The 61815-nt window shown below is 26.7% G+C and overlaps 6 protein-coding genes across 7 annotated transcripts; 2 read left to right on the forward strand and 4 right to left on the reverse strand.

Annotated features, from left to right (window-relative positions):
• Nucleotides 1-477: 477 nt before the first annotated feature.
• Nucleotides 478-2761, reverse strand: LOC112687407 (nucleoporin Ndc1). The gene has a single exon (XM_025560097.1). The coding sequence runs from the start codon at nucleotides 1935-1937 to the stop codon at nucleotides 513-515; it is 1425 nt and encodes a 474-aa protein (XP_025415882.1). The 5' UTR covers nucleotides 1938-2761; the 3' UTR covers nucleotides 478-512.
• Nucleotides 2759-6105, forward strand: LOC112687406. The gene is made up of 9 exons (XM_025560096.1): nucleotides 2759-2807; nucleotides 3131-3394; nucleotides 3462-3613; nucleotides 3744-3891; nucleotides 3961-4170; nucleotides 4279-4495; nucleotides 4564-4718; nucleotides 4792-5280; nucleotides 5348-6105. The coding sequence occupies exons 1-9, from the start codon at nucleotides 2759-2761 to the stop codon at nucleotides 5497-5499; spliced, it is 1836 nt and encodes a 611-aa protein (XP_025415881.1). The 3' UTR covers nucleotides 5500-6105.
• A 4183-nt stretch (nucleotides 6106-10288) lies between these two features.
• On the reverse strand, nucleotides 10289-41696 carry LOC112687413. Its single transcript, XM_025560105.1, has 8 exons — nucleotides 41333-41696; nucleotides 23197-23308; nucleotides 20567-20700; nucleotides 14206-14318; nucleotides 14006-14115; nucleotides 13449-13527; nucleotides 11618-12145; nucleotides 10289-10557 (listed from the first exon to the last, which is right to left on the reverse strand). The coding sequence occupies exons 1-8, from the start codon at nucleotides 41381-41383 to the stop codon at nucleotides 10359-10361; spliced, it is 1326 nt and encodes a 441-aa protein (XP_025415890.1). The 5' UTR covers nucleotides 41384-41696; the 3' UTR covers nucleotides 10289-10358.
• Nucleotides 41697-45486: 3790 nt separating this feature from the next.
• On the reverse strand, nucleotides 45487-53150 carry LOC112687466. Its single transcript, XM_025560186.1, has 19 exons — nucleotides 52986-53150; nucleotides 52551-52715; nucleotides 52291-52494; nucleotides 51983-52210; nucleotides 51617-51895; nucleotides 51350-51553; nucleotides 51113-51299; nucleotides 50522-50595; nucleotides 49431-49498; nucleotides 49194-49374; nucleotides 49019-49132; nucleotides 48451-48938; nucleotides 48284-48391; nucleotides 47643-47799; nucleotides 47483-47575; nucleotides 47256-47417; nucleotides 47162-47198; nucleotides 46972-47085; nucleotides 45487-46197 (listed from the first exon to the last, which is right to left on the reverse strand). Exons 1-19 carry the CDS (start codon nucleotides 53115-53117, stop codon nucleotides 45596-45598), a joined length of 3597 nt encoding a protein of 1198 aa, XP_025415971.1. The 5' UTR covers nucleotides 53118-53150; the 3' UTR covers nucleotides 45487-45595.
• A 100-nt stretch (nucleotides 53151-53250) lies between these two features.
• LOC112687374 (alpha-2-macroglobulin receptor-associated protein) lies at nucleotides 53251-55192 on the reverse strand. The gene is made up of 7 exons (XM_025560035.1): nucleotides 54865-55192; nucleotides 54653-54794; nucleotides 54138-54326; nucleotides 53958-54068; nucleotides 53794-53884; nucleotides 53557-53713; nucleotides 53251-53491 (listed from the first exon to the last, which is right to left on the reverse strand). Exons 1-7 carry the CDS (start codon nucleotides 55045-55047, stop codon nucleotides 53315-53317), a joined length of 1050 nt encoding a protein of 349 aa, XP_025415820.1. The 5' UTR covers nucleotides 55048-55192; the 3' UTR covers nucleotides 53251-53314.
• A 78-nt stretch (nucleotides 55193-55270) lies between these two features.
• Nucleotides 55271-59754, forward strand: LOC112687373. Of its 2 annotated transcripts, XM_025560032.1 has the most exons (7): nucleotides 55272-55691; nucleotides 57585-57695; nucleotides 57757-58104; nucleotides 58166-58380; nucleotides 58445-58555; nucleotides 58620-58796; nucleotides 58854-59753. In XM_025560032.1, the coding sequence occupies exons 1-7, from the start codon at nucleotides 55585-55587 to the stop codon at nucleotides 59282-59284; spliced, it is 1500 nt and encodes a 499-aa protein (XP_025415817.1). In that variant the 5' UTR covers nucleotides 55272-55584; the 3' UTR covers nucleotides 59285-59753. The 2 variants fall into 2 exon arrangements, with proteins under 2 accessions (XP_025415819.1, XP_025415817.1); XM_025560034.1 differs by lacking the exon at nucleotides 57585-57695 and having other exon boundaries at nucleotides 55271-55691; nucleotides 58854-59754.
• Nucleotides 59755-61815: the final 2061 nt, after the last annotated feature.

A 61815-nucleotide genomic window follows, 5' to 3' on the forward strand; every position in this document is an offset into this window, starting at 1 on the left:
ATCCAGTTGAATTCTTTATGTATAAACCATATGATAACAAGAGCAACTCGACGCATTGAAATATTGAGCAACTAATCTAAATCTCTCAAATATCAATCAAAAAACTACTTGATATCAAAAATATTTTATACAATCCTTAAAAAATAAAAGATTAAGATTAAATTAATAATCTTAATTTCTGCAATTCAGCTGATTGTAGTTGATCATCAAATTTTCTTATTTTTTATTTATATTGTACATATACAAAAAATTATAAGTAAATTAGATTTAAAATGCTAAACCTTAATTAGTGTCTTTATTTAATTAAGTTGAGTATACAAAATATTTATTAAAACATCACAAGACTTTATTTACAAAACAATATAATACATTTTAAATTTACAAGAGAATTCTTAAAGCAACTTAATGAAGTTAACAACATATGGATGAAGTATAGAACTATTCTTCATTATAATATTAAAATAATTATTTAAAACAATATAATATAGTTATAATTTATATTAAGGAAATTGTTAATAATTATTTAATGCTATTATTTTTTTAAAACTTCGTAGTTGAGTTTCATCTAATCCAATATCATTGGCGTACATAGCAAAATTCAATGCTAGCATTACAACACAAGTCTTAACATGAATAATTAAATATGTAATCTTCTTTGTCTTTTGAATTTCTATATTTCTTTTTTGGTATTCTAATTGATTATTAAAATCTAAAATAGTGCTAACAATTTGTCCTAATTGTTCTCTGACCACACCATATTCATCTTCCTTTAATGAAACTACAGCCAAGTTTGAAAGTATATAACAACACCAAACTGTTGCTTCTAACTCTTCAAGTGGATTCTCTTTAGCCAATGATCCAAACAAATAATTGTACACATAAAATTTTTCAAACATTTTTATTAATTTGTTTTGTTGAATTGTATTATCTGCATCTTGTTTGCTAGTAACATCAGTATTAATATGTATTAATCTAGCATTTGGTAAATTGCGACGACCACAGGTCATTGAAAATAGAGGTTTTACTTGTTTTGTATTGTCTTTAGTATAACATTTAATGTTATTTATACAATAATTGAAAATAATTTTCCAACACATGGGAACATTTCCTGCAAAACTTAAACTAAATATCTGTTTTCTTCTTTCTACATCTTTAATTGTAGCTTGATACAAATCATACAATGCTAATGATTTGATAATCTTATTATCGGATTCCAATGCATTTATTAAACAATCACAATCTTGTTTTATACTTACAAATGGAAATACAATCCGTTCAGTCATAGTTATATATGTAATAAACTCAAATGAATAGAAAAAATATAAGATTAAAGATATTGAAAACCACAAAACGGTAAAAAAATAAACAGTAGTGCACGATTTTGGTTCAACAGCATACAACGGGAAATATATGATAAATATATACACAAATGATTTCTTTATTGATTTCAATAATGTCTTTGTAAGTGTTGACATGAACATTGAATATTTGGTGGTTTGAATGATGGGGAAATGATATTCTTGATCATTTAAATAGTAATTTTCATAGCAAAACAAAACACCTGCAAAAGCACATCCAACACGGAGTAGATTCCAACCTGTTTCTCCGCGACAAAATGGATTTACATAGCACAATAACCAAGCACTAGCTGAGTAAGCAACTGCAGACGAAATCGTTTTAATTGACAACCCTCTGATAACTAGGCTGAAACGATTCGGACAGTGTGTTTTTGAACTGATGTAACTGTTAGACACAATTGTGATGAACAATGTTACAGATATCAACACTGCCGGTGCACACAATACCGGATACCAGCTGAACGAGAGACTGAAAATCGATGGTACAGACAGCAAAAATCCTATTGCATATACGAGCAAGAACGAACTTATTATCGACTTCACTTTTCTTGTGAGAAAAATTTTCGACCGGAACGTCATTCTGTTGTTCGGTGTTTTTCGTATTTTCGATGTTAATACGATCAATTAAGCATTTCCGTATCACTTCGCGAATAAGGCTGATTTTAGTTGACCGAAGAACACTTTTTAAGTAAGCGACACAACAAAATAAAATTATAGTCCAATTATCCGTTACGAATTAAAAATTGAATGGCGAGTTGAATGTCGGCTACTGCATTGGTAAGCGGTAACAGCTAGATATCGATAACGTCGATCCGACGTTTTCGCCGGTGTTTTGAGGTTATACAGTTTCATATCGAGCACAGTCCTAGAAGATATCTTCTAAGACCGTGGTTCTAACCGTGATATCGAGTAAAGTATGTTTACATCCGACGTGCTATAAAGCATTTTTTTGTTCACAAGGATGTTCTAAACGACATTAAATCATGTACTAATTTGGTTATTTCTACCGCTATTAAGATATCCGATGGGGAACTAATTGACGCAGGATCTGTTTTTATGAACTTTGGTCTTATAGATATTGTTATTGTTACCACAGATTACATTAAATAACGTAATCTGTGTTGTTCCGTTACCGCATATATGGGCGTATCTATACTACCTGTGGCTATCAAATTGTTTTGTGTTGTGTTTACTACTTAAGACTTCTCCGAACACCCAACTACTGAGGGGCAAGAAATAAAGATCTGCATCGTAGTGGCAAGGATCTATACTCCACACTTTCTCTCGAAGGAATCTCTCAAATAATGTTATGGATAATCCTTGGTCTAGAGTTTAATATTTATTTTAAATGATTTGATTTTAGAACTAATATTTTTTTGGCGTCTTTATTAATAATCAATATGCACGTCCTACTGAAATTCACTCTAACTGCATTCTTTTTATCTTCATGTGAGTATTTTAAACCATTAATTACATGGTATTATTTCTAGAATGGTGTGTCCTTTAAGATAAGCAACTATACTCATTTGTTCTTAAAAAAAACTTTATTAATTATATATAAGCTGATACTTAGATAAGGACTTAAGAAAACAAATTAAAACCTTTGAACTCTTTAATTTTATCAAGTCAATTAATAAACTTTATTATTAATTTAATAATGAAATATACTTACTTACTTAAGTATAAGTTTCTGATAATTGATATACTGACAAACATTTAGGAGCTAGAAAATAGCTGTATACTTAAATTATTATTGACTTTTATAATTTTAGTATGTGGGAGTTATGAACTGAACAAGAAAAATACTAAATGTAACATTCCATTGGTAATTCGTGGGCAGTGGTATTCATGGGAAAATGGCCGTAGTACTACAACAGAAGTTGATGCTACAAGTATGTCTAAACGAGGTACTTGTATTAGATCAATGGAAGAAAATCAAGTGAATTTCACATTTGTCTTTCAAAAAAATGCTGAAGATTGCTATACTTGTGTTAAATTTATGGTACGTACTGTAAATGTACTGGATAAAATGGAAAGTAAGTTTTTTTTAAGACATAAAATGTCCATATTGTATGGTATATTTTTACATTTTTAAAATGTTAGGTGTTTGTATGACATTAAATCCGAATGAAGCCGAATCTCCTGACAAAATATGTCAATTTCAAGACACACAATTAATCACATTATTTTCTGAGAATTACATACCAGTAAATTGTCGGTCTAGTCTTGAAGGTGTTTGGCAGTTTGCTTACCAAGTAACATAATTTTAATATATTCAACGGAAGTTAATTTTTCATTTTATTTATTATATTGTTAAAAACATTTTTAAACATATTTTTTAATATCCTTTTAACAATTTTTCTTATAATTATTTTTTGTTAACAGAATCGTTTCCGTTTTACTGGTGAATGTAATAATCCTGAAGCTCAAATAAAATCATGTCAGACAGCTGGAACACAATTTTTAATAACTAATCAAAAATTTAATATAACATATAAAAAATGCCCGGGTATGACTGGTACATTTGATGGAGGTAAATTACATATTATATTTTCTTTTACATTTTATAGAATTTTAATATAATTATAATATGTTTTATTAGTTGTTGAGTACAGTTGTTTAGGAGATTGGTTTGTGGACAAAAATCATTTCTTTGCTGTAGCCAATACTAAAGAATCTCGAAAAGATGAAAAATATAGATGTTTTTTGAAAAATCGAGATGATGATTTATATATTGGAGTGTCTATAACAGCAGAGTGCAACACACTTCAGACAGTTGAGAAAAGTCCTGAGAGATTACATATTAATCCTGGTAATTAATAATTAAATCATCTTCAATAAAATAATTTATATATTTAATAATTATTTATTATTTATACGTATTCATTTTTAATTACCTTAATATTATTAATTTGTACAGTTAAAGCTGAAGTCGTAGAACCCGGTTGTAGATTACCACAAAATTTTAGTGGTGACTGGGTGAATACAGCTAATATGGATGCTGATGTATTTATCAATGAAACTCATGTAATTGAAACATGGTACCCAGATGAAGCACGTTTTAGAAGGACAATTTATGTCTGTCGTGAACAGAGAGGATCTCGTTACATGATGGCTAGACTTACTGTTGATGGATGGTATGAATCATTTATATTTGATCGTGATTTTATATAATTTTTTATTTATTTACTTATATGTTATTTAGCCAAAAAGATTATGTATGTTTTGATTTTGTACCAAGACATCATAATATTATTCGTTATAGAAAAGGTTTAGCTTTTATTAAAGATAACTTTCATACAGTATGCTCATGGGTACAGTTTCCAAATAAAGATAATTGGAAATACGATATTTTTGTTTGTAAGTATTTGTGTACTCAAAGATAAAAAATTGTATGAAGAAACATTATGCATTATGGAATAAATATTTTCAGCTAAGACTCCTGTCCCTGTTCGATGTCCAGTTGCGGGAAAATTTAACTTTACTCAGAAAGGTGATTTTTTGTTTGAAACTCGTATTCTTGGTGGTGTTACATTATCACCTCGTCCACAAATTTCTTGCAAGGACAAAATATCAGATTTTGCTGCCTGTGATGGTGATCAAAAAGAGATTACTATTGATGAATCATTTTGCCTTGATGTGGATCATCGTGGTCAACCTATAGACATTTACAGTGATCCAGACTATAGATTACAGTGCATTGGTTATTGGAAAGAAAATTTGAAATCCTATTTAATAACATATGATCCTCTTGATGCAGCTAGCATGTACAGATGCTGGGTGTACCAAAGAGCTGATCTTAATCGTGTACTCATGTCTCAAGCCATAGGATCGTTTTGTGATCTGAAACAAGATGCATTTAGTAATAACTATACACAAGGAGCTACTGTTGCTGTTGAAATGACTGAATATGAACGTGAACGTGAGTGATTTGGTTGTTTGTGAAATTTAAGTATAAATTTTTTAATAATAAAAAATTTATATTTTAGGAGATCAATGCCCAATGTATTTTGATGATGGAGCAAATCCATGGGTTCATTCAGACAATTATATACAAGTTTTTAAATATGGGAGGTCTTCAACTTTAATTATTTCAACAAGTATGCTCTCATTTGCTATTTTATTTACTGTTATGCTATAAATAATTTATGGTATGTCATACTAAATTATAATTAATTTTATAAGCTTTATCACATACATATTTACTGTGTAATAATTCATATACTTATTATATAAAATGCACGGTTTATGTTGGTAATTGTCAGTAATCTCAGCTATACTTTGTTCACCGAAAGAATACACATATTTTTCAATTAAAATCTGTCAGGCGTTGTTCATTGTTCATAACGTCTCTACTAGGCTGTAAGCAGTAAGATATAGTGTGGTGGGGATAAACAGATGTGCATTATCTCATTGAACAGAGTATACTGAAGTATTTTTATAAATATTTTAACTATTTAATGGTAATTTTATTGGCTTATAATCACTAGTATTTGAATGATCTAAATTAACAATATAGTATAAAATATATGATACTGGATTTATTAATTTTTTGAAAGAATAATATACAAATTTTAAGATTTCTTGTAGTAATTACAGGATGTATAATTGTATTCTAGTTCAGATAACTGACAAGTACCCACTTCTTAATAGCTTAGAATAATAACTAGAATCAATTAATATCAATAGATGTATATATGTAGAGATTTAAACAAAAAAAATTAATAATTGTTACCAAACAAAAAAAGGCACAATGAGAAAAAAACAATTTAATTTTTGATATTTTGATATCCACAATATGTGTTGATCAATATTCTTATATATTTGTTTAATTCTTAGTTATTTTGTACTAATATAAAGTATATTTTTTTAAAAATTAATATTAGGTATTAAAATAGTTTATTTATTATGTTTAACTTTTATATTATTTGTAATTCAATTGTGATTTATAGAAAACAATCCATCCATTTTTATATTATAATATATTTAAATATTTAAAATATTAATTTATATCGAACACATTTATTTTTGTATACAATTTTAAAGTTATATATTTAGCAATTATAAACTTAGATACTTTTGTATAATTTTAATTGTAAACAATTTAATCAATAAACTTGAATGAGACTTGAAAAATTATTGTAAAATAAAATTATAATTTCTATAAAAAAGAAAAATGTATAGTTTTGTTATTAAACTAAATGTTCATGTTAAAAAAATATAAATAGTTTTACCTTAGTTGTAACCATGTTGCAACTTTTAAGGAGTTAGAATGAGAGAACAATGAAGCTTTGTCATTAATAGAATTTTACTAAAAAAGAGACTTGAAAAAAGTTGTTAACAAGTAAACAAACATTTCAATTTCAACCATATTATTCATTAATTAATACTTTTATTCCATACCAATATAATTTGTTTTTATTACACTGATGAAATAACAGAATTATAGATTTGTTGATGTACATATTTTAAACAAACCAATAAATAAATCAATCAAACTTCGAAATATTTGAAGTCTGTCACCTTTGTAAAAATGTATATTATTTGAACAATGAAAAGTTCTAAGTAAAAATTCAAAACGACCTTATTATGTGTTCTTGAGTTTCAGAATGGTACAAAAAGTGTTTACTTCAATATGAACTAGGATTATATTGTAGAGTTATATCCATACCTTCACATTACGGTATCTAAATATGATTTAATTTACTCAACATTGACCAGTTTATTTTTGAATCTAAATTTTAAATTATGTTAAAAAAAAATGAACATAAATTACTGCCATATTTATTAATTTCATTACATATAAAATTTCGTTATTTATAAATAAAGAAAAAAAATCAAATGTTGTTTTATTAATTAAAGAATCATAGAATAGGACATCCTTCAAACGTTTCATTTTGTGTTATGTATAGGGTTGCCATCCGTCCCGATATATCGGTATTGTCACCGTTTTTAAGTTTTTTGTCTCCATGTCCCGACAAAAGACTAAAATGTCCCAATTAAAACTGTGCATTCCAAATTTCACAAATTTTTTTTTATTCCATACGAATATGCGATCGAAAGTATAAAATTATGTTCTTAAACTTTTGCGACTAAACGTATAGATAAGAGTTCTTTGTTAATGTCTACCTAGTGGACTAATGAACGAAATCGCCTGCTCCCAGATTATGGGGTCGATTTTACAGTGTTTAAGTTGCCTAAAACATAACTTGGCCAGAGTTCTACAAATATGAACAAAGAACTATTGAAAAAAGTAAAATCTTCGGAAAAATGTGGCCATCCAAGTACTGTTCAATAAATTATAAATATTTTTTTTTATGTAACCTAATAAATAAATATTTGATTTAAAATAAAGAGTTACAGTTATTATTAAAAAATTAAGTATTTTTATACAATCCATCCTAGAATTCTTAGAACGTCTTAACGAGACCCTAGCCTAATATAGTAACCCTAGTTATGTATTAAAAACAGGACTGTTTACATTTTATACATATTAAAAACATTAATAAGATTCAGTTAGAGTGACTATTAAAATTGCTGTAAGAATATTGGACACATTAGAGGTAAGTATCATCATCGTCATTTGAGTTATAAATAATGTACAGAACAATATATACTGAGTCGCTATCCTACATACCATAAAAAAAAATATTTATATCATAAATTATATTATATTTATTATTTATTATTTTTTTTATAATTATTTTATTTATTATTTTTATTTACAGTAGTTATATTAAATATAATTACTATAAGTATAAAAATGTATGGAGAAATAAAATGTCTAAAATAACTTACCGAGAGACTTAAATTGAAGTCAGGACCTGAATCAGAATCGTAAACAAATTAAAAATTGGATACATCTTTATTGACATTCAAAGCATCCATAATTTGATCATTATTCATAAAAATTAGGTGTATTTTAATAACATTTGCGATGAAAAATTTCAACAAATCGCATTAAATATTTCTAATAAATGCATTTATTATAGTGTCGTAACCCGCGTATTTAGCACTATAAAAACACTGCGTATTAACTAAGCAGTCACCATACGTACAAGGAAATAAATAAATGACTATTAAGATAACAATATACAATATATCACATAAACGTCATTCAAATAAGGAAACATTATTTAAATAATCACATTTGTACCACATTTGTGAAATAAATTTATATAATTATAATATTTATTTATATATAATAAATATTATAACATTATACGCATACGCTATCTCACACACAAAATCAATCAAAGAATTAACTATTTTTAATTATCGTTTTTCACATACACTCACACATTTGCAGTTTATATACACACTTGCGTCTGTCGGGTATATTAGAGACCTGGAAACAAGAGCAAATCAGATGAATTCTTACTATGCGACACTGAGCATCTCCACGCTAGTTTATGTTATGATCTGAACTTAGACTTTCAACAGCTTATTAAATTATTAGGATTTAGAATATTTCATATAAATTAATAATAATTCGTACTTAGAATAATTTTGAACAATTTAAATAAATCACTTTAATCACAACTAGTATTAATTATTTACTACATCTACCTACATTCAAGCGTTGAATAGACTGAGCGAATAACTGAGATTCGATCAATCGGTTGGCATAATAATAGGTTATATTGGTTTAGTGCCTAAAATGGTAATTACTCCAATTATTTTTATTGTATACATAAAATTTACTTCTCCTAAAACATGACACTCGTATGACAATGTAATAAAATATAATCATGGGCCACACGAGCAAAATTTCTGAAGAAAAATTATGGTACTCGAGATAACGGAGACCATAATAATAAAATTAGCTCGTCTGTAAACTTATTAAAAAACATTACTTTTCTTTTTACGGCACAAACATTTTGTTAAATTTCTTAATGCTGGAATACGTATTAATAATTCAATTTATGACTGATATTTACAAACGAACATAGACCTGTATTTCAAGGAGTTCCTAATATACACTTGGGGCCTATCTTAACAAAATATGTTAGTAGGTTCAATAAATTATAATGTATAAATAATTAAATAAACATGACATTAATTTTTTATTAAATATTGTAGTATATTAGTCCCAATATGTCTTCTTTGAATCTTTTATATTTCTCTTAGATAGCTTCAATTATTTATGATTTGTTCCTACTTTTGTAGTCATTTTATTATTATAGTGGTGTATCTGTGTGCGAAAAACATGTAAATATTATTCGGAAGGTATGGGCTAATTGGGCTCCATGGGATTTTGAGCCTTTCCTTAAATAAAATAATCATAGTAAAAAAAAAAAATGTATAACAGTTTGTTAAATATACGTATAAATATATATAAATATTAAAAAACACAAGCATTTTATTTTACTGACTGTATTTATTTACATATTTGTTTAAAAATTTGAAGACAGAAGAGGTAACTAATTTCTTAAAAAATAAATTATAATAAATGTAACATACGTATAAAATTTTAAATGTATAAACTATAACAACATTAATTCAGTGATGTAATGACATTTCTTGAGTACACAAGATCGCCTCTATAAAAATTGAATTCGAATTGCACAACGTTGTAATACATTTTTAGATTTGTAAAACTATGTATTATATGTAGTTAGACATTATTATATTTTCTAATCATCAATAATAGGAAGTTAATTGATTAAACTATTATAATTTATAACATATATATTACCTATTAATAATTAAAGTTATACACGTTAAATTATTTATTAATATATAATAATTATTATTGAAAATAGAAAAATATAATGGCAACTAAGTTTCTGAGAGACTATAAAATATATTTCTCTTTAAAATTAAGTATGATAATTTTAACCATACAATGCATATATATGTATAAATACGTATATACATACACAATACACATTAGTATAAATATTTTATGTCCAAAACAGGTAAAATCGTTTAATTTACTTATATAAAATAAATGACGATTTAACTAATTAATAGTACTTATTAATACATTATATACATTTACAACTTTCCAGAATAATGCGATCCCATATTAGACGGGGGTCCTCTCATATGCGGCTGATGTTTGGCTGTGCCTGAGTATCGGCTACCGGGTCGGGAATGTACTATCGCATAATGGTCGCTGTTGGTCGACATAGAACGAGTGGAATTCATTGTAGAACCACCCGACACGTATCCCGGCTTGCCATTCAATGAATACCTAAATTCAAAGATTAATAATGATAAGTTATTATTAAATATTTACGAAATATAGACTGCAGACAGTATATTGTTCTACAATAATTCACTTAATAATCAAATAACCGGTAATCAATAATTATTTTATATTGGTTCATTTTTCAGATATTTATATCTGTACACGTGGACAATATATATAATAAAAATCAAAACAAATATTTAGAACACGTTTCCGAAAAAAAGAATCGATAAATCAGTAGAATGGGGTGTTTTTCTTCGCGCACTTGCATGTTATAAGTACATCCGTTTGTCGACGTTTTTCCTATTTACTTTCATGGTTTTTGTTTACGTATAATTTATAATGTCTGGTGTAGGTACTTATTTTTGGAATAATAACTTGTCATGGAACATTTCTCAGCCAATATTGAAAATAATAAAACCCACAGACACCCGAACTCAATTAATCATGATAAGAAGGGTGGTGCTCGAACAGCGTTTGGCTGACTATATTATAATATACAGACTAGTGTTTGGGGTCCAAAACGGTGTGCCGAGAAAACTTGAACTATTTTTGTTTCAAAACTCTCAAAGAATTTATTTTTCGGCTAATAGTAGCCATGAATTTATCCAAAGTGCGTTTGTAGTAATAACTGACAACAAGGCCGGATTAAGCACCTATTGGGCCCCGGGGCTGAAATTTTATATGAGCCTTTTTGACAAAACATGCTTTATAAAACTGTTCGTTACGCTCGCAGAATGATACATATTTAACTATTTCACAAATTGTCAATTGCATTATAAAATTATAAGATTAATAAGTATATACAATTTATGTCTATAAAACTACTAATTTTAGTATGATAAAAAATGTGTATCGGCTAAAAATTGTTTGGGCCCCTTTCACTTGGATACTCAAGAGGGCGCCGGGGCTACCACCCCGGCTAGACCCTCCCTTAATCCGGCCTTGACTGACAATAATAATAATGCGCTTCGACGGACAAAAGTTTGCAGACGAAACCATATATAGACTACTACTACTAATACTATTTCTACTACTACACCGCATCACACATCACACTTACCGGGATCCGTACTGAGAACCGTGCCAGCTGCGGTATGGGTCGTAGTCCTCGATGATGCTCGGCTCCTTCTCGATGATGTCGGTGCGCGCGCACGAGCACGTCATCGCCGAGCACAGGAACACGTTGATGACGAGCATGATGAGGAACATGAGCCCGAACGCTATGCACAAGTAGAGCAGCCACGGGGGCCGTATGCCGTCGGCCTGTTCATCACACAGCGTTAGACTGCGAGCCGTCTCGCCGGGTTCAAGCACGAAAACTGTGGTGCTAGCCGTTAGCGTGCCGTTGTCCGTCTGGGAGTCGACCGCGAATGCGTCCCTGGCTATTTGCTGCGTCTGTTGCAGCGTGGACACACCACCGTCATCGCAATTGGGTTCTGGGCACGCGCCTCGGCATACCTCGATGTCGCACTGGAAGTACAGCTCTGGGCTGTCCGCGAACCGGAACATGGACGAGAGTACAGCGTCCGCGTACCCGGACTTCGTGTCGTACTTGAACGCCGTGATGACTTTCGAGTTGACGGGACAACTGTAAAAAAAATAAATAAATAAAAATAATAACAAAAAAACACAAGACCTGTATGGATGTATTCACAAAGGGTCTATGAGAGCAGTGTCGTAGCCATAGTGGGGGGGGTTAGTGTGCCATGCCCTCCCATTGGCTGTATCAACGTTTTTGCATAATTATATTATTGTTTATTTTATACATTTGAAAAATTCATTGAATTTACTTTTTTTCTTAACTCTTATCAATTTGTTTGATAGTAATATTATATTCAACAAGTCCGAAAAAATCACCAAAGAAGAAATAATCCAAGCTTTTTCTTTAAAAATTCATTGACTTCTCTTATTATTTCTCTTATACATTTGAAAAATTCATTGAATTTACTTTTTCTCTTAACTCTTATCAATTTGTTTGATAGTAATATTATTTTCAACAAATCCGAAAAAATCACCAAAGAAGAAATAATCTAAGCTTTTTTTTTCAAAAATTCATCGACTTTTCTTATTATTGGACTGGTAAAAATGAAGTAAGTAAATTGAAATTTAATTAATAAAATAAAAAAATAATAATATTAATCAGTCACTAAACAAAGGTTTGAAGAAACGAAAATGTAAGCATGAAGCGCGGATCCAACATAACATGACTTGCATGATTTTATAACTTAGTCGTTCGACGTTGTCCGTGATACACGTAGTACGCAAGCTTCCGAAAGGTGGTCCACAGGTGTTAAGTTTAAGAGGTCACTGGTTTTGTTTAAAGTGTGAAAATATTAAATATATAGCCAACATCTTGGACGAGATTATGAACAAAAAAGAAAGGTTTCACTCATCAACTAATGAAGTTCAAAAATCAATGTAATCACTAATTTAAATAACTTGTTGCTTTAAAAGTATGAAAAAAAAAATATCGGTCCAATTCAAGTTATAGCTAAGGCCGTGGCATCGTATTAATTGAGAACCTGCATTTATATGCTCCATTTTACATTCGAGAGAGGACCGCAACTGTTTTATGTGATGCACTTATAAAGCAGAAGGCATATAGTAGGCATATAATAGCAGAGAATATAGCGTTGAAATAATTTCGGTAAAGAAAACGGGAAATAACTCATAAAAATATATTATCGATATAACTAACCAAGTATGTTATTAGAAACGGATGGATATAAGCAAAGAATAAAAAGCGACCTATATGGTATTAATCAATAATTTCTGAGTCTTAAAAAAATAACACACACCCACACACACACATATATATATATATAATTGCAGTGCTATATGGAACAGCAGGAGTCGGCTATTATACTATAGTAATGTCAGGGTTCACTTACCCAAGTTCGTTGATAAGGTTGACGCTGTTGTTCTTCTTATTGAAAGCAAAACAATTCTTAACGCGTATTCCATAGGCACCTGTGGTGAACAAAACACGTGGTTTATATAAGCGTTTTATTTCACATAATTTTTCAGCACGCTAGATAGGCTTGTAAAATGTAATAAGAATACATCAGTTATTGTTTAAAACAATTCGTATTCTGTTATGATAATTCACTTTTCACTTGGTTGAATTCGGTAAAATGTTAAAAAACAAACAAATCACAAAAGAATAAATATATTGTATTTGAATTATTGAAGCGTATTATGTTATAAATGCTTCCACGTAAGTGTTGATATTGTATAATTGTAGAGAACGACAGAATTAAATACTTTTAAAAAACTACTGGGTTCTACTTTTCTAAAAAAGTAGAATTATATCATTGCTTTAAAAACATGGTCGCTTAGATCGCAACATTGCATGTTGTGCCCTATGATTCTCCCTTTTCTCACATTCATTGTGAATAATTGTACTTATAGATTGTTAACAACAAAAAAAGAAAATTATTTATTTTACCATCGTGTCTCGATATTTCAGCCCTTAGCGTGTACGAATGGCTATAGACGACTTCCTGAATTCTTTTGCCGTTCTCGAGGAATTTTAACGATACCAATGACGTTTCGTTTCTGAAAAATAATGTAATGTTCTTATCTTGTTGATTTTTTTTAAACATTTGTAGAATTTTATCGCCAAGTTCAAGTCTAGACATTATTTACTTGGAATTTTTAAATCCTGCTTTACCACACGTGATGACGTAATACTTATCGTCTGCAAGTTCTAAAGTCCTGTGTATTCTTATAGCAATGGGTACTGATCTTTCTTCAGTTTTCTGTTTATAAAAATAAAAACATTATTATTATAATTGCATTATAAAATCCAAAACTATTTATTACCTACTTAGATATATTAGTACTTTATAAAAATTGTATACTCCATAATTTAGTTATTTTATTGAATTTACTTTGATGATATATATCTTTATATATTAGCTGTTAGCAGGTGTGGGTACAGGGAAGGTTATGGGGGCTTAAGCCCCCTTAAGATTTGGGTATTTCAAATATTTCAAAGATTACCTTAATTTTTAATTTATTATTTAAAGTAAAAATTTAGGAACACTTCAATACATATAACCAGGGCTCGGAATTTGTAGCACTAAAAATATTATTTTTTAGCTCTTAAATATACACTTAAAAACTCTAAATTATGTGCTATAAATAGCACTAAAAAAAAAAGAAAATAAGCCTTTAAGTTCAAAAAATTATAAATGTATTAGAAAAAAAATTAAATGTAATTTTACAAATTTTCGGGCTCATAAAAATCTAGACTGGTTGAATTATAAACTTAACAAAAATATTAAATTACTTAAATATATTTATAAAAGTGTACTTAAAATTAAATTATTTTATTTAGTCACTAACTATTAGTACATCAAATTGTCAATAAAAACAAAAAATAATATTGGATGAGGTGTATTTATTTTCAATAATTCAAATATTTTTAAAACTATAACTAATTAAATCATTATTATCAACAAAATGTGATTATTTTCTGTATTATGTGAAAATATACCCAAACATAAATATATAATTTACTATTCCCACTATAATCCCTAAATTAGCAAAATAACAAAATAGCAATAAAACCCGTAAATATGAAAAAAATAGCAAAATTAAATTTTGTGTTTGATATCCGAGTAGTGTGAAACATATTTGTAACTTACTTTGGATGTTCTAGGATGAATCAAGAAAAATATGCATTTGCTAAAACTTCCGAGCCCTGCTTATAACATGTATGACTTAGTGACATTGATAATCGTGATTATCTGTATAGTCCTAAATAATCCTAACCTATCCTTGGCTATGTTATTATGTAATGTATGCAATAAAAGGTAATTTTGTTACTAAATCTTTTTGATATTATTTTAAAAACTTAAACTTAATGTCCATGATTTTATGTACGAAGTAATTTTTTCGTTCATCCCCTGCACCCCTTTACATTTCTCTAGATCCACTCCTAGTTGTTGGATATAGGTACATTATCAGTGTTATATATATTATTACAATTGCTTAAAATTTGAATACTAGAGGATTTGAATTCTAAAGAGTTAGACCAAACAATTTTCTTTCCAAGAACGATGTATTTTAAATGCAGGTATATGCACAACAATGAACATTAAATACTTATTATCTATTATGTTTTTCCATAATGGTTGGTTAATATTTTAAAACATTGTTATGTATAGACAATAATACAAGATATTTTACGAGGTACATACGTAACAGGAAAAAATATTTTTCGACGTGTAGACCTTAACTGCATTAATGTTTTTATACGTAGGTATTTAATCATAAAGATTTACGAATTCTGAATGTAATAAATTGTGATTACCAAGTTAGGTATTAATTTTATCTGTAATATATATTCAGAAAATAATGGTGCCGTGCATATCACACAAGATTAACATTTTATGTACATTTTATGGTTCTATATATAAAATAAATATATTTATTTTAAATATTTAATCATCAGCTCAAACGAGTAATGCTTCTACTTCCGGGATATAAGATGCAACCAACGATATTAAATGTAAAATAATTTTACGTTGTTAATCTCAACTCATAAGTATACGATAATCTTTTGTGTTAAATATTTTTATAGGAATACCTTGTGGAATCCGTTATAATGGCACTCGGTTTAATGACGTAACAGTAACAATAATGTCCACAAGCAAACAGAAAACGATTTGGTCATTTCAATTCGAAAAATATTTCTGTATAGGTATATACAAATAACGTTTCGATCGTTTATTAGACATGCTCGCGTAATGAATACTTTTTTCGTCACCACTATACGGATCATCTGTCCCTACCGTGGCACTTTCCCCATTAGCTCGGTGACTTCGGTTTATAATAATGTACACAACGGCTACGCTGTGTTCGGCTACTCGACCGTAACCAACACTATTATTTTATTTACACAATTTTCACCAAACAATCATGCTTATAGTAGTATGTATACTTACATTTAAATATATAAACATGTATATGTAACGGTTTATTTGACTATAGTCATATTAAATAACGTTTATTCAGTGTATTATATTGGTTTTTAATATTAGGAGGTAACATGTCACTAGATACATACCAGGTAATTTAAATACAAGCAAAAAAAAAAATTTTTTTTATAGATCTTCGGTAAAAGTAAAATTGTACTAATTAAGTAGTAATTAATCGACTAGTTCGATTTAATAGATATAAACCTTAACGACTACAACATTTTATAAAGTTATTTTCTATAAATAAAAACAAAACAAAACAGTAAATATGATCAGATATAAATATTAATTGAAAATTTTCATACTTGATAAATATTGTATTAATTTTAAATTGATGTTGAATGTTCTTCAATGTATTCAAGAAGTCATTATTTGAATAATTAAATACTCTTATTATAAAGTATACACTTATAAAAATATGATTAAAATAATACATTATTTGAATGTTAACCGATCTTTAATAAACTCTATTTTAACAAGGTTAATTAAAGAGTCTGATTATCTGACATTATGCCTTTTCGAATTATTAATATGTAAATGAAAATATTAAAATCGAACAAATCTAGAATATTTTTTTTAATACACATATACAAATAACTGCTTACTACTTTCTTTCAATAAAATATGTATTTGATGTAATTATGCACTGACGATATGATACGAGTTTTAAATTATATAATAACAGTAATAAAAAAGTACCGGAGACGAATGTTGATTTTATAAGATAGTAGGTAATATATTTAATTAAGACTATTATCATAATACAATAAATTACAGTTAGGGATATGAATTTTGAATATTATATAAGTTAAAAACATTCTGATAGTTATTTTAGGTTTAAAAATAGGGTTACATATTCATATAGAAAATAATTTGTTGTTACAGAAAATTAAAATTAATTCATTTTTTAATTTATTAATTTTATTAATACGCATTTCAGCATTAGTAATTGTGTAAATAATGATATTTTATATTTATTTTACTATTCATCGCGGACTTAGAAATGACAAGTAATGTCATTTTCTTGGAATATTGAATAGGTACGTATACTTATTACAAATAGGTTTTTACTATAATAGAAGGCGGCTGGTGTATTTAATATATCGATTTAGCTATGCTCGCAGTCCATAGAGGTAGAGTTAATACCAATATGACGATTGAAATGCTAACGATTCAATGTTATATTCCTCACAATCAGGAAGTAAAAAGAAAACTCGTGTAAATAATTATAATGTAACGAGACTCATATAATAATTATTCTATAAAAATGTTATACCTATACCTATATATATTATATTTACATGAATATAATAGTGTATTATTAATAATTTGTAATTACTATTCCAGTTTAGACACTAAGCCCATTCAAAGAATTTTCAAAGTAATAAGTATAATTTATAAGAAAATCAAGTATAGATCAATGGTACCAACCCGCAGCCCGTGGGCCACATGTGCTCGTTATAATTTTTTTTTTAAATTAAACAAAATATTAAATAATACCATAATATTATTATAAAATACGATTTATTTTTATTTTATTTTTTTTTTAGTTTATTAATTTTATTTTCGAACATTTTCAAGTATACATTTCACAATATAACTCGTGCACTGAATATAACGTACTGATCAAATAAATGTGTACCTCAATGTATAATCTTTTTAGTTGTCAATAAAATATTTGAAAACAAATTCAATATATAATTACATAGATATTGTAAACCTACTATGTGTATCAATATAACATTGTTATATTAATATTGATATTATTCGTACTTTTATATTTGGTAGCCCACTCTCTAAGATAATTGTTTATCAAAGTTGGCCGCCGAGGAAAAAATGTTAGACATCACGGGTAAAAATAGTTGAACAAGATATTTTAAACACAATAGATTCGCAAGAAATTGTGAATACATTAGAGACCAAGAGTTTAGTGTGACTGTAATATGTTTTTCATTTTAAAAGCTTTTAAATGTAATTAAAGTATTCTAACAATTTATTAAATTTGTTTTGTAATCGATGAAGTTGTTGTATTTATAAATGAAATAATTTAAAAGTATACAGTAAAACTATACATATATATATATATACACTTGAATTGTGTTCGGACTGAAGTTCAGATTTCTCAGAAAAATCTCGTTTAACTATACTTATGTGAGTGGTAATAACTCGATGACGTTATCATGTCGATCAACATAATACTAAATATATTTTAAATTTGTAATGTAGGCAAGTATATGAATAAAATTGATTTGAGTGCCATATAAATGTGTATGTACTCTCAGGTATTCTCTATACATCATGATAATACGAATAATATGACGTTTAAAATGATGGGTGTCCGTTCCCCGTTCTAACATGCTATACAGGAACATTGCTGTACGACATATGTCATACCGAAATTCGTATCACGTCGTTGTTATAATAACCATTATCAATCCGAGACAAATAATAATATGTACCGTGAAATTGGTCGCAAGAATTTTTCCCATGCAGTTATAATAATGTACGCAACACAACACGTGGAACGTACAGTATATACTCGTGTAACGTCATATGCGAATGGTCATCTGCCTCTCGGATACATGACATAATAATAACAATATAGACTGTGTCCGGACAAACGGTACAGATTATTGTGTAAAATACGCATTCACAAATGGCACGGTATTCGTGCGTATCACGATACAATTGTAACAAATGTTATAATTTGGGTATACAATATCAGCGGTTCTCAAACATTTTTGCATGCTGAACCCTTAAGATGCCGAAAACCAGGAATGCCGATTTAAAATACAATTATCATGAAAAATGTGTACCAATGATTAGCTGTTTAATCTGTTTCTTTATAATATGTGTGACGTTTAAACTTAAAATATTCAATTTAATTTAAAAAAAAAAAAAACATATTACGAATACCTACTGTTTAGTAATTTATAAGTTTTTACGTGAACAATGATATTGTTTTTCTTTTCGTTTACTGACACTTCAATATTTGAATTGATAGAAGAAAATCAATGTGCACATCTACGTACTCGTATAGGTAAACAATTATTCACAATCCATATAAATGTTACAGTTTAACGAACGATAATGGTTAAATTTGATTTTATTCAAATGCGTCTTCGGAGCCCCTAGATCACTTTGATGGAGGCCAGTGGCGTATCCAAGGGGGGGGGGGCTAAGGGGGCTATAGAACCCCCATGGGCCGTGTTTATATGTATAATGTATCTTGACTATTTAATAGAATCAATGGATGCTCGTTTTAATCAAAGGTTTATTGATTTTATGCCACTTGAAGGATTTATTCCGGCCAATTTAAATATGTATGACGATAAAAATATTATAAAAACTGCTAAAATATATGTCCAAGATCTCCATGATGATACCTCATCTACAATCAGAGCTAACCTGTTCATATGGAGGCAACAATGGAGTCAAAATACTATTCCAAAACCGAATTCTGCTCTTGATTCACTCTCTCATCACACCAATCTTCGACCTAACATTAAAATACTTTTACAATTATTCGCCACGTTACCAGTTACCTCTTTCACTCCGGAAAGAACGTTTTCAGCACTTAATTGCTTAAAAATTTTTTTAAGAAGCACCATGTCGGAAAACAGACCGAATGAGTTAGCTATGGCTAATATAAATAAAAAAGAGCAATTCGATGAAAGTGAAATAATAACTGAATTTGCCAGAAATTCGCCTAAGAGGATGCAGCTGTCAGAGTGGAGCAAGTGACTGAACACTGAAACTAAAATTATTATTATTATTATTATAAATTATATATTAATAAATATTTTTAAAACTATACTAAAATGCTTGAATTACGTTTAGAAACTTGGTGGTAGATGGTGAGGGGGGGTAAAGCTGAATTCTCATATCCTCTCTTACCTTACTTATCCAAAAAGTAGTTAGCCCCCCCCCCCTATTTAAAAATCCTGGTTACGTCACTGATGGAGGCTCTAGTTTGAGAACCTCTGGTATTATCGTAAATAATGTACATGGTATATACGTACGTTGTTGATGAAAATGCCGCAATATTCGGTCGATCCTTGGGTGGCCAGTAAGTTGATGCCGAGTGTTGTGAGTTTGGTGCCGTTACCGTAACTCAGACAAGGCGATGTACGATAGTCTCTGGCGTGCACGGCTCCTAGGGGGAAATATCAAGATCACGGTTTCAATTTATTATGTTTTTACAATATTACACATACGAAATGTTCTATGTCTTATTAGTTTTACTAGAGTGTGTACACGGGTCGATTACCACAAGCTGATTTTGGGATTTAATGAAAATCGTAAACATTTACGTACATATATGGTAACACGTATTATATTGTTTACAACGTATAGGTGCTTACTCGGATTTGAATAAAAATAATGATCTTTAATAAAAAATCGTCTTCAGTTTCACATTTGTACACAATTATCTATTATTATTAATAATAACAATTATCTATAGCTTCATAAGTCTCTATTTATAAACTTCGCAAATCCCTAAATTTTATTTTTTTAGATATGTTTGTATTATTTCATCACATTTTTTTTTATAAATATTTAACTATTTAAAGCTTATCTATTTAGATACTCAAATATTAATTAGAAATAAAAATAATCAATAGTAATATTAATAATAATAGTACTTGATAAAAGTAATAATAAAAATTATAATATTACTACTATTTACTATTACTTTTAGGAATTATTGTTTTCAAAAAACATAATACCTTACTATAGTATTAAATAATTATTTATATTTTAATAGAATGAGAATATCTAGTTTGAATAATAGCAAGAAAAAATATCAAATATTTTAATATTTATTATACTGCATTAAAATTACGATCCAGCATCTACTATAGAAATTTTAAATTGTTTTGATTAGGTATGGAAGAAGTATACAGATATATATTATCAATTTTACAAGAATAGCTTAACTGGAGTGATGAGAATTGAAAATTAGAAAATTATGAAATTAGTATTTTTTTATTTTTTTTAATAATTGCATTAAAAAAAAAAAAAAAAATGGATTTGATTTATATCTTATTGTTGTTTAATTTAAAGACAATGTTCATGAATGCGGATATTACACAGATATTAATTTAATGAATCCCACAAAAAAGGTGTGGAAAATAGTCCTTGGTGAAATTTGATTTGAGCACTTACCATAAAAAAAAATTAAAAAAAAAACAATAAGATCATTGATTATGGTTCACACCTTTTCGGCCATACTAATATTACCTATGGTGCAGAAAGTCAACAAATAATGTATAATTAGCAACCAAATATTCATTACAACTAAATTGTGAATGTATAACATTTATTAACTACAGGCGTTGTAGGTGGACATATGATGTACGTCGTAAAATAATTGCTGGCTTAGTCTTTCTGCTCCATACTGTTATGTCAATAAAATATAGCCAAATACGAATTATAATACATTTAATGTATATTTATAAAAAAATATTGGGCATAGTTTACCTACTTATAAAATCAAAGACAGAAATAATGCAAAAACGAGAAATAAAATTAATAGATTTTATATACTCGTATATTTTATACTATGTTATACTTTAAGTAACAATCTAATTTATTTACTTTATCAGATAAATAAGTCTTATTGAAAAATTGTTTGCTTGTTCTATTTATTATATATTTTGTGTAAGGTAAGTATTATATACGTTTCTATAATACATTTTGAAAATAATTTTATTTAAACTGAGGTCACGATAAAAATACAACAATAATGTGGCCTCGGCAGGGATTTAGAAAACAAATTATTTTTTAAAGACAACACCAATGTGTTAAATGGTTACTGTTCTTGTTCATTGTTGGATAAACAGAAGGTTTGCGCTGACGACCTTTGGTCAAAATGTACAAAATAATTTAGGCTTGATTCTATTTAATTTACTGGTTGATTTCGTAACTTCGTATATAACTTATGTTCGTAAAAGGCTACAGGTGTACACGGCATTCCAAGGTATGTTTAAAAATATTTTATGACCAGTTGTTCATAAAATGAGACGTGGGTTTCGAAGGTAGCATAAAGCAGTCAAACGAAAAAAAAAAATATTTGTAATACGTTATCGTTTATAAAATATAGTTGCACCTTACACTAATACTGTCTATAAATTATATAGGAAGTGAATTATAGCACCATTACACAAAATATATCATATATAACTTTAGCTTATTTGGAATTAATAAAAATTATATTGATATTATGTATATTTTGTAAATTGACTTTGTATTAATATTATATTATATTAATAACATAGGTATTATTTTGTATTACTTTATAATAATTTTAAATTGTATACTTATTGAACAAACATTTTTCTTTGCAATGTGTACATCTAACAAGTTTTTATATTAATTTGAACTAGTTAACTAATATATCTATTATTTACAATGATTGTTTATTTCGAAACAGGTTTTTATTTATTCTAATGACATATTGCAAATGTGCATTCGACGATTTAAAAAAAGAACGCAGGTAATCTACCTACTATACATTTTGTCAAAGATAAAATAATTTACATCACAATAGAATACAGTAACTTGTGCCCTTAATTATAGCGCATAATTGGGTTATTAAAACGGTTGTAACATATAGCGGAGTAATTATAATTGAAACATGTCGACTAACCAACAAAAGGCTGATTGGTGGTGACTTTAATCGTCATGTACCCAGCTTTGCATGTTGCAGTAACGGACGGTATGAACTCTTCTTCCACGAGATTTTGTCCATAGTTGATGTTCTGCAAACAATTAATACAAATATATTATATACAGAATCATGTTAACTTATTGCTTTTGTTATATTCTATTTGGGAGTATATATACAATAATATACTTGTGCACCGTGCAAAAAGGATTATTACACTAGGTTTATAAAACAGTCACGGATCTGATTCGGCGATAAATTTTGATTGATATTCATATAGCCGAGAAAAAGTATAATAACAGTGGTGAAATACGCCCTAAACGTACACACAATACATTATTATTATTATTATTATTATTATTTAATGAACGTCTTTGGAAGTTTCGTTATTTTCAGTATACAAATACACATGAGCGATGATGGTCTTTGTTAAACAAATCATAGGTTTACAAAATATCCTAACTGTATCTCCGGACCACTATGTATAGTACGTACGAGGGCGTATATTGAACTGATGAGTCGAGTTAAGAGACGATCAGATTCGTTCGTAATACACATATTATACGATACCGCTTTGAGGCCAAGGACCTATAGGATTGCCGATAAAGCACGATTATACCAAAGAAACGCACTATTTTTCTGGCGTTTCGGCCGTACAAACGAAAACGTGTCGGTTGATAGAGATTGTTTGTACACACTAGTATAATATGTATATTCATAGACAGGTCGAACTCGGCGGCGTATTGCTCAATTCGCGTTTATTATTATTATTATTATTATTATTATTATTATTATTATTATTATCACATCAACGGCGTGTTATTCCGCATGATAAATATTTCTACGGATAAAAACGCATCACGGTGATATAATATAATAATAATAATAATAATATTATCCAACAAGAGATGCCGCCCGCGTTTTGTCGTCGTGAGCGCATTCGGCCTTGGTACACACCCGTGTAATACTGTACGAAACGCGTTAACTAATGCATGTATAGCCGTATAGGTACGCGCGCACACACGCACACGCATATTATACAACAAAGCTACGCAGTTGACCACCATTTAAGGTTTGTCCGCGGCGAACTTGTGTAGGCGCGCAGACTTGTTTCAACAATCACGCGAGCTCTGCCGCCTTTGTACTGCACGTGCGCGCGAGCCCGACGCGCGCGTCGCGGGGCTCGTTTACACACACGCGCGCGCGCGTTTATACGAATAAGATATTGGCCGGGATTAACTTTATGCGTTCTGCAGCACTTAACGTTGCATCGATATCGTCGAATGCATAAATGTACAGGTACTATTATCGTACGGATATCTGCAGCAGCAGCATCAATCGTTATAATAATGCCGCGAGAACGGTTCGTACGGTTTATTTTTTCTTTCGAAAACATAGAGGCACATCGGGTTAATTATGCGCAGGACTTACAATACGCGAATTATATATTATCACATTTATAGGTCCCGTACGGTCGCGCGCGGTGTACAACTCCCCGTTGCGACTGTTAATTAAAACCGTCTTAGACGTGCTTAATTAGACCGCGTGCAACACATAATGTAGAAGCCACGGCGCGCCGTTCTCGCCGACCCATCGGTGTATATTAAGTGGTGTGAATCTCAAAATCATCGTACGTACACATTATTTGTACGTTTATTGGTGTATCGTCGCACGTACAGGAATCATAACGGCTACATAATGTAACGCGCAACGTCTACTCCGCGTCCTACGACCGTGCGCGTGCAGTCGAGTGCAGCTACATAATATACATAGTGTACATGCGCACCGTAGCTTTATGCGCGATAATAGCCTGGCAGTCACTAACCGATAGGCGGTCTAGATAATGATATTTTTTCAAGACGTTCATCAATCACGGGTACGCCGCGCTCATTATCGAAAATCTCGCGGCTCGTCGATATAAACGTGCGTACAGTGTACCTATATACATATAGAAAATACCGTGGTCGCGGTCTCCGCTACAGAACCAACGGTCCATCATCATTAACATCACTAATAAGGCGCGCATACGATATGATTTTTAAGAAGGTGGATCTATTGTAAGACCAACGGATAGCCGAGCAGAGATAGTCGCTGCTGATGATGCGGAATGGGAGTGTAGGTACTGCGTGTAATAATGGTCAATGACGGGAATCTCAAAGTCACGATAGTTAATAGATAAATTGTTTGAGACAAATGTAACATTATCTTTTAAGTGTAGTTTTATATCACAAAGTATATCAAAAATATTTGTAATAGGTACTTGTACAGGAAATTGCTAGTGTATAATATATCCGTTATGATGATGCGATGACGTGTCAGCGCGCGTTCAAGATCCCCGTTAAAATGTGGTAATATTTATATTGATAGTAAAAGATTTTATCATAACAGTATTTTTATTCATGATATGTTTTTATGAAATAATCACTTCTACGTTGAGTTGTATACGAGATGTCGCGTCGCATTAGGACGATTGAAGCTTAACCAATAACTTTAAATTGTATTCAATATATATGAGTACATAGATAAATCAATTTATTATTATATATATATATATTATAAGTACATTTATTTAAATCAAATGACTGGAACAAGTTTATCCTTTTTGACCGAACCATTAATCACGCTAGATTTTTTTTAAAAAAATAACAGCAGACCCGAAAAACAATAACTAACATGGATTCAACTTTATAATATTATTGTAATAAATAAAATATTATCTAATTTTATTTAGTACTAGCTGACCCGACAGACGTTGTCATAAAACATAATTAATTAAAATAATATTAAAGACATAATTTTTTATGGTGGTTAAGTATTCATAAATTTTATTCTTTTCCTGGCAATTTTCTTAATTTTTTCTTTCATAACAACCTTGTCTTGACAATTACAAACACAACAAAACAATAATTAGCAAAATCTGTCCAACCGTTCACGTGTGATGGAGTGACCAAGTGAAATAGGGATTCATTTATACATAAAGATATCAACAATTTTTCTTGGACCAAAATAATAAAATGATTATTTTTGAGTGGACTGTGTTTGCGCTTAAGTATCGTATTTTCGCCTATCTAGAAAAACCCTGATTGCGTTTAATAAAATGTAATAATATTTATTTGCTAAATTTGGCAATATCGCAATGCTTAAGTAAAAGTTCCGCTTTTTCAAATTCCGAGCAGATAGAATAAAATATATTATAATTACTAATTATGCCAGTAATACATAACTAATCAATAAATATGGCAACAATCGTAGTAGTCCAAAAATTAAAATAGTTTCCCACAATGAACTATTTTAATTTTTAAAGCTCTATTTAATAAAAAATATAATTTCTTTATCTGTCATATCTGTTACAATAATATATTCATACTTAACTTTATATCTTGTAAATTATTTATATTACCTCGATAAGGTATTTTACCACTAGTCATCATATCAAACGTTATAGTTAGTCAGTTGTCATCGAACGTGATTACGTGCATATGTTTTAATAAAATTATTTTAAAAAACTAAAAACTATAGTTGCACAAAGTGTAAGTAATTCTAAAGATTTACTTATCATCAATAGTTATAAATTTAAAAAGTCTAGGAAAGTTAATCTGGTAATGTAATATTGTAAAATGAAATCCTGTTTAGCAAGACTAATTAAAAATGAGAATTCAATTGTGTGTAGCAATTTAATTCATAACCATGATAAGAATGAAAAAAAGTTAAATCATCAACTTATTCCGAAGTACGTGTAAATAAAGAGTCAAATCATGACTTTCGTTCAATTACAATTATACGTTCTGAAATTACAAATAATAGTTTTGACACGTTATATTACAAGGACGTTAAATTAATTCATGATAGAGTGTACCTTTGTAGAAACATTTTTACAAGTACTACAAATTTACAGTTTTTGAGTTTGGTTAATACTATAATACTAGAAGTTAATACTAAGAATTTAAATTTTACTGTGAAGTTGCCAAATTTATGTATAGTGGGCGCAAACAAGTATTTTATTAAGCGCAATCATAGTTTTTCTATATAGGCGCTAATACGATATTTAGGTTAAAACATGGTCCACTCTTATTTTTATACATTATGATTTACAAGTATACTAAAAAAAATACTTTTTTTTTAATAGTTGTTCTTAATTTTCTACACACATATAATTATAATTGAATTATACACATATAATTGAAGTGTTTATATTAAATAGACATTTCCTGATGTAATATCGGTATTTAATGGTATTAAATTATGACCTACTGACAGACGCGTAACAAGGGGGTGTTACAGGTGTAGTAACAGCCCATTTGACTATGTTATACTTAAATTTTATAAAAGTAAAAATTCATCATGAACACATATTTATCACAACGAAATATATACATCTTACGATAAAAGTAATGTAATGTCGGGTTAGGATTCTCATTGCACTGTTTTATCTAATAAACTAAAGCTGTGATTTTGTATCGTTTCATACATGATTTAAAATATATATATAAGAGACAAAATCTCCATTTGAAATTTTAGTAAAATATTTAAACACTTTTTTATACATTAATATAATACACATGAGCAGATATTCATGTATAATATACAAAAGTATTTATATGCTAGTAAAATAAAGTATACGTAAAGTTATTATTTTGTTATATATAATTTTTTCGATTATTTTAAATAACCCTCCCCCTTTAAGATAGCTACGCATCTGCCTACCGGTATGAGTTGATATTACAATAAATAAAAAAAATATCAGATATCGCAGATACGTTAGAATTGAGTATTGTGATTCTAAAACATTATAAAATATTGTTATATTCGTTATCCTGAAATAAGAATGCCGATCATAAAATAGTCCGCTATAGTAATGTCATTCGCAATTGCTCAAAATAAAGCTGGCAAACACAATTGTATAAAGCATATTATATACAATGCCTCTTTAAATGGAAAGTCCGAAAACGACTGTTGTCAGCCATTGCCCGGGACTTCTCTTTAACCTTGGGAAAATGAGTGAAAAACACCTTCCACGACCATGCATAATTACGAACCATCTCGTACATTGTTCGAACTTCGATGTTCCTTAAACAATGATGAATGTGATCACGCACAACTGTATCATACAAACTACATAGTATCTATAATATATAGTTCTATAGAATATTGGCACATCATTAATATAATAATGCATAAAGAACTTATTGTCACGTGTACTCGATCATTTAATAGGAATTTTTTTTCTTCTTATTTATAAGTGAATAATAATTGAATTATTATCAATGTAATAAATATTATAGAAGTTATTATGTGAACTGTCCTAAACGAGTATACGAATAATTTGGCACATACAGTAGCGTATTTTTGGGTGGGGTTGGTTTCTGGGTTTTACCCCCCCCCCTCACAGAAGAAAAAAAAGGTTACAGTTAAGCAATATTATCAATAAATAAAAAGTACTTGATAACAACTGAAGAAATTATTGATAAACTGGGAAAAAAAGAAGTTTGTCTTTTTTATTATTAGTAACTCTTCATTTGTATTTATAATAATAATATAATAATATAAATATTAATTCATACCTTATATGTATTTTTATAATATTATAAAATTGTTTAATTTTTAGAAAAATTGTAAGCCCCCTTACAATGCATTTGAAAACATTTGAAAATACGCCACTGGGTAAATATATATACGTAACCAAAAATAATTTGTTTGATTAAATAAAAATTATTTAATTTTATTTGATTAAAATTATTCACTTGTATAATTCGCATATAAATACTTTAAGTTATCTCCAAATGTTTTAGTAATTGTATAAAAATGTTAATTGAAGAAATAAGTGCTACAAAAACAAAAATTCATAAATGTGTACTGTTAAACATCAACTGTATTCATTAAAGTAAAAAGGTAAATATATTAAGTTGATTCAAGTGGTGCTTATAAAATAATGTGATTTTATTAAGTAGATATTGATGTAATTTATTTTCACCAAATTATAATATTATTTTCACACAGAATACATAATCAGATGCTATAAAAAAGAAAAACATATATTTTAAATTTAAATTATTAGTATAAAAAAATCATGTGAAAATGAACTGTCTTGTCGAATTTATAAGAAGCTGTATGTAAAACAAAACTACTTTACGAATAACAACCAAACATATAGTCAGAATTGATTTATATTCCTCCATTTTTAAAATATGTACATTTTTAGAGTTAGTAATGATACGAATGTTTCGTAGAATCCAGAAAAATGTTCTCTATATTAAACATATATTTCTGGATTAAAAACCTTCTTGGAATCGCTTATTACTTAAAAATGAATAAAGAACATTACATAAATTTTAAAATCATAAGATATGATAAGTTAGATAGTAAATCTTAGTCAAACATATTTAAAAATATATTTTAATTAACGATTTTTATATGAAACTATCTTATTTATAGTTAAGCCTTAACGATTACAAAGATCAAAGAATCGGGAAAAATAAAGTTATAAACGATTCAGACATTGAAATATAATGATATCGGTGCAATAATTTATTTATGTATGTAAATTAGAATGTATGAAATGTATTTATGTATGAAAAATTAGAATATATATTTTTTCTTCACACAATAATGTTTGTTTAATATTATTAACAAATCTGTATTATTTTTAATGTTCTTAGGCTGTAAATTAATAACCAATCTAAATAAAAGTACACAATTTATTTAATTTAAAATCGAGTGTCTAACATTAATTTAAAATAGTTTATTTTCTAAACACGAATTAATATGGTAATGTATAAATAAAACGATGTTTGTATTGACATTTACCTACTACAACAATGATGTTTCATTAAAACGTTGGCCTTCATACAATTGATACATTTGATTAGCCTGATTGTGGAATAATGCATATTGTGGTGATATTTCCTACTTCCATGGTCATTAGAGTTTAGACCCACACATGTGCCTCAAATTATTGTGTAAATAAGCTATTCATAAAAGAAACTACCACCCATTAATTGAATCGCAGTTTGTAAATTAAAATTTTATGATTTAAAAAATGCAACTTTCTATAAAATAATTAAAAAATGTATTTGATCGATGATCTAGGATAAATAAAATATTCTATATTTAACGAAAATATATTTAAATTTAAATTTATATAAGAACGGTGAATCGAATAATTTTCAAGTAATACAGTGTGTATATTTTCATAATAAAATTTAAAACTACAGTGTTATATTTTCAAGGGGAGGGGGGTTCCGGGTTTCGATCCTCCAGAAAAAAAAATTTTCAAAAGCTATAAATTACTTGCTATAAAGGTATAGAGAAGAGAACATTAATTTATATCATGTGGTGTAAATAACTCTTCATTTGTATTTATAATATTAATATAATAATATAATTATTAATTCATACCATTATTGTATATGTATTTTTATAATATTATATAATCATTTATTTTTTAGAAAAACTTAGCAGCTCCCTCCCTCACAAAAAATTTGAAAATATGTATATCAAGTAATAATGCTAATGGTTGTTTAAAATATAATATAAACAAATAAAACGATGTATAAAGGCTCTCAATGGATCTATTTTTATTTTGAAGAGAAATGTTATTATATGAAGTCTCTACATCACATACATATGAGTCTTAATTTTGTTTTCATGTTTCCTTTATTCGACGTCACGGGTCCGCCATCGACACCGTCATACGTCGCATCACCCTAATGCGTGCAGGTGTCGTAATATTTTATTTACAAAATCGTAGGTACCTATATATTATAAAAATGTATACCAATATATGATTATAATAATACAAGATAAAATTTAAGTCTAAGAGTAAGGAGCCCATAATTTAACCAATGTTGGTAAAATTAAGTGTAATCTGTTATAAATTATTTGGTAAAAAATAAATGATGTTTCGTAATGGAAAAATGTAATTAAATTTTCTAAATGTTTGTGCAAAAGCTTCTTATAACAGTATAACTGCTACAATTGACTGAAAAAGTTCTATTCATAAATTATTGAAGCTATTGAAGATAAATATATGATACGATGAGATTCAAAGAAATCGTATTCAATGGGACTAATACACCGCAATATTTAATAAATAATTAACGTCATGTTTATTTAATTATTCTTACATCATAATTTATTGAACATTCGACATATCTTGTTAAGGTAGGGCCCAAAAATATTTTAGACATCCCCCTGCACACGCACGCCCATGTATTGAAAATACGTTAACACTGTACAAGCCACACCGAGTCAAGACGGTACCGGACACCCCCGGGTCCGATCATTCGATATAGTCGTATTTCTGTACGCATAGATGTTTTGACGGATAGGATATTCATTTCTCCGTCTCTTTTGGTTTTTGTTTTTTACCACGGGCCCGAGACCAATGCGCAGGTTATAACGCAACGAACCGTATCATTATATTATTAATGCGTTCTTATTGGTATTGTTGCAATACGTATACGTAAGTAGGTACGTGTGTACATTAAACGCGACACACGTCGTGTAATATGTGCGTGTGCGCAACGTACACACACACACACACACACACACACACACACACACACACACACACACTTGCACGCGCGCACACGCATGAAGATTTTTACTCATAAGAACCATCTGCAGTGCGCGCTCGTTGGCATACATTCATTTCACTCATTATGCAACACGCGCTGCGGCATTTCTCCTCTGTCCGCCATCGCGTGTCCCGTGGGGGCATTCCATATTATTATTATTATTATTATGTTATTTGTCCACCGCCGCTGTGTACCCGAACTATAGTCGAACACACTCACATTTATTATTTTACACGTTACCGAAGCCGTGACGTTTGTACAATATATCTCGGAGAACCGTACGAAAATTACTGCGTCATCTCTCTTAAACGCGGAATTCAAACGTTATATTATTATGTGCGGATGCATGCGGCAGATATAAGGTTATGCGATGGCAAGCCACTACACTATATATTGACATCAGCATCGTTACGTCACTGCGGTAATTTACACGGTCGATTATCGTCCGTAAATTGCGAACAATGAGCAGAGTTGTACAGAAACACAATATTTATAACTAATGACAGGAATCAGTTCGCAGGAATCGTCCGAAGGAGCGGTTCGAAATTATATATGTTGTGTTAGGTAAAAAATCAATAAAAGAAAAAATACAAGTTGAAATATCCATGATCAAAAATCAATAAATGTCAACAAATGTAAGAACAGCATGAACAGCTGACTTGTCAGTGAAAATGTGTTTTATCGATGGCTACATTTAAAACGATAGTCTACACTGTAAAATATTATTTTATATTATTAAAAAAAAATTGTATTGAAGACTAATCATTAACAATATTAACGGTATCATTAAAAACAATTTTTAGAGTATTGGTTTTCCTTTTCTTTTTTTTTTTTTGAAAAATTAGAGTTGAATTGGAATTAAAGACATTAGGGTTCCTCAAAACACAAATATTTTTTTAAGGGTTCCATGATTGTAAAAGTTTAGGAACCGCTGGTCTACAGTATGTAGAAAATGTCCGATAATCAAATAGAAAAAGGCGTCAAATCGAGAAAATTGGCACTGTTAAAACAAAAATAGACAACAGTATATGAATTTTCAAGTCAGTTTAATTTTTCAAGAATGAGGACTAGGTATATTCTTAGTAAAAGAAATATGTAAAAAGATCCTTTATAGGGGGAGGGAGTTAGAACCCACAACTCCTCCCCCCATTGCGCATGGGCCAGCAAAATTATATTAAATAATATTTATAGAAAAAGTTTTTAGGTGTACTTACACGTACGTGTGCACCTATAACTTGCGGAAAGTATAACTTCGAATCATAAAAATAATATTTCAATCGTGATTTGAAATAGGTTTTACCTAAAAAAAATATTATACCTAAGCAATTTAATTTCATATAATTCTCAAAAAGTGTGTTAATCAATTAATATACATTTTCCCACGTTCGACTTTTCGTACTAATTACATTATATAATTATACACTTAATCAAGTACATAATATGATTAAACAATAATATTATATTTTTGTTTTATAACTTATAAATATGCATTCGTTAACAGCTGAAACATATTACAGTAGTCAATGGTTATTATAGTTATTAGCTATTTAGTATTTTATAAAACATTTTTAGCATTACCTCTGTCACGCGGAATAAAGGGAAAAGTAATTATTTTAATAGCGATGAATAATTGAATATAATTTACGTACATTAAAATAAATATTTTATTAATCAATTAATTGTAAGTTGTATGTTATTAAAGGTATTATATGCAGAGGTAGCTTAATAGATGATTGTGAACGAACCTTTTCCCGCAACACGATTGCGAACTTTGTTACCTGGCTTTTTTCGTGTGGTGTTGTCAGATTTGGTGTTAGGCTCGGTACATACAAAAGCAGTGAGATGGTGAGATGTGGTGCAATGGCGGTACATATGGTACCACAATAAAATTAGAACATGATTAGAACATGATAAAACCTGCATGCCGCACCACCACTATACTGTTATGGTGTACTTTTTTTTCGTTATCGTAACGCACCGATAAATTAATTTAATATTATTTATCCAAATTTTGTTTTATTTTCTAATAATCAATAATAATAAGATTAACAATCAGTTGCGGTTTTACGGAGGGGAGGTCCAGGGTTCTGGGACCCACTCTCACAGGTCACGAGCTTAGGTTGTGATATATTATCTTTTATGTATTTTATCTTGAAATTAAAATGTTATGTTATGTTTTTTTTGTTAGTGTAAGAATTGCATTTTAAGACTTAAAGTAATAAATTATTAATGGGTTTAACTTTTTTTTGTCTTCATATATTTTAAGATAATGTAAAAGAACCCTCCCCTCACAAAAAATTAAAAAAATAGCCACTGTTAACAACAATGGTTTTCTACAATTAGTCAAGGCGATAAAGTAGATATGATGTAGAATATTTATTCTAACTAATATATTTAACTATAATATTTTTCCTAAACTTATATTAGTTTGATGTAAAACTAACTTGATTCGTATAAATGTGCAGTATTATTCAAAACTATTATTTTGCAATTTTATTATTAATTTTTTTTCAGTTCTATACAGCATTTTATAAATTATACATTATTATGTTATTTTATTAATATTTGTATCAAAAAACATTTTTTAATTAAGCACATATTACGAATCGTTTTATTTGAGTTTGTAACGTAATTATAATATAACAATATTAGAAATATCGAGTAGATTTTAATAAAAAAAAAAAAAAATTCATTAGTTCCTTAAATAAAATAAAATTCAGAAATTTTTATATGTTTAGAAAAATTTGGCAACATAGCCTATAAAAACGTTCTCAATCGTTCGTTTTTCGACTAAAAAAATTAATTCTTGGATAATCGATATTCGTTTACAATCGGTGTTATAAAAAAGGTAAAACGTTCACAACCGTTCGCTGCCCCTTAAGGGACAGTGAAGCCTCCGTTATTGAATATATTGCATGTACAAATTATATACAGTCAGTGCATTTTTTCAGTATCATTTACATGTTTATTGAGTAGTAGTTTTTAATTATTAATAACCTAACCTCATACAAGCTTTTTCATATATGTAGGTATGACTCAATTGGTTGGTTAACTTAATTCCCTATCAGGCACTTCGGAATTGAATTTACTGGTAGATAATTAGGAAATGTCATTATTATCGAAGAATATCTCTCACCTCACTTTTAAATTTTATGTAACTAGAAAATTGTGAAGAAATAGTAGATATCAAGTATACCACTAATAAAGTAATATATTCTTAATTTCGTTAAAAAAAAAGAAACGGAAATTTTTTGAATAAATGAATTTTGCTTGTTATATTATTACTCAATATTTACAAATTTAATTAAATTTATCACAACATTTACAACTCACTATTCTAAAAAAATAATTTTAATTCTATAAGTTCTTTGACGACTTTTTTAAATCCAGAAAGCTAATTTAAAGTTTTTTCCAGACCAAGCTCAAATTATTCTAACCGTATGACACTATTTTTTCTTTATTCAAATTATTATGTTAATTTATATTTAATTTTAGTTATACATTGATTTACTTAAATATTTTTGAATATTTATTTTTCATTATATTAACAAGTTAATAATTAATTCTCCAACATGACACGCATTTGCACACACCAAATACTATTTATTTAATAGACACTTAATGCTTTGGCACGATTTAAGAAAATTGACTTACAACTTAAGCAAATTATGTATTAGTTAAATTTTATAAAAAACAAGAAATATAGATAATTAAATGTTATTATAAGTTTTATATATATTATAGCTTTAGGCTGGTTAATCGGTAAGAAAGGGAAAATTATCTAAGACCCTTGAAAAATATCTTAAATATGCTTGACGTAGATAAATAATATTTAGTCCAACGTTTAGATATAAGAATTCAACTAATATCAATCTTTTCCTTAATATATTTTTTCATTTATTTCAACAAAAATTGAAGCTCCAATATAAGACGCGATTCAATCTTCGAATATTTCTACATTAATTTGACACCAGTGAAATAGAACATTAAATAATTTGTATTTATTATTGTTGTACAATTGTACAAATGCTATTTTATTAGAACAATTTATATTTTTGTTTTATTTGCTATTAGATGTTGTTATTAGGCCTATTAAAATAATAATTATTATTATGTGTATGTCTATATTATGTATGACGTACTATTATGTTGATTATACGTTTAATATTTTAAACTACATAGAAATTGTGAATCATAAAATACACACAGTACGAGTACATAGGTGAGAAATATTATATTTAGATGTCATGTCATCGCCCAGGGAGAAAGGATTTTTTTTCTCCAGTCGTAAATGATCGTTTTTTTTGTTGCATTTTTTTTTTTTTTTTTTTTGGTGTGACGTGATAGTAAATACGATATTTATACGTGTGATGATGCAAGTTAAACAAGTTTGGGATTTTTTCACATATCGTATGCTGTACGCATAAAATATATGTAAATATCTCGAATGTTTACCTGCATATATGTTCATAGATACAGGTATATGAGGTAATGCGCTGTTTCCGACATATGCAGTTTCCTGTTTTCTGCATGAAATTTTGAATCAGTAATAATTGTGTTGACGGTCATAATTATTACTATGTGACATAATGTATGTTTTGTTAGGATGTAGATACAACGTACGTGCTCACGTAATTACGATTGTTGACACTTGTCGATAAATTTTTTTTTTCAATCTAGATCTTGAAATGGGTAACATGACATGTGATATTACACGTAAACACACGCGAAATCTTCGTCGAAAAAAAAATAGTTCATTTATTTTTATCAAATCATTTAGCCACGCCTGGTTTTTGTTTATTTTCATTAATTTTTCTTTTTACCTTTTAATGGCTTTCAAAGAAATCATGTTTGACCATGTGATTAGATTGGAATCTATCAAGAGTGATGGAATGTTTATTATACTACGATATACAATGATATTAAATACGTAGAAAAATTCGAACCCTCCCCCCACACACACACATATATATATATATATATATATATTCTAAATGCACATCGAATATTATACTTTCAATGAGTTTCAATCATTTCTACTACACAGCGTATTTTCTTACAAAAGCAATAGTTATGGATCTACGACATAATTAAAATTATAAAATAAGTACTCATTGGGAACTCAGTAGAAACAGATGAAATACCAAGTGAACTCATCAAGTACGGTGGAAAAGAAAATCATTATTTCATGTTTAATCTATGTCAGAAGATATGGAAAGAAGAGCACCTACCAAAAACCTGGAATGAGGCTATAATCATACCTCTACATAAAAAAGACGATAAAACTGAGTGCGAAAACTATAGAAGAAAATTTCTTTTGAACTCGGCATATATGGTATTTACGAAGATTCTATTAAATCGACTAACGTGGAAGAAAACCTTGGAAAGTATCAATGCGAATTCCAAACTGGAACATCAACGATCAAGCAGCTGTCAATTATAAGTCAACTGATAGAAAAAAAGTACAAGTACCGCCAAAACGTCTGGCAATTATTACAATTATAGTTTATTAGTACAATTATAATTACAATTCTTACAATATTGAATACATATTTTTTTTACGGGTAATCATTTGTGTATAATACAATTAAAATAAAAATTATAATATTAACAAGAATACCTTATTACGTAAATAATATTTGTATAGAAATATAAAAATAGCATATCATTAAAATAGTTTTTTTTACGGAAGATGATTTTGAACACAAGACATTTGTTAATTAAATACTAGTGTATACATACGAGTATATAACATAGAGTTAGTTATGTATCTTTTTATTTATACAATTAAAAACAAAAGATTTGAGTAGGTATTAATAAATAAATAATTAAATATTATAAATAGTTATTTTATTTGTTATATAATTTAATTCATTAATTTCGGTAACTTATATTTATTTATTTTGTACAATTGTAGATATAGTACTTATACGATACAATTATTAGCAATCAATATCTAGGAAGGTTAAGAATAAAGCTTCCTTCAAAATTCTAAATAGATCATTCAATTTTTATACATAAGCAATGGCGTACATACGGGGAAAGGGGGGGTTTCTGAGTTCAAACTCCCTCTAGGGCCAAAAAAAAAATAGTTTATTATTGATGACGTGTAATATATTCGTAGTTTCATTATTATGCTTTGAACTTAAAATATACAACTATACAAATATTATGATAATTAAATAATTATATTGATAGGTGTTTGAAAAGATTTGTTAACTATGCTGTTTTTATATTCCAATAGCTATTAATTTACTGTAATGTTAAAGTAAACTGTAAATTAGTAAAAAAGTTGTATAAAATAATATCTATTTATGGCAATTATTTATCTTATTTATCTGTGCAACGAAAAAAAAAAGACAACGATTATTTTTGTTAAACTCTCCTCAGAGCAAGATTGAATGTACGCCACTGTACAGGAGTATAATTTGCAATGCTCAATAAATAACATTTTGAATATATAAAACGAATAAATAATTTTGTGGAATTTCGTAAAATTTGAATGATTTTAAACTATTCTTGTGTTCTCACCTTTTGAAATCAAAAGCATGAACTTACATTTTTTTGAATATGACATATTTTTGATAATTGTGTAAATAAAGAGTAAAAATTCAAAATAGTATCATAAAGAAGATAGTAATAATTTTAAAGTAAACATATTCAAGTATAAGAACTTGGAAACAATAATTGTCAGTTTGTTTACGTATTTTTTTTTGTTTTTTCGTATATTAACATATTTTAAGTGTGCATAGAATTTTTCTACAAAGTTCATAATTTTAGATTAAATAAAACTGTCATGATATATAGATATGCTTTTATACGAAAATTTGTGAAGATTACAGAATCCATTTAAATTTAATTTTAATCCAGAAATTTTACTTCTTTAATATGAGCCCAATATTTTTATTGTATGCTAACATCATAATAAATACATTAAATGAAAATATAATTTTTGAAAAAAATAACTTTTGTAATACATTTTAATATTATAATAAATGGTTAACTACTACATTTAAAGTATCTTTATATGATTTAAGGAATTTAAAATTTAATTAATTTAGTCTAATTTATGGTAATACCTCGTAATAAGCGTGATCATATAAAATATTTTATATTAAATCATGTACATTCTAAGCACAATACTGTAATAAACATTTTCAAGTTTTTGTTTAAATAAGAATGCCTCTTTCATTTTATTAGATAAAGTTAGATTTTTATTTTTAACCACGTATATTATAATGTTCCAATACATCGTCAAATGTAATGATGTAACCATGAAATACTGTAGTTTCGTAATTTGAGAATTATAAATCTTCAGCAGTTAAACTTGTTAGATGATTTTGTTGATAACAGATAGTAGTTGTATAAATCAAATATTATTTTTGTTGACTTTAGATATGATTTTAAGATAAGTTTTTGATAAAAATGAAGAAGTGTAAAATTTCCAAAAAAATAAAATAAGAAAAATGGTCAGATTGTTTTTGATTAATGTTAAAACTTAATTTGAAAAATAAATGATATTTTAAATTTCTATGTAAAAATTGTTCACCTCAATAAAAAAATATTAATAATATCTTTTGCGATCGAGAATTTCTAAATATTAAAAACTTATAAGATCTTATAAGATTATAAGATTTATCTATTGTAAGTAATTAATTTTTACTAAAAACAAATTATTGCGATTAAACTTACAAATTATTGTTATTGTTTGGAATTCTGTTTTATTGATAAACTAAACCTCAATAAAAGGAAATTAAATATTTTGAATAATTTACACTACTAGAAAGATCCAACGTTAAATATAGTTATAGTTATATACTATATTGATATCTTTTAAAATAGTTATACAGAACCATTTTTCTCTTGTCATTTCTAACTTTTAAAAATATGTTAAGTTTATCAGTTTTTTAACATTATTTTCTAAAAAAAAAATACGAAGAAAAATATTTGTATAAATTATTACTAATTAAAGTGTTATACTGTGTAAATAACTACTTCATCCTAAGTTAAATGTTCTAAAAATTGAGTGTGGCGAGTCGGAGGTCATACATTTTTTCAATATCAGATCTTAAATTACGTTTAAATTTTGAGTTTATTTATGTTACGGCTAGTGTCCGAAGGTTGGCTAATATTAAGATTAGCCGGCTAATCTTAAGTTTAGACAATGCTTTTGGATAACGTCAAAATGTCGGACTTCAGCCAACAAAAACCAATGGATAATCTTCACATCAGCCATTTAAACCAGCATTATCCAACCGTTATCAGCTAATGACTAAATAACATTAGCCATAGGTAAATTAAAAATTTAAAACTATTTAAAATAATAATACAATATTTTGAAATTATAATTTTTAATGAATATTGATATGTTAGGTAGTTGTATAGAGGTGACTGCTAGTACGTGGTAAGTAAAATATTTTCAATAATATAAATATTGTACACAGTTGTGTGTATTTTTATATTATTTTAAAATTTATATTGATTGCAAATTGATATGCATGCGGTTGCATACAGTATTGTATGCTCGATAGAGACAGTCTGTAATAATCTACCGTAATTACCGACTTAAATTTATAAGTAGTGAAGATACCAACTTGTAGTACTTTGTATTTATATCTTGTTTTAAAGCCTAGGAGTAAATAAGTTAAAAGTTAAGTAAAAGTTAAGTTAAATTAACTTATTTATTTAAATTATTTCATTACTAATAAATTAACTTATTTACTTACAAATTAACTTTAAATTAAAGTATTATTTTTTCGTTTATCCCAATTAAGTTTATTTTGATTTTTAAGACCAGAAAAATATTTTTGTAAAACATCGCATTCAGTAATAAGTTCATGAAAATTAAAAAAATATAAAAATAAAAATTTTGAAGAATTTTTAGATTAGACCATAAAATATATCTTGGTATTAACTATTGATAGGGGTCCCACCATTCTCGGGAAAAGTATTCAACCATCTTCAGTATTGAGTAAAAATAGTCATGTCATCCATGAATTACATTACCATTGACTAAATAATTCTTAATAATAATTCTACTCTATTATTATTAAAATTATTCCATAATCTATGATATTATTAAATAAGATCGATATTATTAAATATTATTAAATAAGAGAAGAAATAAAAGAATTTTTGTATGACTTAAATCGTTTAATTATTTTTATAGATAATGGTATTTAGATATTACCCATATGCATCTGGATAATGTTAAATATTGGTGGATAACAATTAAGGAGGAAATAATCTAGTTTCGGATGGCACATATTACAGCATAATGTTTAATATTCTTATATTTAACCAGTTATTTTAGTATAAATAACTTATACACATATATAATAAAATTGTACACGAATATATAACTATACATACATAGAAAATGAGTCACGATATTTTGTATACCTAAATAGTAAATGGATAAGTACAGAAAACGGATAATACTGCCGCCGAATCATAGCAATACCACTATAATACCAGGGTGTTTCTGGGATTTTTGAATTTGCAATAAGTGGTAATGAATACATGATAATTATATGACTCACCGATACGCAGAATCCGATCAACAAGATCAGATAAACCGACGTCGGCTGCATGGCGCGCGTCGGCGGAGACTTTAACGAACTGTTATTTTCTTTATGCGCCCGCAATGCGTCCGGGTGAATTCAAGTACTCTGCACAACGTTTACATAATAATATTCTGATCGAAGTAAACAATTTCCATTGCACGCGTTTTACGAGTGTATAAACGCATTATTTGCGTCGCGTTTAACAGACAAACATTAAACTGAACTTAACAAGATTACCGTGCAATACCTGTTAAGCAAACGGAAGGCACAAGACGAATAGCAACGAGCTGCCGTGAAACACTGAGGACAACCGAAAAACGAAACTAACGCGACACGCAACGCCAACAGGTGAGCGTAGTGTGAAGTGCGGGGTACCAGTAGAACCTTGGAACAAGAAGAGGTGTAGAGGTGCATTGCGAGCGCATGCGCCATAATGTATGTAACTATACAATGAGTATATGTATAACACATAATCCTATACAAGTACGATTATTATTTACTTTTTTTTTTCATTTCGTTTGTATTTGAATGCTGACAATTAAAATATATAATACCGTCCCTGATAATATACAATTTTTATTAGTATTGATTATTATTTTTATTTATTATTAATTCCCATAACTAATAATAATAATAATGATCATCATAACAATGAGTTATATACCTGATTAGCATGTGTTTAAAAACCAATACCTATGTAGGGTGGAAAATTATAAATAATAAATTGTAAAAATTCTAAATATTATAATATTTAATAATTATATTTAATAATTAATAAATATATAATAAATAATATATATATTATTATTCATTAATAACTAATAAATATTTATTTATTTAAATATGTAATATATTATTATATTAATAAATATATAATTAATAATATATAATAATTAATAAATTATACTTAATTATGCCCTAAAGAGATTGATTACTAATTAAGGTGTGTTTCGCAGTTAGAAAAATAAATGTACCAAATTAACGAAGTATCTCAATTTTTATGACATAAAAAACCTGAGAATTATTTTCAAATATGTTTATTTAATCAATGAATGACTGATGTACAAGTTACATATGTAAATTAGAAAAGCGTACCTATTATATATTCCACAAACAATATAGTTAATATAGTTAATTTTTTTGTTATTCATGTTATTCACTGAATCTTTCAAAATTATATACATTAATAAAGTAAATAATTCATGTATGTGTGTATTTATTATGTAAGTTAAAATAATCATGATCGGGAAAAAAATAATAGATCATTAAATAATTATTTAAAAATTATTATCGAGAAGATTTGATTCAATTATATTATGCTTATGCGTTGGAGAAAGTATAATTGAAATATATATATAACGTAAACAAATAGTAATGCGAAAGTGCATAGTAGAAATGCAGAGTGCATAATTTTTGCATAAACGAAAAATATTGTATAAGTAATAGGTTTTCTGATAAATTTTAAGTTTTCGATTAATTTATAAAATTAAATATTTGTATTCATTTTTATTTTAATTTGAACAATAAACCTTTCATAATTCTCAGAAAAATATATTTAACGATTTAACGCGTTTTACAGTTGTTTTTCTACTTATAGAAAACCTAACAAGAATACTGCTTCGTCACTGTTTACAATTTTTGATTTAATACGATATTTTATGAAATTGATGGTGTAATTCATGGGTTCTCAACCTTTTGAGGTCTGCGCCCCTTTTAAAACTATTTTATGAGTTTACGCCCCACCCCTTCACTACTAAGAGATTGTTGTATATGTTACGGTAATGTTAACATTTGGATAATGTTGACATTATTCGGCTAAAGTCGATATTAGCCATCTACTCGTATTATGGCTAATGTGTAATTTTTCATTTATAGGCAGGGATTATCAACATTATCCGGTTAATGTTAACCTTAACCAGTCAATATTGGATAATGTTAAAAGTTGTATATTAAATAGACTATAGAGTTTTTATTGGTATTCTATACAATAATAAAACGTCGGACTTCCAGAGTATAATATCTTATCTTGACTTATAACCGAGTTAGTCAGTTATCTTACCGATAAAGTGAACTATATATCGGTATATGGGTTTAATATTTATCTTAATTGTACGACATTGTTTGTTATAATTTTATATACGCTATACAAAATACGACGTCGTGCATCGATCTGTTGTTAGTCTGCTTTCAGTTTTCACACGTGATAATTGCAAGTACAGTGTTATTAGTGTTAAACTGTTAAGTGTTTTAGATTGCATTTTTAATAAAATGAAAACAAAACTGGAGTTTTATAATTTATTTGAGAAATTGTTGTCTGAAAAACGAGATGATAATTCGTTTTATTAGTCAAATGTAAAATATTTGAATATAATTAATGAATTGAAAGGCGACAATAAATCTCGTCGTTTGAATAAATTTGAAATTATTAATATTGGAGGAGAAGAGAAATTTATAGCCCCTGTTGAAAAAGATGGTACTAATATACTATATTACGCAAAAAATTATGAATTATAAAAATATGACATACTAAATGAGATACACCTTAATACTGGTCATGGTGGTAAACATCGAATGATGGCAGAAATAAAAAAAAAAATTCAAAAATTTGACTCAAAAAGTTATACTTATGTACATATAATTTATTGTATTTTAAATATATTTAATATTGTGAATAATTTACAATGATTTTATCTCATGCGCATTAAATTTTTATAGTTGTTAAGACATTAGCCAATATTTAATAATATTCATGGCGGGTAATGATAACAGTTAGCTAATGTCGACTTTAGCCGGATAATGTCAACATTAACCAAATGTTAACATTGCGCGTAAAATATACATAACATTTATATATGAACTATACTTTAATGCAGGAGCTGGAACCAAACCCAAAAGAATCCTTAAAATATTTGGAACCGGAACCCTCATTATTAAATGAAAAATATCGGATGTAACAAACATTATTAATTATGTTTTTATTCTTAAAATATCAAAGCATAAATCAATTTTTGAGATATAAGCTTTTTAAAAATTTTATTCTTAATTTTAAATTTTAATATTATGTGTTAACAGATAGACGACTAAAGGTTAAACAGGTTAACCTGTTAATATTAATTAATACTCTAATTTCACCAATACTAGAATTATCTCAGTGGTGAATTGGGCAACATATGTTATTATGTATAGTTAAATACTTAATTTAATTTATACATATTACTGTTCTTCAATATGTACAAACTCTGTTTTTGGCCAAATAAATTATTGTTACTTATTATTATAGATACAAATTTGAATCACAACGTAATGAGTTTAAAAACGAAATTTTATTTTGCATATTTTCTTATTTATTTACTTTATTATAATATTATATATTACTATATAGCTGTTAAAAAAAACTTATTGTGATATATATATATATAATACATATAAATTAGTTGAAGAGACATTTTGAGACATTTATTTTCATACGAGTATATTATGCTATGTTACTTAGTATAATGCCATAATAACGGTAACATCTATGTAATTTTTAAATATGTATCAAATAATATTACGAAATAAATTTTAAAATATTTTATTTAGAACCCGAACCCGAACCTTTTAATAAAATAATTGAGAACCGGAACCATAAAAACTTAAAGGTACCAGTCTCTGCTTTTACGTTGGTTATTGGATTAATAAGAATACAACTTCAATGAAATTTTTTTATATTAAATGAATTTATTTGCATAAAAAAAAATTCGACCACAGCGGCGACCAACACAACGGCAAGGCACGGCATAGAAAACGGCAACGTTTTCATTTTTCGTGTTTTTTTTTCAACATATTCTTTCCCCACCTGAAATTTTGTCACGCTTCCCTAGGGGGGCGCGCCCCCCCAGGTTAGAACCACTGGTGTAATTGAAGTCTTACTTTTCGAAAATAGTATAACTACAAATATAAATACAAAAACTATACCAAAATTCTAAACATATTAAAATAAAACATACACGATAATTAAATAATAAATTAAAATAAAAATTATTAAATTAAACACCGTTATAAACTTTATTGTTTTATATCAATAATAATTACATAAAGTAACATATATACTATAGATAAACATATAAATGTAACAATGTAATACGTATATCCTTTACGAAGTTCTGTTTTATAATATTGAATATAAAAAATGTTGGTATGTTGTTATATGTTTTCCTACTACACAGTAGTCTGGAGTAAGTAGTTATTAAACCTGCTTTATTGGTTTGCATTGATCTTAAGCTGTACTTGAACTTGACTATATTTTTTAAATATTAAATAAGGAAATTCATTGTTTCTTACATTTCTGAATATAGTTGCACTTTCTCTAGAATCTCGATTGATGAACATAAATATTGGTCTTGAACAACCTACCGTTCTTGTCACCTTATATTTAATCGACACAATTCGATCTTTTAATCGATTATTTATTATAAGAGTTCGTTTTTGGTTTTGTGATTTTTTTTTCTTTATTCCGGAGTTATTTTTTAGAGAAGTGTGTGGCCATTTTATCATAAAACTCGTTGATATTCTAAGTTTATTAATGGGTTTATTCTTGATTAATTTACCATCGGTTTTACCGTCATCCAAGTAAGAATAATTTTTATTGTAAAATGAATCCTTATTTAAATTAGCTAATTCATTTTTATAAGTAGAATTGCTACTAACATTGGTATCTATATTGCTATTATATGTGTTAAAGGAACTATTAATTTCGTTTAAATTAGAACCATCATCAAAGTTCTTTTTCATGGATTTTTTTTTATGATTTATACCAAAAACCTCTTTTTGCAGCGGAAAAGTGTAATCTTTTGTATAGTCTAAAATAATAAATATTTGTAATTAAATTTTTTTTAAAAAATTTAAATTATAAGCTAGCACAATTTTAATTCAGCATAATGAGCAATACATCAGTAATTCATTACATTTTTCAATATAATATTATTCATATAGTACACAGAACCAATGGTAAATACAAAAAGGGAAAAATTATACAATATATTTAATAGATGATATTTATATTAAAAAAAAATTAATTATTTTGAATAAAAATTAAATAAAAAAGAATAAATTAATTGATAATCTAGGATTTAAATTTTTTTAATTTTGTGAAATTATAATAAAAAAATTACAATTAATCATATAGTAGGAAGGTCAGTGGTGGATGGAGCCCTTACCTTTTTTTATTGTATTTAACATAATGATGAAATTAAAGATTCTGATCGCAGTTAGAGATTCAATTACGATTTATGATATATTTTTTTTTAATTTACTTCATATTTAGACTTATGTTCTAAAATATTTAAACAGCAACATATTGAAATAAAAACATAATCTTAGAGAAGTACATTCTCGATGTTTTACCAAAAGATATCCGAAAAAAGGAAAAAAAAATTTTTTTTAAAAAAATTTCTTGTACAAAAAAAAAAAACATTAAAAAAATTATGCCATTGAATTCTATTAATCATAGGATATAGGTATCAATAATTCGCGTGCACAATTTAATATAAAAATTATAATAATAATAATAATAATAATAATAGGTATACTTAAAAATTGTAATCTTAAAATATAAAATATTAATTTGTAGGTACCTAAAATTGAGAAGTTTAATTTTTTTCTAAATGAAGGCGACTGCATTTTTGAAGAGTGCAATGATTTTGAAGACAAAAATAGGCTTTGAATGTTTTTCACATCTTTATGTTCAACTATATATATATATTATAATATTAAAACAAACTTATATTTTTAAAAATTCAAGTTCAAAAAAAAGTATATACTTACTTAATTCATCAGAAGAAAATAAATAGCCAGAAGGTAAATATGATTTAATTGAATTATTATGCATCATTTTATCGTATTTATTTAATTTATTTTCCATTTTTATTATTTGATTTTTTTTCATTTGTAATATACAGTTACGATTTTTATGCTGTTTTTTACAATTTTTCGAACAAAGTAGAGCAAAATAACAACTTGAACAAGATTCCATGTCTTTTAAAAAATGTTTTAAACACTCATAACACACTTGACATTCTTCCTAAATCAAAGGTTTTGAACAATAAAATGTATGACTATACATAGCTATTTATAAAACTAACTTACTTGAGTGAGATTTATTGGACAGTAAGTTTTTGAATTTTTAATTTGTTGTAAGCACAATAAATATCCTTTGATTTTCTTATTTTCTTCCACGCTCTAAATAATTCATATTTTTGGATTTTAAATTCAAAAACTATTTATAAAATATTTAATTAATACTTACAAATTTATTATTCTCAGTAATTTTAAAATTAAATGGCGATTTACGTAAAATTATTCCAGATTTAATTTCTTGTTTAACTATCTCAAACCCAAAATTCATCCAAAGTAACATGACAGTTTTATTAAACGTAAACGATTTATTTTTTCTATAACTATTTCTAAAAGTTAATAATTATGAATTTTAATACTAAATTATATTTATGAAATAAAATATTTTGCATTCAAAGTATAGGAAAAAATTTTATATTTTATTTCTAAACAATATTGGCCTTAGTTCAGATTAAAATATTTCAACAGATCGACTAAAAATGTCCTTTCTATAAGCATTTAAAATCGGCAATTTACTTTTTTAATAAAATACTAAAAATATATTATTCATATTTATTTTGACTATGAATAATAAACTGTTATAGAATTTAAGATAAAAATCATCATTGTTTTATTTCATACATTCAATATTTTTTAATGCTTAATAATTATCGTGATATTATAACAATGTATATGCTAAAATGTAAAAATAGGAAAATTTTATTTCTCACAGACTAATCGTAAGATGCTCATCAATAATGCATGTGCACTATAAATAAGTACCTACTTCTATATAGATAATAGGTTAAAATATAAATGTGTTGAACTACTTACATTAGTGCATCTTTAGCTCTTTTTGCATAAATTGAATTCAACATTTTTCTACCAAAATTTTCCAATTTTTTCACTATTTCATAGAAATTAGTTAAATGTTGATTCAATCTAATGAATATAGCATTTAATATTATATTCTTTAATTTTTATAGAGTACAAATTAATACTTTTTTGATTCTTTTAACATAAAACAGTATTCATAAATATTGCCTTTGAATTCTTCATTGTAGACCTCAAAACTTTTTAGAGTATTTGAATTTGCTTCCAGCAATAAATCCAAAAATTCAATAATTTTTTTATACGACAAATTAAAATTATAATTTGGGTTTAATAACAATGATAGTAAAGTTCCAAAACCAGAAATAGTTTTGTTTACATTTCTTCGATTTTTACCCAAAAATATTTTTGTTAAATTTAACTTTCCCGTTAACATAGCCAAAGCTATCGGATTAAAACCACAAAAAGAGTGACTTTTCTTGGTAACAGAGTAAAGTATGGAGGCTAGTTCATTTTCAAATTTTTCATATTCTATTGAATTTTCATTGATTTCAAAATTATTTTTTTTTAAGCAGAGAATATCCAAAGGTGTCATGGAAGCCTCATCGGTTGCAATGTTTTTCCATGGTAATTCATATCGTAATAAACTTAACATAGGCTTTAAAAAGAAAAACAAATATAATGCTAAATTTAGAAAATATACATACAAATTATTTAGTAAGATATTATTTTTATTACAATTGCTTTTGAATTTGGGTCAACGTGATGCATGATTAAAACTTCAACACATTTGACAACATTGCAATTAATGTGCATTATAACCGCCATGTGTAACAAATTCAGTTTATATTCCTAATCATAAATCATATGTTAATAATATTACTCACTTAGTAAAGTTAAATTAAATACCTACCTTATAAGATAAAACATAAAGTGGAGATCCACCAGAATTAAAAACAGCATTTAAAACTGTTGGATTAATGCTCAATAAGGCCAAGTGAATGGTTTTTTTTGGTGTAAAACAAGTTGAAGCTTTAGCACCCATATTAATTAAGAGCATAATTGTGTCTTCGATTAAATTTAATTTGGTTTTCCTGAAATCATTAGATATGGTTAAATATTTGTTAAAAAATGTTATGTCTTCATTAACTTTGTTTTTAATGGTAAGTATTTTGATGTTGAACTTGATTCTTCAATTTCATCGTAATTTTCTATAAACTAAAGCATAAATTATATGAATTAATTATAATGCATTTTTTTATTATTGTTTTTGAATAAAAAATGTAATGGATCATACAATTTTTTTTAATATTTATGTAATACCCCCGATTACTTCTGAACATTAATTTATTATAATTGTTCATAGAATTATATTTTTTAAGGACAATTTTTACTTATAATTTTTAAGAGTTCTATAATTTCTATTATACAATTAATTTGTAATAATTTATAATATAGACTACAGTTTAACATTTAAATATTTTTATAAATGCTAAAACATAAATATTATAAATAATTAAATCAGTATTGAAAATGTATGAATTAGGTATTACAATATATAAAATACTGCAGCTATGATATAAATTAATTTCTGACTGATACCATGTTTAGGATATTTAGATGAATACATCAAACATTCTAAATGTACTTTGTGTAGTTTATTAAAATACTCATTGCCATTTCAAAGCTGGATTTAAGCACAGGCTACATAGACTGGAGTCATTGGGCCCACACCACAACAAGGCCCTTACCACACATAACTAAAAAAAAAAGCTTGATTTTTATAGTAAGAGCTTAAAAAATTTGTAAGGAGAGTCCTTTAAATGTTGGAAAATATACAAAATGTATACTTTAGAGGGGGCTTTTAGTCTCTCTATTTGTATATATGTCCTTTCTATTTCCAAAAATCACTCTTTAAACCTTCTGGTAAGGCCACACCACAATTGAGCCTATGGGTCTACATATCCAAAATCCAGCCCTGTACCATCCACAACGTAATAACATTTAAATATTTCAAACTTTAGGTATAAATTATTAATGTATAATAGTGGTTTTAAAAGTTAAAAATATACGTACCTACTAGTATTTTAAGTAAAACAATAATTTTTCAATACTTGTTGGTGAAAAAAAAATAAAATATTTTCAATTTAACCTTCATAGATTTATATTACATAAACTTATACAACTAATTAAATTAGAACAATATTTTTATTAACTTTGTAAATATAGCAATAAATTTACCATCATATTTGGTAGATTTTCTGGTTGAAAGAAATTGATTTTCTGTACATTTTCTATAAGAATATTTTGATCTCCTAAAATTAATTTTTTAATTCAATACTTTTATTATCATTCAATAATTTTAATTAAATTTAAAATAAAACTAGGAATAATGGTTAATGAATTATCAAATCGTATTTATCCAAAATTATTAACTAAAGGGAAACTAGTTTTTTTCTTAAAGACTGTGATTGAATCATTACATTTAATATCTATTTCTGTCCTTTGGATACCTAACTTTACAATTTCACAGACTATTTTTTAAAATTCCAACCATCTCAATTATTATAATCTCTCAATACAAACATAAAATTAAACTACAGTTTAATCTGATATTATAATTAATGTATATTTTTTAAATTTATTCTGAAATTTTTAGCTATAGTATCTACTATACAATTTTTTGATAATTTTACGGTTTCAAGATATAATAATAAACATAAAAAAATTGGAAATATTAAATATACCTATACAGATAAACCAAAATATTAACTACATTTACAGATATTGGCAGTTTATATCAGATAATTATAATTACTTGAAACAACTTACCATTTCTAATTTTAAACTTTAATCTAATATTAGGAATTAAATACTCAGTCCAATTTTTTATGTCATTTAATAAACATATGTATCTCATAAGAGTTAGATTTAATGGAGTAAATCCATCGTCATTATAGCATTCTAAGTTAGCTCCAAGATTTATCAAAAATTTAATTATTTCATGTTGATCATTGGCCTAAGACATAATGTTATTAAAAAGAAAAAAAAAAGAAAAAACAACATTACAGAAGAAATCATTAAACGAGTATTTCCTTTAGAATCAGATACGTCCAAGTCAATGTCATAATTTTTAACTAAATCGAGAATATTTGCTGGAGTCAAATTAAATTTAGTCAACATTTGGACTGCTGCTAACTCTTGGTGGTGGGTGGACATGAACATACTCCGTTTTCCACTCCAAATGTTGTTTACATTGTAAAGCAAGGTCTTCTATAAAAGCAAACTTTAGTATTTTAACTTTTTTCATTGTTAAATTTTAAAATTAATAGGTACTTCACTAAATTTCTGTTGATAAGCATGTGCTAATATCATCTTATCTAAAGTGTTATTATTGTATGCTAAAACTTTTGAAGAAACAAAAAACGTAAATATGTCATCACATTTTTCATTTTCAAATTCTATTTCAGAATTTGTTGCCTTAACATTATCATTATCTTGTTCAATTTGTATGGTCCACAAGTCTTTATGAAGACGATCAAATTGTTTGTCAATTACAATACCAAAGTTGAACAAACACTTTTTCTTGGATTGGGTAGTTTTTTTTGGTATTTTCTATAAAATATATATACATATATATTTATAACCACATATATGTATTTATGTACTTATAAATATAACAAAATATTAGTTTTAAATTACTAAATAGTTTTTTAATACTAAATTGTTCAGATTATAGCCACATATAAAACGGTTTTCATTATCCATATTAATAGTAGTATTTAGTTCTAATGATTTTGATATAAATTCAGAATCATATGATTGCACATCAAAGTATAAACTGTTTAAATGTCTTGTATGTAAGTATGAGTGATTAATATTTAGGTATTTTTCATTGTTATCTCGTACATTTATAATTGAATGAGGCGCCTAAAATCATGATTAAAAAATTAATGTTACTATTTTTTTTTGTCAGTTCTATGTTAAAAATAATAAATATTTTAACAAACTTGAGTAATATCAATGAGATCTCTGAATTGGAGTAGTTTTATTTTGCTAGTATTGTCTGGTACATTGAATGTTGGTACTGTATTTGTTGTTAAATTAGAAGAAAGCCTTAAAAGATGACTCCCTACCCAAAAGCCTACTTCTTGACACTGATTAGGATGTGTCATTACACCGGGTCCAAAACATTGGTTATCTTTAAACAATCCCTAGAATTAATTTTGAGCAAAGTAATTTAAGTTATCTTATTTGATTTATTAAGTACCTCAAATATTAATCCATTTTCATAAACCATACGACCATAGCCATGTATTTGATTTAAATAAAAATATCCTTCATAGGTTTGTTTTTTATTATCTTCTATCCATATCATTAACCCTTGGCCATGATAACAACCTTTTACAATGGGGCCCTTATAAATTTGAGTTAACTGAAGAAAATTTAAAACTCAATTAAACATGAAATATAGTATAAAATTAGGAAACCGAATACTACATTGATAATTTATATGTGGTCAATAATATGACTAAGATATGTAGTTATAAAATATTGACTATTAGATAAAACTAAGCATTAATTTAGTTTCATATTTCATGTTTTAATTTACATTATACATAGTGCTTTCACTGTTTCTAAATTTAATTTTAAGTTGAACTCTAATAATTTAATAAAATTGCAACAACTTAAAATATATTCTTACTTGATTGTGTTTAATAATATCAGTTATATAATTGTTAGTATTATTTTCCCCAAATGAATCAAACTTAGGGGCAATGATACATATTTCTTTTCTGTCCATAATAAAGAAAATATAACATTCAAATATTAACATAATATATATATATAAAAATTAATTTTAATAAATAATAATTTAAAAATGTATTTACAAACATAATTTAGTAAACTTTAGTTACTATCGATATGACAACATGTAAATATTTAAAATGTATAAATAAACACCAACATTTAGTATATGTATTTAAATATTTTGTATTTGTGAATTTTACTTGTAATAACAACAGTTTGAGTCTATAATTCTTCTCTCCGCTTATTTATTTTGTCTTCCAATACCTTATGTAATTTTTGTACATTTCTATTTTCTTTTTTTATATAATTTTCAATACCATCATGATCATTTCCAGCTGCTAAATCTACATTTAAGTGTCGCAGTTTTAATAATCTCCGTTCATATTCTTTCAATTCATCCTAAAAGTTCTATATGTTATACTCAATCCATTGATTGATACATTTAAATTAATCATTTTTCTTACATGCAATAGTTGTAATTCATTTTTACTGAAATTAGTTTCTTCAGCTTTTTTCCAGATTTCTTGTACTTTGGGTTCAATAAACTCTTCACTATTTGGACCAGAAAGAGACAATCTATGAAGACGATCAAAACTATCCTTTATGTCATGTATACGATTTCTAAATATAATACATTTAAAAATGATTTGTTTATAAAATGTACAAATGCAATGTAAAATTATAAAATAAAAAATATTTACTGAAGGTTTCTTTGTTTATGACTGTAGTTGATGATATCATCAGCTTCATGCAATGAATTATAATTATTTTTTAATCTCTTTTTTGAAATAGCTATAATATTTGTAATTAAGATAAAATTCACAAAGTTGTTATTGATATTAGATGCAAATTTATAAATATTTACCAATAGGAACATCATTTTGCATGTTTTCAACTTCATTTGTCAGTGAATAAAATTCATCTATTTTTTTTTGGTGATTTATAAATTCATCTTTCAATGCTATCAGCTCAATGCCTTTACATTAAAATTAAATGTTAGAACTGTTATATTTTAAAATTAATAATATATAATTAATAAGACTACTTGTGAAACCAGATTCTTTAGCCTGGATCCATAACTGGTTTAATCTTTTATCATGCAATAAGTATTTATCAACAACTTTCAATGAGTCTCCAGATTCTTGTTCTTGTATTCTAAAATCTGACTGATTATTTTGAGGCTTATGAGCAGTCTCGTCAAAGTGATAACTCAATTTATATCTCTCTAATATACCTTAAAAATAATAAAATATTAATCAAATTTAAACATTTTAATTTATATTTGATACATTTAAACTATAATTGAATAGTATATTTGTAGTAAAACAGTGTTAATAATAACTTTTACAGTTGAAAAATAATTATAATATTTTAAATAAAATATTTTTAATTAAAAATATCATAGATCAATTTCTAATTTACAACAATTACCTAAATCACAAAGAACCTACAAAATTAATCTTAAATAATTTTAATAATAAATAACTAGATATATATTAATTTTTTTAAAGAAAAAAAGTTATATATTGAATTACCAAAAAAATAAAAATAATAAATTACCTAAAAGTTTTTTCCGAACAATAGATTCCATTTCCCCATTTTTATCTAAATTTTTTGTTTTGTATGCTTTTAGTTCACGTTCATCTTCATCTTGTATTCGCAGCTCCGATAACAATGATCTTAATTCAGGTTCTGAGCATCTCTGTAAATCATGAACATACTTTACAGAATTTTAAAAATATAAATTACATTTTTCATTGAATGATTCCTACCTGTTTCGCTTTGCTCCAAACTAAATTCAATTTGTTTATTTTGAATGGTTTATTTAGAAAGCGAACATTGAATTCAGGTTCATTGTTCAAAGACAATTTTTTTTTCAAAGTTTCATTCTCGTTCGGGTGTGAGTATGCGCAATAACAGAGCAATAATATAATTAAAACTATTCTCTTGCCCATGATTTTTAAAGAATCAAATAGTTACGTAATAATAGTTCTAATGATCTCACTAACACCAATAGAGAAAATATAAAGATAACTACCATGAATTTGCTGTAGATATACCTGTAACCACAGAACTATATATCAACACTATAGATAAATAGATAATGAATCACGATTATTTCTTCAGACATCATTCACTAGAAGTGGGGGAGGGATAAACACTAAAAAAAAAATTCGTTGATAACATGGTTGATAAACATTACACAATTTTTTAATCGGAAACTTAATTTGGAAAGTACAACTAAATATATTTATTTTGATTCATCATAAGTTGTAAATTTTTTCTATCCATTAAATATAAGCTTATTGTTATTTTGTGATTGTTGTGTTATTATCATGTGGTGTCAATTTGATGAATGCTCAATATCCAGTGATTGTCTTAAACTTACAAAGTGCACTTTCAAAACTAAATCAAAAACCGAATTTTAATCATTAATAACGCTCAAGGTTAATTTCTATTTGTATGAAAATGACATTCAATTGTACAAATTCATGATGATTGAGGATAGCATAATATGGTTTGTGTCTGGCGGACTCTTGTTTACAACTGTAATATTGATAGTTGCTTGTATATGTGGATGTCATAAATCAATCCCTAAGTAAGTTATTTATTTTTGTATTTCATAAGTTTGTTTATAATTATAGTTTGGTGTTTCATAATTAATTTCAGTTGTTTGTAATAAAATTGATAGTAAAATATTTGATCAGTGTTCTTAGTATTACTTAAATCAATTATATTGTTATGCATGCAACACAAATTTCATAATACATTTTTTTTTTAAATTAAGCATATTTTGTATTTCATTTGTGTATTGATTTTAATTTGTAATAAGTAGATGAGAAATGTAGTTTTAAATTTTGTAGACTTTCTTAATTAAAATAATTATAATATCTACATTGATTTTATTTATTTATTTTATTTGAAGAAAATAATATAATAAAAGTAATTATATTCAATATTTATGATTAATACTATTGACTATTTTAAATTATACAATTTTTTTTCATATTTTTTGATGTTATCTACTTAATGTCATTGATATGGATTATGGCTATCCTAATTAGGTTCGATTAATTCTTATGTTATATTTGTTATATTGGATATCTTGTTATAATGTTATCATTCCATTGAATTTGTATATTTTATATATTGAGAAAAAATATCTGTGTTTTCCTTTTGGAAATATTAATATTAATTTATATTAATATTTAATTAATTTAAATGCCATTTATTAAATATATTTTTTTTTTAAAATTCGTATTATAATCCTAGCATTAAAACTAAAACCTAAGTAAAAAGTATTCAATATTCCTCTCAATGAATAGTTAAATTGCATGTATAAAAATAATATTTATCATATTGATTACATACTATGGATTACCATTTTTTTATAGTTAAATAAATATCCATAAACTACAACTGTCATAACTTTAAAAGCTTTAAAACCTTGTCTATTTACAATATTTTGATAACATTTTTATTCATAGAATTGAAAATATATTGAAAGTACAAAAAAATATAAATTATTAAGACTTTTACAAAATATAGAAATAATACAATTAAACATAAACTAACCATTAGAGTGCTGAATATAATTTTTTTATTTTACTATTTTATTAATATTATTATTATTATTATTATTTGAACAATATAATGACTAAAAATAAAGATAAAGTGTTTGGTAAATATTTTCAAAGTAATAGTAAATTTAAAATAAATAATAAAATTTGATTAATTTGTTAATGCATATTTATATATTATATATGGTATTATTAATATTAACAATTATAAACATTTGAAATTAAAAACACCATATGAAGATATAAAATTAAATAAATATTTTTATTATAATTTCAATATAGTCAATAACAACTTTCTTAAAAAAATATTTTTTTACAAATTATAAATTTTATATGTTCAATAAAATGTGAGTCTAATGGTAATAAGAAAATATTTTTAAAATTTAAAATTAATTTTTTTAATTATACAATCAATTACATTATTTATAATTACTACTATACATATTATACAGAAGTTAATTTATATACATTTACTTATGTTGTATTTCCTTATTTTATATTTTGGTTGAATATAATTCAAATTTTTTCGTCCTTGTTATTAGTCAAAAAGTTTTCTGACTAATTTATAGATTATACTTATTTTTAATTGAAAAAAATAATATTTAAAAATAGATAATAAATTTTTAATAAGTAAAAAAATATTTTCTTTAGGGATAAAATTAATTGCCTGCATCTAATAAATACTGTCTAAATTATTAAAAATTTGAAAAATAATGATTTTATTTTATAATTAATAAATATACTAAAGTAAATTGCTTGCTTGTATGAAAAACTACCAAAGTACAGTCCCTTGCTATTGTTAATATAGTATTAAACCTAAGTTTTGTGAAACATAATTAAATGAAAATAGATATTTGAATTTGGATTGTAATATTCTGTATATTTTTGTTTTATTTGCTTGTAATTAATAGAAATGAATTACTTGGTCTTGCTGGCATGGTAAAAATCACCAACCCTGATATTGAAGCAGTACCAGTGGATAGGAATTCAGTTAGTCCATCACCAACAAATAGTACAAAAAGGTTTTTATTGTAAGAAGTATTAATAACTCCATTAGTAATTCTATTAATTATATTCCAATAGAAGTTCAGCTGGTGCAACTTTATCCTCAGCCACAAGAAGTCTTCCTGATTTACCTGTAGAAACTCCTAGGAGTTCAGATGCTGTAGCCACTGCTGTTTGGTATGGTGGTGATTCAAACTCTGAATTATATGCTACTGTTGAAGAAAACAAAAATGGAATCAAAGGGGAGCCTTCGAAATATGTTAATAATAATACCATGTCTCCATCTAGTGGTACTACAGCATCTAAAAATGAATGTGTTTATGCTTGTGTAAACAAAGAAAATCCATATGACAAATTACAACAGGAACATCCATATGCTAAAGTTGGTGTGAATAATTCCAATAATCAGAATGCTAATTCCCAAAGGTAATTTACTCAAATTATGTTTATGTAACATTCAAAATATATTTCAAAATTAATGTTATAGATTGGAAAAAGGAAGTTTAACTGAGTCCATAGAATTAGATGTAATTGATAGGGTTGCTCCTGATCAAGATATAGCAGCTGCTAGTGTGATTGCAGGCGATGAAGCTGCCAGTATTAACATTCCTTATATGACTCCGCCAGTAGGGCTTGTAGATCATCCATTAAATATGCAACCAAGACAGGGCCATTACAGTGGCGATTCACATGATTCTAGTAGTATGAATACTTAATAATTTTTTTCAATGATAAATTTTTTTTTAATGTATTGATCAAATTTCAGAAGGATACACCAGTATCAGTGTTCGAGAACCATTATCAAGAATTATGGCTAGTGCTCGAAATGGTGGTTTACAATCAGATCCTCATTATGCATTTGTCTCGGACGATTCTGGTTCGAAAAAACATTAATTTAAATATTAATATGTGCTATAACTACATATTTTCAATTTTAACAGATGAAATGTATGCAGCTATCATTGAACCAACTACTAATGTGTATACTAGTGGAAGTGAAACATATGCTCAAATACCAAGTGCAAATAATATCCCTGTTGCTTCAACTGCTCAATCATATAAAGCTTCTACATCACACATTAATGGAGTTGAACAAATACAAACACATTCCAGAAAGGGTAATTGTTTAAAATTGTTATTTAAATTTTGAATAATCAAATCAAATTTCTTTATAGATTCTTCATCAAGTGCTGTTAGTTCCAATTCACCTAAACCTGAAAAACGACCCGCTAATTCTCCTCTTCCTAAACCTCCAGAATATTTAGATGAAATGTATGCAAAAGTAATGAAAAAACGCAATGATTCTCCAGAACAATCATCTGCTGTGCATTGCTGCATGTATGATGAAGGTATTTATGATAGATTGGTAGAGCCTAAAAAAACACAGTCATCAGATGTTGATCCTAATTATGAAGAGCTAAGACCTACTAACCATGGTTATGCTCGAATAAAGAAAATTGACAAACCATCTGAACCCGACTACGCAAGTTTGACTAGGTCATTGAGCACTGAATATGTTGAAAGCGATCCAAATTATGAAAGCTTAAAAGTAGACTTAAATGAAATCAATCATAATTCAATTTATTCAGAAGTAAATAAAAGGTAGCTTTTTTATAAACAGCATTTTATGTTGTAAATTTATTTTAGCAAGTGTAAAAGTCCTTAAATTCTTTTCTACTTTGCTTTTGTTAATTTTGTATTTGACTAGTATGTTTGACACATTTTGTTCTAACAATATTTAATTTATCATTCTAAGTACCACTATTTTTATATTTACACCAGATTGTATGATTATTTTTAAATTGTGTGTTCATTATTTATGGACATAACGATGGCTCAAATTTTCCCAGAGGCCACCATAAAGTATAATATTGTGATAATTGATTAAAAATGATTTAACCATTAAAACCCACCTTAAAACTATTTCAATTTTTATTTATTATTAATTTCATTAAAAATAAATTTAGTACCATTGATTTTAAGTATAGTAAAATCCTTTTCTCTCAAATTTTTATTATGTTCAAGATGATTTATGTTTTTTATCTATTGGTGAAGTAAATGAGTTCTATAACTATTAATATTTAATATTGTTTATAAATCATCATGTTATAATTATATTTTAAATTACATTAATGTATTTAATATATATTATTATTAATCTAGTATTAAGATGTATAAAAGCACAGACGTTTTTAACCAAACTGCTATAATATCAAATTAGGTTATTCAATTACAGACTGAAGTATTATTTTTTAAAATATTTTTACACATAATCTACTTAACAAAGTATTTGTAATTACATTTATATATATATTAGTTTTAATTTTAATTTTTTGCTTAAATTGTATATGTAAAAAATATGTTTGTATGTATTAATGTATTTTTTTTTTTTACCCGCACATTATTTGTTAGTTTGGTTCTAAGTTATATTTTTACACGCATTTCATACCAAATTCTTGGTAACAATTGTAAGTGCTATACCGTCCTTTTTACAACATATTATGTTTTCAATTTGTTATAATTTTCTACTCTAGTTTATTTATATGCCTGTGCAGATGCATGTTTAAACAGCAAATAAGTAAACTTGGGTTAATCCTAGCTTTAAAAATAGATCAATACAAATGTACTTGGATTTTCTACCAAGTTGTTTGATATTGACTACATAATTTACATAAAATTAATGACTTGTTATCAATATTATGGTAATATTCTTTATATCTATTATCTAATAGTGTATTGCTATTTGTATAATTTAGATAAAGTATTAAATATTGTTTTGTGTATTTTTGATTTTTTTTTATATTCATATGTTAGTTAAATTCATTGTTTTTATAATACTCTGAGTATGAATTATGTTATTACACTATTATTTCTTTTTTATTTCTTACTATTTACTGTTAATATTATTTATAAAAAAAGAAATTAAAATTAAGTTTAAGTATTATGAGTTTATTACAGTAAAAGTGAAACATTTACAGCGCTCAAGAGATGGAGTAGTATACTGCGACTATTAGTCTCAGAAAAGTTAATATTATTAATATAATATCGGCAATATCACCCATCTTAGATTAAATAATAAATACATTTACTTATATTTAATCCATATGCCCATATACTTCTTAATTCTTATATTACAGCTCACGCGCTCAAGAACTAACTTTTAATCAAAGTTCCTGTTTCCCTAGAAATGTACCAATTTTACCATTATATAACTATAATACAATATATAGCTCTATCATATATGTTTTTAAAGTTATTAATTTTTAAGATATGTATAAAATGGTAGGTAAGTTGTTACAATTACCTACCTGAATGTTTAGTAAACATGTTGGAGACATTGCTGTTAAACATTTTTTTATTTTGTTTGAAGAACCAAAATCATTAAGCATTTTAGTAGGTACTTCAAGACATTATTGTAATATTTTAATTTTTAAATAATACAATTATATTTACTTATTTTACAATATCATGTTATTCTCTTTTATCAATACAACATTCCAATGGACACATTCTTATAATCTATTATAAATGTATTAAGCTCAGTATAGATGAAATATAATATAAAACATATATGAAGCATTGATCAATGTATGTTATTAGCACAAATTAAATTTAATCATTCAAGAACTAATTCTATGATATATTTAAAATTTTAATAATAAAATTTAATTGAAAAATAACTACTGGATATTGAAATAGAGTAAATTCAATCTATTAGATGAATATATTAATAAGTAATTGAATAATTATTTAATAAATGTAACCACTAACTCATATTCTGTGACATATCTGTTGTATCATTTACAGGAAATTATTTTCTTTATTTTTGCTATGATGAAATGTTTTCATTCCCATTTCATCTTTATTATTTAAATCTATTTTGGGAGGTTTCTTTATCTATACTTTTTGGTGTAATGTAAACAACTGAATGGTTGTGTTATTTGTTTTCTAACTAACAAAATAGTAACCATTGATATATTATAACTAGAGCAAGGACTTTCATGCACTAAAAAATTATCAAATATGCATTTAAAAATATGCTCTTATGCATCAAAAAATTAAAAATATGTGGTTAAATATGCTCTTAAAAAAATTAATTTTATTATTAATCACTATAAGTTTTAACTAAATTTATTT

Source organism: Sipha flava, unplaced genomic scaffold, assembly GCF_003268045.1.
Source record: "Sipha flava isolate LNK unplaced genomic scaffold, YSA_version1 34_pilon_pilon, whole genome shotgun sequence".
NCBI lineage: Eukaryota > Metazoa > Arthropoda > Insecta > Hemiptera > Aphididae > Sipha > Sipha flava.

Excerpts from the sequence above, each read along its gene's own strand:
- LOC112687407 (XM_025560097.1), bottom strand. The coding sequence starts at position 1,937 with ATGACGTTCCGGTCGAAAATTTTTCTCACAAGAAAAGTGAAGTCGATA.
- LOC112687406 (XM_025560096.1), top strand. The coding sequence starts at position 2,759 with ATGCACGTCCTACTGAAATTCACTCTAACTGCATTCTTTTTATCTTCA. Across the intron at positions 3,395-3,461 it reads TGTACTGGATAAAATGGAAA|GTGTTTGTATGACATTAAAT; the intron begins GTAAGTTTTTTT and ends TTAAAATGTTAG. Across the intron at positions 5,281-5,347 it reads GACTGAATATGAACGTGAAC|GAGATCAATGCCCAATGTAT; the intron begins GTGAGTGATTTG and ends TTTATATTTTAG.
- LOC112687413 (XM_025560105.1), bottom strand. The coding sequence starts at position 41,383 with ATGCAGCCGACGTCGGTTTATCTGATCTTGTTGATCGGATTCTGCGTA. Across the intron at positions 20,701-23,196 it reads CACCAATCAGCCTTTTGTTG|GAGCCGTGCACGCCAGAGAC; the intron begins GTTAGTCGACAT and ends ATTTCCCCCTAG. Across the intron at positions 14,116-14,205 it reads GCAGGATTTAAAAATTCCAA|AAACGAAACGTCATTGGTAT; the intron begins GTAAATAATGTC and ends ATTATTTTTCAG.
- LOC112687466 (XM_025560186.1), bottom strand. The coding sequence starts at position 53,117 with ATGTTAATATTTGAATGTTATATTTTCTTTATTATGGACAGAAAAGAA. Across the intron at positions 51,554-51,616 it reads ATCAACAGAAATTTAGTGAA|AAGACCTTGCTTTACAATGT; the intron begins GTACCTATTAAT and ends TTGCTTTTATAG. Across the intron at positions 51,300-51,349 it reads CTCGTTTAATGATTTCTTCT|GCCAATGATCAACATGAAAT; the intron begins GTAATGTTGTTT and ends ATTATGTCTTAG.
- LOC112687374 (XM_025560035.1), bottom strand. The coding sequence starts at position 55,047 with ATGGGCAAGAGAATAGTTTTAATTATATTATTGCTCTGTTATTGCGCA. Across the intron at positions 54,327-54,652 it reads TGTTCGGAAAAAACTTTTAG|GTATATTAGAGAGATATAAA; the intron begins GTAATTTATTAT and ends ATTATTTTTAAG. Across the intron at positions 53,714-53,793 it reads CATAAACAAAGAAACCTTCA|AAATCGTATACATGACATAA; the intron begins GTAAATATTTTT and ends TATTATATTTAG.
- LOC112687373 (XM_025560032.1), top strand. The coding sequence starts at position 55,585 with ATGATGATTGAGGATAGCATAATATGGTTTGTGTCTGGCGGACTCTTG. Across the intron at positions 55,692-57,584 it reads TGTCATAAATCAATCCCTAA|AAATGAATTACTTGGTCTTG; the intron begins GTAAGTTATTTA and ends TGTAATTAATAG. Across the intron at positions 57,696-57,756 it reads CCAACAAATAGTACAAAAAG|AAGTTCAGCTGGTGCAACTT; the intron begins GTTTTTATTGTA and ends ATATTCCAATAG.